Here is a 72,089-nt window from a genome sequence, read left to right as displayed (position 1 = left end):
CGACGGCTCGGGCGGCTCGAGCCCATCCTTATAAAGCTCTCATCGCCTTCTTCCGCCGCATTTTCGCCTTCGCGTGCTCAGAAGCCCTCTCCTGCGCCCCTTGCTCCGGTGACCTCGTTCTTCGGCACTCCAGCGACCTTTTGCCCACTTCTTTCGATCCTCATCTTCTCTGTAAGGTTTTTTGCCTTTCTCTCTTCGGTTCTCGTGTTTTCTCTGCGTTCCTTGCCGCATTCTCTCCTTCCGGTTACTGTTACGTTGGTCTTTTCCGAGCCTTTGCGTTTTCTTCCGATCCCTGCCTCCTCCACTGTTCCGGCGATGGCTAGCTCTTCCCAGCCCGCGGACCTCGCTCTCGGCCCATGGTATACTACCATGGAGTCGCGGTTCAATTGGCGGGACGCCGAGAGCCAGATAAATGCCTTTGACATCCCCTCTAACTTCAAACTGATTTTACCCTCTCCTTCCGCTCGGCCACACAACCCTCCGCGCAACACTATCTGTTTTTTCCGTGAACAGTTTATAGCCGGTTTGCGGTTTCCTCTCCACCCCTTCATCGTTGAAATTTGCAACTTCTTTGGCATTCCGCTCGCCCAGTTGGTTCCCAACACTTTTCACCTTCTGTGCGGAGTTGTGGTATTATTTAAGATACACAACATTCCCCTCCGACCATTCCTACATGTTGGTCCAATACGAGAACCAGGTCAAGACCTTTGACCGGAAGATAGAACTCGCCACCACTCGGAAAAACACCACTATCGCCGACCTTGAAGCGAAGAACGCGGAGGCCCGCGCCCTAGAACAGCGGGTAAAAGAGTTGGCTAATCTGCTGGACCGTGAGAAGAAGGGTCGTTCGGCCGAGGCGGCAGCTCTCAGGGACGATTTGAAGGCCCTGCAGGAAGCTCTCGACGCTTCCCGCGCTGCCTTTAAGGAGTACCAGGAGGCGGAGCCAGGTCGTGTCACCACCTTGAGGCAGAAGTACATCTTCTCGGAGGAATTTGTCGAAAAGGTCTGCGACCGGATGGTCATTGCCTTCGAGTTGGCTATCACCGCCACGGCGGACTATCTGAAGTCCAAGGGTCAGCTCCCCGAATCTGTGGTCATCCCTGCTACGGAGCATGCGCCGCTTCTTACTACCATTCCGAAGCATGTTTTCAATTATCTGGAATGAAGTATTTTTTGTAATCCTTCCGATCGGCGAACTTATAATTTTGGAATGCCAATTTTTGCTTTATTAGCTTTCTGTGAAGTGTTTCTTGTAACTGCACCACTCGACCTTCATTCCGCACGGAACTTCTATTAGTTTTTTCGTTAGGTGTTTTTCTCAACTGCGTCGCTCGGTCAAACGACCTTTATTCCGTATGGGATTTTCATTAGTTCTTCGTTAGAAGTGTTTTTCTCAATTGCGTCGTTCGGTCAAACGACCTTCATTCCGCATGGAACTCCCGTTAGTTTTTCGTTGATCGGCGCTGGTAAGCGCACGCCATTGTTTTCTCCCCGTCCTTAGGATCAAGGCTTGTTGATCATCAGCCCTAGATACTGGGCCTCAGTGTATCTGTGCGATGCTGTCCTGTCCGGGGGGTTTATAGTCGCTGGTTCGACTCTAGAGTTTAACGTCGTCGCTCGACGGTCTTCAAGACGAGGGGTTTATAGTCACCGGTTCGACTCTAGAGTTTAACGTCGCCACTCGACGGTCTTCAACCCGGGGGAGTTTATAGTTGCCGGTCCGACTCTAGAGTTTAACGTCGTCGCTCGACGGTCTTCAAGTCCGACTCTAGAGTTTAACATCGCCGCTCGACGGTCTTCAAGCCGGGGGGTTTATAGTCGCCGGTCCGACTCTAGAGTTTAACGTCGCCGCTCGACGGTCTTCAAGCCGGGGGGTTTATAGTCGCCGGTCTAACTCTAGAGTTTAACATCGCCGCTCGACGATCTTCAAGCCGGGAGATTTATAGTCGCTGGTCTGACTCTAGAGTTTAACGTCGTCGCTCGACGATCTTTAAGACGAGGGTTTATAGTCGCCGGTCTGACTCTAGAGTTTAATGTCGCCGCTCGACGGTCTTCAAGCCGGGAGGTTTATAGTCGCCGGTCCGACTCTAGAGTTTAACGTCGCCGCTCGACAGTCTTCAAGCCGGGGGGTTTATAGTCGCCGGTCCGACTCTAGAGTTTAACGTCGCCGCTCGACGGTCTTCATGTAGTTTGCCGTTCGGCGAATAACGCTCAGACTCTTCGCAATTTTTCTTATCTTCAATCCTGCAGCCAAAGGATATAGACGAACGGAACATACATGAAATGAATTACACTGGTGCACCTTTCATCCAACACGGTACGGCTGGAGGTGGTTTTAGACCCGACCCCGGGCCGGGTCTGGCCCGGACCCGGCCCGGGCCCGTAACCGGGTCAACGGGTCGGTTGCCCGTTGACCCGGTTCGCCGGGTCGAACCGGAACCGACCCGGCAAGTTGCCGGGCCGGTTCCGGTTCATGGGCTGTAAACCCGGCGAACCGCCGGTTAACCGGCGGGTTGAACCGGCAGTTCAACCGCAAACAAATTTTTTTGTTTTTAAACGGCTTGAACCGCCGGTTACCGTTGGGGGAGTTTTTGGTTATTTTTTTTCAACGGTTAGGATCATTTGGCCGTTTTTTGATCAATGGTTATGATTTAGTGTCCGTTACTATCAAAACTCTATAAATAGAGAGCTCATTTCATCATTTTTCACACACATCTTCTCTACTCTTAATCTCATTTTCGTATTCTCTAATCTCTACACGCTTTCGTTTTCAATTTTCAATTACAATGGAAGGAGGTCGCGGAGGTGCATCATCTCGAGCTCGGAAGGGAAAACAAATAATGAATCCGCGGGAGGAGGACCCCAACATTCAATCCACCGATGATGAGATCGAGCATCTTCCGAATCCGACACCCGAAACACAAGGAAGTACCGATGCAATTACTTCAACGGTTCGGGAACTTCCTCCTCTAAAGTCTTCTATTTTACTAAACATTTTGAGAAGGTCACTCTTCCGTCGGGAGAAATGCGTGCAAAATGTAAGCACTGCAATGCTTCCTACAAATTCCAAGTCGGCGTGGCTATGGGTTGTTGAAACGACAACCGATGGAATATGGACTCGACCGTTCTCAAATACAATTATCAAGATTTTCTTCAACTAGCGGTAGTACCGATTCCGGTTTATTTTTATATTCGGATAATAAATTAAGAGAATCATTAGTTAAATTTGTTTCCGTAGAACATCTTTCTTTTAGTTTTAGATCTAAATGCACATTTGAAGATTTTTGTAAAGAATCTCTTAATCCATGTGCTAAACGTGTTCCTAGGACTACACTTACTCGTACAATTAAAAAATTAGTAAAACAAGGAAAAAAGAATTTAATTGATGAATTTAGTAAATTAGATAATAAAATTTCTTTATGTTCCGATATTTGGAGTGATCATTGGCAAACACATTCGTATATGGGTGTGACTTGCCATTGGATCGATAACTCTTGGAACCTCCAAAAAAGATTATTAGCTTATAGAGTTTTTGATGAATCACATAATGCTCATAATATCGCACAATTATTATGTTTAATTTTAGAAGAATATGGTTTAACTCATAAAATATTTTCAATATCATTAGATAATGCTAGTTCTAATACCGCTTGTATAGATGATCTAAAATTTGTTTGTCAACCTATTATTGGAGGTTTATTTTTTCATATTCGTTGTGTATGCCATGTTTTAAATTTATGTGTTCAAGATGGTTTAAAAATTTTAGAAAGTTATATTAAACCAATTAGAATTGTAATTTCTTATTTATGGTCTCATCCATCTATAATGAAACAATGGGGTAGGTTTTGTAAAATTAATGGAATGAGACCTAAAAAATTTCCACGTGATGTACCAACACGTTGGAATTCAACATACTAATTATTACAAGATTCATTTCAATATAAAGAATTATTATGTTCATTTTTTGCACAAAATACTAATACTAATATATATTTATTTTCACAACAATGGAATATTTGTAGTAGTATTTGTGAAATTTTAAAAGTATTTAATGATGCAACCGAACAACTTTCCGGTGTTTATTATCCCACTGCTCAATTAGTTTTAGAAAATTTTTCTAATATAGTATTAGTTTTAAATGAACATATTAATAATGAATCTTTATCTCCTTGCATCTTAGCTATGAAAACTAAATGGGAAAAATATTTTTATTTAATTCCTGAAATTTATTTAATTACATTTGCTTTAGATCCTAGATTTAAATTAGAAGTTTTACAAGAAATGTTAACTTTATATTATGACGCTTTAATTCCAATTAAAGATTCTTCTTCCCCTGATCCAGTTAATATTATATATAATGTTAGAATTTATTTATATGATATTTATAATCAATATTATGCAAAATATGGAACACAAATTAATATTTCGAAATTCAACAAACTACTAGTAGTAATTTAAAACTTACAAAAGCACAACTCTTATTAAAAGAACGGACAAAACGTCACGAGGATCCTCAAGTTCCACACAGAACTTGAGAATTATTTACGACTTCTTTTGATTTTAATGAAGCGGATAACGAAAACTTGATATCTTAAAGTGGTGGTCATGAAGGCTCAAAGCTTTCCGTTCTCTCCGTGATCGCAAAAGAAATTTGTTGCTGTGGAGCAGACGTTCAGTGCCGGCGGCAACATATTAGATGAACGACGATCAACTTTGTCTCCCGACTCATTGGAAGCCCAAGCATTACTGGACGATTGGACCAGAGCGGAGAAAAGAATCCAAGGAATGCAACTTTCAGATGACGAAGTTGAAGATTTTGATACTGAAGGAACAAATACGACAGGAACAGGAAATGGAAGTGAATGAAAATGTAAAAGGATAAAAATGTAAAAGAACTACGTGGGCTTTGATTCCCCTAAAGGGATACGTAGGCAACTTAAATAAGTGCAAGCCCTTTTTTCAATAAATTTTAATTTCTAATTTTTAATGTTTTGTTTAATTTTTAATTTTTTTTTAACATATTAATCTTGAACCGTGGCGAACCGTGACGAACCGTGAACCGAACCGTGAACCGGCGGTTCTGAACCGTGAACCGTAACCGTCTTGGGCGGTTAAGGTTAAGGGTCGACCTGCCTGGAACCGTCGAACCGGCGGTTCCGAACCGTCGAACCGTCGGTTCCGAACCGTGGTCAGGTCTAGGTGGTTTGCGCTCCATGGTCGATCTAGCCGTCCTCATCTTCCAGGTAGTATGCACCCGATCGGAGCTTCTCGACGACTTTGAAGGGCCCTACCCAGGGAGCTGCCATCTTACTTACATCACTGACCGGCTTCACCTTCTTCCATACTAGGTCGCCGACCTGGAATGTTCTGGGAATTACACGCCTGTTGTAATTCTGCTTCATTCTTTGCCGGTACGCCATCAACCGGACGGCTGCTTTAGCTCGTGCTTCGTCGACTAGGTCCAGCTCCAGCTGTCTTCGCTCGACGTTAGCCCCATCGTAGTTCTGGATCCGATCGGACTTGACTCCGATCTCGACTGGGACGACCGCCTCGCCCCCATATACCAAGTGGAACGGTGTTACCCCCGTTCCCTCTTTTGGAGTTGTGCGAATGGCCCATAGCACGCCGGGTAGTTCGTCCACCCAGCTTCCTCCCATGTGATCGAGCCGAACCCGAAGTATTCGCAGGATCTCCCGATTGGCAACTTCGGCTTGACCATTGCTCTGAGGCAACGCCACGGAAGTAAAGTGTTGTTCGATGTCATACCCTTTGCACCATTCTCTGAGCTCCTGACCAACGAATTGTCGCCCGTTATCTGAAATGAGCCGACGAGGAATGTCGAATCGACAAATTATATGCTGTCAGATGAACTTTTTGACCATCTGCTCGGTTATTTTGGCCAGTGGTTCGGCTTCGACCCACTTGGAGAAATAGTCGACCGCCACTAATAAAAACTTCCGTTGCCCGGTCGCCATAGGGAAAGACCCCATTATATCCATACCCCACTTGTCGAACGGGCAAGACACAATAGACGCCTTCATCTTTTCCGTTGGCCTATGGGAGAAGCTGTGAAACTTTTGACAGGAAAGGCAGGTAGCGACGGTCCGAGCGGCGTCTTCTTGTAGAGTTGGCCAGAAGTATCCGGCCAGCAGGATCTTCCTAGCCAATGATCGCCCGCCCGGATGACCTCCGCAAGATCCTTGATGTACTTCCTGGAGAATATATTCTGCGTCTTCCAAGATGACACACTTCAGCAGTGGGCGGGAGAACGCCTTTTTGTAAAGCTGATCCCCAATGAGCGTGAACCGGCCGACTCTCCTCCACAGTAGCTGGGCTTCCTCCCGACCGAACGGCGTGGCCTCTGAACGCAAAAATTCTATTATGGTTGTTCTCTAATCGCTCGGGAATGTGAGATCTTTCATTCGGTCGATGTGCGCCACCAAGGACATCTGCTCAATTGGCTGTTGGATGACGATCGACGATATTGAGCTGGCGAGCTTGGCTAATTCATCCGCCGGCTGGTTCTTGGCTCGGGGGATTTTCTGTATGACAACCTCGATGAAGTTACTTCTGAGCTTTTCAAAGGCCTCCGCGTAGAGTCGGAGCCTCGCGCTGCTTATCTCGAAGGGACCCCAAGAGTTACTGAGCGGCCAATTGGGAGTCAGAGTACAGTGTCATCCGGTGGGCTTCCACATGCCGAGCGGCCTGTAAGTCGGCTATGAGGGCCTCATATTCCGCCTTGTTATTTGTTGCCCGATAATCCAGCCAGAGGGACAGATGCATCCGCTTTTCTTGGGGAGAGAGCAGCAAGATGTTGATCCCACTCCCGAGCTGAGTAGATGACCCGTCCACAAATACCTTCCATAAAGCTTCAGGTTCAGGATTTTGTACCTCTGTTATAAAATCTGCCAAGGACTGTGCCTTAATCGCCGAGCGGGGTTGATACTGGATGTCGAATTCACTGAGATCCGTCGTCCACTTAATGAGTCGCTCGGACGCCTCAGGGTTTAGGAGTACTCTTCCCAGCGGGTTGTTTGTCATAACGATGATAGTATGCACCAAGAAATAATGACGGAGCCTCTTTGCGGCCAGGACTAGGGCGAACGCGAGTTTCTCGAGACCAGTATAGCGAGACTCAGCATCTTTTAAGATGTGGATCAAGAAATACACTGGCTGCTCTTCTCTGCCTCCCTTTATCAGTGCCGAGCTGACAGCATGCTCGGTTGATGACAGGTATATGTGGAGCGGCTCGCCCACGTTTGGTTTAGCCAATACAGGTAGTGAGTTGAGATAGACTTTTAGCTCTTCGAACGTCCGGTCGCACTCCTGATCCCACTGGAACTTGGTGGCCCGGCGCAGGATCTTGAAAAATGGCAAGCTCCGGTCGGCTGTCTTAGAGATGAATCTTGACAATGCCGTTATCCGGCCGGTGAGGCGTTGCACTTCCCTCAGATTCCTGGGAGGCGGCATGTCTTGCAGTGCTTTCACCTTGCTAGGGTTCGCCTCTATGCCTCGCTCGGTCACGATATATCCCAAGAAGCGCCCGCCTTTTGCTCCGAACAGACATTTTTGGGGGTTCAGCTTGACTCCATACCTCCTCAGTGTTCGGAAGGTTTCTTCTATGTCTGTACAAAGATCGGTCGTTCAGAGTGACTTGATTAGTATATCATCCACGTAGACTTCCAGGTTGCGCCCGATCTGCTCCCGGAATACTTTGTTCATCAGTCGTTGGTAGGTAGCCCTAGCGTTCTTGAGTCCGAACGACATTACGTTGTAGCAGTAGGTGTCGTCCGCAGTAACAAAGCTCACTTTGTCCTGATCCTCCCGAGCGAGCGGCACTTGGTGGTAGCCCTGGTATGCATCCAGCATGCATATCAGCTCGCACCCCGAGGTAGAGTCTACCAACTGATCGATCCGGGGCAGAGGGTAAAAATCCTTTGGGCATGCCTTATTTAGATCCCGGAAGTCGATGCAGACTCTCCATTTGTTGCCTGGCTTGGAGACCAGCACCACATTGGAGAGTCAGCTCGGGAATTGCACCTCCCGTATGTGGCCGGCCTCCAGCAGTTTCTCAACTTCAGCTCGGTTGATGACATTCTATTCATCGCTGAAGTCCCTCTTCCTCTGCTTCACCGGCCGAGCGTCTGGTCGGACGTGGAGTTCATGCTGCGCTACGCTCGGCGAGACCCCCGGCAGTTCATGAGTTGACCAAGTGAAGACGTCGCAGTTTCGTTGGAGACATCCGATCAGCTCCTCCTTCTGGGCTGCCTCCAGGTCGGATGCTATGAAAGTCGTGGCCTCCGATCGGGTAGGGTGGATCTGTACCTCCTCCTTTTCTTCATAAACTAGAGAAGGTGGCTTCTCGGTTATAGCGTTTACCTCGACTCGTGGCACTTTCCGAGCGGATTTAGCCTCGGCTCGGACCATCTCCATGTAGCATCGCTGAGCTGCCAATTGATCCTCTCGGACTTCTCCAACTTGGTCTTCTACTGGGAACTTGATTTTCTGACAGAAGGTGGAGACGACCGCTCGGAAATCATTGAGAGCCGGTCGCCCCAAAATCACATTGTATGCAGAGGGAGCGTCAACTACAATGAAGTTGACAGCCCACGTTCTTCTAAGCGGCTCCTCTCCCAGCGAGATAGCCAGCCGGACCTGTCCGACCGACAAAACTTCATTACCGGTGAACCCGTAGAGGGGGGTTGTCATCGGCAGCAACTCGGCTCGGTCGATTTGCAATTGGCCGAATGCCTTCCGAAAGATTATATTGACCGAGCTGCCTGTATCAATAAAGATGCGGTGAATAGTGTAGTTAGCTATTACCGCTCGGATGATGAGGGTGTCATCATGCGGGACTTCGACTCCCTCGAGGTCCCTAGGCCCAAAGCTGATCTCGGACCCGTTCGCCCACTCCTGATTGCAGCCAACTGCATGGATCGTGAGCTGCCTTGCATGCGCTTTTCGTGCCCTGTTGGAGTCGCCTCCGGTCGGCCCTCCAGCGATGATGTTGATTTCACCCCTCGACACATTGCCTCTATTCTCCTCCTCCCGAGCGGATGGTCGGGGTCTTTCATGCGATGCCCGAGGAATGACCCTACGTTGTTGGTAATGTTGTCGCTCGGGCAATCTCCTTTCTGTACGCCGGCCAGGACTTTGGTGCTGACGTCGTCGGCTTGGTGAAGGTGATCGACGAAGATAGCTCCTTGGTGTAGGATGAGCGATTGGGGGGAGGCTCCGACAATCGCGCGTATTGTGGGTCGCTGACTAATGGAGTAAACAAAACATGGGAGTCCATACCTTCCCCCTGGGCTTAGGCCGATCGGCCTGTTGCATGTGGCTATTGGCCAAATTGCTGAGGGGAATCATAGCGACGCGTTCCCGAGCGTCGGTGCATATTTCGGCTAGAGGCCCCTTCATTGTGATCATGTGCTCGGGCACGGTTGGTCGATCGGCCTCGGGCATCAATTCTTCGGTTGGGAGGTGAAGTGAGACCCTGACGGTACGGCGCCGACCAGGAGTCATCTGGACGGAAGCCGGGGAAGGGTCGGAGGTCGGCGCCGAAAATTGGGACAGAATGGCCGAATGTTGGACTTGGCGGGGAGCGGGCGGAAGGACGCTGACAAGAACGACCTCGAGGGGGTCCGCAGACGCATCCAGTTGGGATGCCGTCCGATCGGACGAGATCACCTCCACCTCAGGGGCTTTTCCACGAGAATCGGCGGTGGCCCGCTCGGATGGATGGATCGCAGATGTAGCCGAGCGGAGTGGTGTCTCCGTGCGGCGCCTCTTTTGTCGGAGGGGGCACTCTTCCTCCTAAGCCGAGCCTTCCTCCCGGACGGAAGGCTCTCGACTAGCAGTTGCGCCAGCCGCTGGCTCCGGGAGAGAAGCCTGAGCGGCTGACTCCCCCGCATTCGTATCGCTCTCTCCCTCATGCGAGCCGATCGGCTCAATGCCAAGCGTCTCCATTTCTTTGGCAGCTGCGGCCTCGAGCGCTGCCGCCTTCCTCTTCAAAATGCCGGCCATCACGGACTCCATGACAATATCCGCTGCAAAGTAAAAAAGAGAAAATTAGTTAGCAATCAAGGCAAATGTACAAGTGAAATTCTTATCGAAGCCGCTCAGAACGAGGGTTCTGATCGGACTCAGACAAAATATGTACATCACCCCTTCTGGTAAGAACTTGTTGATATTGAGCTTCAAACCGGCTAGCATGTTGGCAGCATGAAGATATTCTGGTCGGGTCTTGAACCTCTTTAGCTCAGGGGAGATTGGTGGTCCGACCTGCCACTGGGTTCGGAAGGAGGCCCGTTCGGGCATCCGAAGGTAGAAATAATATTCTTTCCAATGCTTATTGGAAGAAGACAGTTTATTAAAGAAAACTAAACCGGGCCGAGCCTGGAACATGTAAGTGCCCAACTCGGACTGTTTGAGGTAGTAGAAATAGTAGAAGACCTCCGATCGGAGGGGAATGTTGTGGATTTTGAACAGGACGACAACGCCGCAAAGAAGGCGGAAAGTGTTGGGGACTAGGCTTCCGAGTGGAATGCTGAAAAAATTGCAAACTTCAGCGATGAAGGGATGAATTGGAAATCGCAGACAGGCTGTGAACTGGTCGCGGAAAACACAAAAAGCTTCGCGCTGCGGTTTATGTGGTCGAGCGGAGGGAGAGGGTAGGATAATTTCGAAGTCGGATGGGATGTCAAAATTATCCATCAGAATATCGACGTCGCGCCGATCGAAGCGCGACTCCATGGTGGTGTACCATGGGCCGAGGGCTTGGTCTTGAGGGTGAGAAGAGCTAGTCATTGTCCGAACGGACGAAACAACGAAAGGCAGAGGATAGAGGAAAGAAAATGGCAAACGAAACAGTGCCCCAAGGACCAAAACTCGGGAAAGAAATGTAAAGAAAACGCAAGAACCAAAGATAGAACAGAATAAGAGCCTTACAGAGAAGGATGAGGATCGACGAGGAATGCGGAATCGCCGGAAAGAGAAGAAGCACCAACGAGATCACCGGAGCAGGAATGACAAGGAAGCTTCTGGGCACGCGAGAGTAGAAATGCGGCGAAGGCGGACAAAGCGAAGGCTTTATAGGGTTGAGCCCGAGCGGCCTCCACCGTCGGATTCATGTCGCAAGAACCGGAGCACGCATCGCGTCGTCCATTTCAAACCGCCTCGGTCTCATCACCCGCGGCGCCGCCGCCATACGATGACGGCGGCAATGCCACGTGGCATTCCACCACGGGATAACATTTAATAAGTGTCGTATCGAGGCACAGAGCGCGTGCTTGGCCTTAATGTAGAAGATTGGCACAAATTCCGAAGAGATCCGAGGAATGTTGCCGTTGACTGAACGCCGTAGCTACCCACGTGGGGGTCGAGCGGAAGATAGTTTCACGGAGACGCCGCTCGGTGCAACTAACAGTCCAGTCAGTCGGACTAATCGCCTCCTTCGACTAGACTTGAAGAAGAGGCAAGTGATCCGGCGGTATAGACAGGGGACCCCCTTTGAGGGGAATCAACGCCTCATGGAGGACAAAAGTCAAGGGCAGTGTGAGGTTCAGCTGACCGGAAAAGGGGGGACCGACCGGCCGAACGGGGTATAAGCGGAAGCAAAGACAACCCGACGGCGAGTCGGATCTCCGACACTCATGGTGAATAGGGTCGCCGGGCCGAGCGGGTAGCCCGCTCGGTCAAGGCGTACAACAGTAATGCTGTGAACAGTTTCATCCGAGCACACGACCTGGAATCTGTCGAGCGGATCAGTACCTACGTCCGGTCGGACGTGATGGGACTGCCGAGCGACCGGACGCTCGGTGCGGGAACAGAAGAGACAAAAGGACAAGGGAAACATCGGGAAACATCTTCTGACAACAGGCATGCCCAACGATCAAGTCATACGCTGAACCTTACGACAGAAGGTTCTGCCGTCCCATCAGAGAAGTGCTCGGACTGTAGCAGTATGGTGTCAGGCAAGCTCCTCTGACAAGCCCATACTGAGGTATGGTAAGAGGATACGTATTCGCCTCGGTATGTGTGCATAAGCCTCTTCACAACTCTATATAAGGGTCCTCACACTTCGCCGGAGGTACGCATTCTCTGAGATTAGAAGCCACCTCTACATTTTTCTCTTGCCTGACTTAAGCGTCGGAGGGTCGTCGCCGGGAACCCCTTCCCGACCCGACTTCTTTGCAGGTTCGCCGGAGCTCCATACGGCCGGTCAGAGACCCACATCATCAGTTGGAAGAGTGCCACGTGCCCAGCGTCCATCGATTCAGCATTCGGACAGGATCACCCGTCCACGAGCCCTGTGTGAATGCGTTCATCATGGTTTCTGAAGTAACCGTCGGGATATCCATGACCACCTGATTGAAACGCTGGATGTAGGCTCGGAGCAACTCCTTCGAGCCTTGTTTGATGGCGAACAGACTGACGCTGGTCTTCTGGTAGCGCCTGCTGCTCGCGAAGCGATGGAGGAAGGCTGTGTGGAACTCTTTGAAGCTGGTGATCAATCCGTCCGGTAACCTCCGGAACCATCGTTGCGCCGATCCCGAGAGGGTGGTGAGAAACACCCGGCACTTCACACCATCCGTATATTGATGCAAAGTGGCTGTGTTGTCGAACTTACCTAGATGGTCGTCCGGGTCGGTGGTTCCGTTGTATTCCCCGATCGCTGGGGGGGGCATAATGCCTTGGTAGCGGATCGCGCAGGATGACCTCAAAGAACTGCCTATTGATCCGCTTGGGGGACGAGTCTGTCCGTGGCGCCTTGCCCTTTCTTGCGTCGCGGAGGGGCGCCTTATCGGACGAAGAGCCCCGCTCGAGGTTGGCTTGCGCGACTTCTAAGGGCGTTTGGAATAAAGCCCGATGGAATGGTATCGGGGCGGGTGGGGCTTCCACCTAAGTGCCGGTCGACCCTTTGTTCTGGCCCCATATTGAGAGCTGCTCCGGCCGGTCATCTTGTGCCGCCCGACCACCTAATGCCGACGTTGCCTGTTGTGCCATTCGCTTGGCTTGAGCTTTCTGCTGTTGCTCGACCATCTTGGCTGCCCGCGCTTGGATGAGCGCGTCTAGTTTTTCGGGAGAGAGTGTCACCATGAGTTGGCGTCCAACTTTTTCCATCGTCTATGCTCGGATTCAGGAAGGTTCCCACAGACGGCGCCAATTTGATCCTGCCCGAGCGCTGAGTCGACGGACACTGGGGCGTGGCACTCTCCGCTGTCTCCGACTGGTGATATGGATCTCCGGCGAACCTACAAAGAAGCCGAGTCGGGAGGGGTTTCCCGGCGACGACCCTCCGACGCTCAAGTCAGGCAGTGAAGAAGGAGCAAAGTAACGCTACTGTGGCTACAGTGATGAGAATCGCATACCTCCGTCGAAGTTTGGGGGTCCTTATATAGGACCCTGGGGGGCGCGAGCACACTTCCCCAAACATACCTCGGTAGGGTTGTGTCAGAAAAGCATGCCTGACGTCATTCCGCAATCGTTCGAGCATATCCCTGATATGACGGTGAAAACTTCCACCGTACGATACTCCGTCCGCTCCGGGCGTTAGCCATGCTGTTTGTCGGCGGCAGGCGTCTCGAGGATGATGTTACCAGCTGTCCCATTTGTCTCCTTGCGCTCTTACCTGTTCCCGGGCCGAGCGGACCAGCCGCTCGGCGCTCATGACCTCCGGGAATGCGCATACCTCGGCACGGGCGGGGAAGCCCTGCTCATGTGCTCAGATGGGATTGCGCCTTATTGCCCTGTGGCTTGGCCGAGTGGCCTGTCCGCCCGACCCATAAACTCTTTCTCCTTGAGCATCAGAAACCCGACCCCTGGTCTGGCTGTCTCTCGTCCGGTCCGGGAGACCCTTGGCCGGATGTCCGGTCGGCCGGATGCTTGGTCGGCTTGCCACTCCGCTCGGATGTGACCTTTATCTGCTCGGCACGACCTTGGGGTTGACCCTCTTGACCATTGACCTTCACGTGTCGTTGACCTCCCATCAACAAGGGTCCCCGTCTTTACCATCGGATCAGCGCGTTTTCTAAAAAATGATATTTGATTTACGTTTTTCGTGTCTGTTTTCTAAAAAAATAGATAGCGTTTTCTAGAAAAATAGAGAATAATAAAAAGTCATTTTTTATTTTCTAAAAAACACGTATTTTTCAGAAAATGAAAATGAAAAATACGCGTACCAAACGCACCCTTAATTTTTAATGTTTTTTATTTCTTTTTTGACTTGATTTTGTTCGGTTCAAGTAAGAAAAATGACAGTTTACTAAAGGACACTTAGATTTTGAGAATTTCCAAATCACGCACATACTTTACATTTTATCGAAGGGTGTACTTCTATTCTAAATGCCCTATCATCTATTGCGGCCAAATAAAAAAAAATGATATTTTTTTCTTACTTGAATTGAACCAAATTGAATCCAGTAATAAAATATTTAGTTATTTCATCAAATACTTTCATCCAAAAGTCATTGATGACTTTAAAACTCTCAAATTTATATCAACTTAATATGTTATACTCTTAACGACCTTTTAGATATTCATATTTGTTTTTCAAAATTTTAAGCCTTTTATGTTCTTCAATGAGTTTTGATGGAAATTTATAGATGACATTAAAGAACTCAAATTTATTTTAAATTTGCATCATTGCATCCCCTAGTGATCCTCTAAATTTATTTATATTCTTATTTTCAAATTTAGAGTCTTAATAAAAAATAAAAAACCTTATAATTAGAAATTTTTTTAAAATCTATAAAACATTATTGTAATTTGAAAAAAGAAGCCAGGTGATTTTTTTCTCTTCGTTTTATTGTAATTTGATATTAAGATAGAAAATTTAAAATAAAAAAATTAAATTTGAAAATAAGTAAATATATGCATTTAGGGACACCAAAAGTTAAAGATGCAAATTTAGAATATGATCAAAACTCTTCACTTTTGGTTAAAATTCTTATCTAAAAAGTTTAAAATTTTGGAAAAAAATATTAATAGATTTAGGAAGTTATTAGGAGTGCAATAGTGCTAATTTGACATAAATGTGATTTTTTTAAAGGTTATCAATGACTTTTAGATGGAAGTATATAAATAAATAACTATTTTATTTTTTTAGCTTAATTCAATTTGGTTCAGTTCAGTAAAAAAAAATCAACTTTTTTTTTTAAATTTAGAGTTGCAATGGGCAAAGTGACAGTTTGAAAAGAAGTGGGTCTTTTGATAAAATACAAAATATGATACCCTTTGATAAAAGGTGTTATGATAAATTTACCTAAATACATCTTTTTTTTATTAGATATGTTGATATAATAAATTGCCCTTAAGTTTTTTTTAATTAAAAAATTTATAATCGCCTATAAAAACAATAATCATGTCAAGAATCAGTGAAATTGAAGGCATACCAACCGAATTCGTTTTGACCTTTTTCTATTATCATATCCAGGTAGACATAAATATTAAAAAAATATCATTATTATCATTTAAATCCGTACCCGTCACATCGCTTGATTTGAATTATAAAAATTCTCCGATCCATGACCCGGAAGCGTGACTCAGCCACTTTGACTCGGAAGCGTCTTAATGATTGTGCACGTTCACGGGGTGCGAGTGGGCAGCAAGCGACCGAAGGGTTCGCCAAACACACCACGGCGCCAGCTGGCTTTTTCCGTGTGTGGCCACCTGCTCGGGAGGCACTAAGCCGTGTGGAGATCGGACTCTCTTGGATATATTTAGGTTGGATGGGAGGGCGAGGCTCCCGTTGTTATCCTCGGTTGCCACGAACGCACCAGGGAGATGGGGCTGTTAGGAGCGATTGTGGCGCATCCGGAGGAGCTCTACCCCATGGTGAAGCTTAAGATGTCCATGGACCGCGTGCGACGCCAGATCCCGGCGGAGCCCCACTGGCACTTCTCCTACTCCATGCTCCAGAAGGTCTCGCGCAGCTTCGCTCTTGTCATCCAGCAGTTACGCCCACAGCTCCGGAATGCGGTCAGACTAACCCCCACCGTTTTTTGTTCAGTCTTTTTTTTTCTTCTCATTGCTCTGATTTCGATTTCCTCGTTTCAAGTGGACGATCTGTTCTCTCATGCGATTGCTATCTGATTTGCCCGCACATACGCTTCCTGATTTGATATCGTTTTTTGGACTAGTCAAGTCGGTATGTGCGATTAGATCCGTTATCCAGTTCTAAAAAAAAAATAGTTTCTAGTTAGTATTGACGGTTGTTGAGCGTTTCTTGGATGTCCAAGTATATTAGTTCGCGTCTCCATTGCCTGGCTAACGAGGAGTCCTGCATTTTGATCTTGTCTGATTGATGTTGATTCGAAGATATCAGAATATTTGGAAGAGAAATTAAAGAGATAAATCTAAGAACATCTGAAGATGAAGATAAATATTTCTTTTTTTTTTAATGCATACCCACATTCGTATTTTTTTTTACTAGTACTACGCCATCAGAATGCTGTTGACTCGTCCTAGATTCTCAACGGCCTCCATTTATTTAATAAGTTTCTTTGTTATCTTATTTATACACACATGTAAACTTGTGGATGCCTTGAGATATCCAAATTTTATTTTACTATTAATCAGTTGGTACATTATTACCATTGTTCAACATGGAAACGCCAGTCTATTCTGATCCCCAATTTTTCGTTCCCCTTTCTTCTATTGTGCTACATCTTCATTGTTGTGGAGAGTTTTGTGGGGGAACTAGGGACAGTTAAAAAGTTCCCACTGTGCAGGGGTGAAGAGCAACATTCACAATGAAATAAAAATTCTCAGACTAAGACTATCATGTTTCATGATGATTATATCCATGCACGGCCCACTGCCTGTGTGCTATTGATACATGCACTATGTAAGTAATCTATAAGAACAATATCTTATCATTTTTGTCTCAACATTTTGGGATAACCACATGGACATTATCCTATCAACTTTACGCAACACTCTATTAATTTGAGTCAAGAAGAGCTTAGTACTGTCTTGTTCTTATTCATAAGAAGCATTACACTATATATAGAGCTCAAACGTAACATGGGTACATGATAGATAAATAGCAGTGTGCCAAATTAATTAATTAAGCTTGGATGATAATGTGGGCACACATCTGGATAACTATAAATTTTAGTTCATTCCGAGGTTGATTTCCTTTTTACGTCCCCATGTCGCCACACGGGAGGGACATGGGGACGTAAAAAAGGGGATCCTATCAACTAACTTGTTCCAACCTAGGATAATAAGCTCATGAGATTGGTCTTACTTTACTATCGAGAAATGAGAAAGGAAAGAAGACTTCCATATCCAAGCTTAGCTCAGACGTAGGTTGAAGTAGGCCCACCTAGATGTAGCTGGGGATCAATCACTTGTGGGATGACTTGAGTGTTGTTTGTGGTTCAACTCAAGGTCAAACATGGCTTGGACATTCATTCAAGATAAAGGCAACGCAACCCTGGGTGACTTGTCAATGAGTTTCGGTCTCTTAGCCTAGGTTGAAGCAGGTCCACCGAGCCTATAGCTAGGGACCAATCACTTGTGGGATGGTTTGAGCATTGTTTGTGTGGCAATTCTACCACCCGAGTATCAACTCAACTATGCTTGTGGGGGCAGCTTGAGCGTTGTTTGTGGTTCAACTCAAGGTGGACCATAGTTTGGACTTTTGTTTGAGTTGATGCAACTTGGTCCGTGGTGACCTAGGTTTAGTTAGGTCTCATATGATGTGGGAGAGGAAGAGAACTTGTCTCTACTCGACTTAAAACGAGTGCAAGGGGTTTGAGACTCCTATCACTTTTGTGGCTAGAGAATGTCCCTCTCTTTTTACTGATGCTTTAAAGATGGTGGTGGTAAGGGCTCTAAACACTACAAAGTGTTCAAAAACCATTGCTCAAGGTTTTCTTTGTGATTAGGAAAATTGCTTTTATAGGCCTTGGAAAGTGTGCTGACTAATCTATGGAGCCATGTGGTGCCACGGGGTTAGCTCTTTTAATTGGGCTATACACGTGGGGCTATCTGATAGTTTTAGTGGCTTCTTAAATATAGCTAGCTTCAGTTATTCATAAAATGAACAAGTTGGTCCTGTTGATGGACTACATAAGCACATGACTAGACAATCGAAGAGGACCTAGATTGAAGAAGACAGGCATAAATCTAAGAGGAAATGTCCTTTCCCGAAGAAGAAAGCCTGCATCATGAAGCACATAAAATTTTAGAGCCATCCACTTTAGCAAGGAAACATTTTGAGTTGATGAGTAACTACAACTCTATGCTTGTAGTAATTTGAACTTGTGCCAAGTTGGATTGTTGAACACTTCAGAGCAAGTTCCCATTGCCTAGAGGAAAATCATGAGGGCTGAATGGGATCTAATAGATAAGCCTTGGAAGAGAACGAGGCTTGCCTTGATGTACATGTACTAACTGATGCTTCCTTTACTAGCCTGAGTGATTTCACAACATGCACACCCTGGACATGCTTTCGAGATGCACCAAGGGCACAATTCGACTGTTCCATGAGCAGATGACATTGAAGATGGCGAAGACAGAGCAATTGATGCTTGAATATCTATCCACTAGTTGATGCCGATAAGGTGGAGTAGTCAAGTGAACAAGGTCGAGCTTGACTCCCTAAGGAATTTGTGCAATAAATGGGAGCAGATGATCACTGCTCTCAAGGATGAAGCTTACCACCTCGATTGACATTGTGGAGCTCTTTCTTGACAATAAAAGTCTAGGAGTGAGAGAAAGAAGCTCTAAGTCTAGAATAATGAAATTCATGATTAGAACCAACTACTATGGTAAGCTTTGAGATCAAAAGGTGGATAAAAGAGTATTAGAGGTGGCCATGTAGTGTTAGGATTAAAGCACCAATCCAAGTAATCGAAAGCGATAAAAAAATTGATGCAAAATAAACACAAAGAACACAAGATTTATAGTGGTTCACTCTCGATTTGACAGCTACGTCCACTTGCCATCTTGAAACCAGAGAATTTCAAGAAAGTGCCCTCAGAACTCTCTCTCTCTCTCTCTCTCTCTCTCTCTGAATCATATATTTCAATGACGGGTCCCCTCGGGACGGTCTAGTGGCTAGCACATGAGGTGTTGCCACCATGAGGTCTGGGGTTTGAATCTCGGCAAAGTCTAGGTAAATGCCTCCTTTATGTGCTAGTCACTATTGCAAAGGCTAGTAGCCGTCCGTGATTTACCTCCTCTGTGTTGACCCTGGGACGGGTTGGTGGGGGTGCTGGGGGCGAGCGTATTCGTCTTTTGCCACCATATATTTCAATGACGGCCGCCCACAATTATAAGTGAATTAGGACTACAAATAATATGTGTCAAATACCTAAAATATCATTACATAAAATAATTAGGCTCCAAACACATTAATAATCTCCCATTTGGAGACTAATTCACCATCAGCTGTTTTTATCTACAACGACCAGAACTCCTCAGCGGAGAAGTCTAACTGAAGTTGCACACAACTTCAGTTTCTCAAGTGTCACAGTCTTTGTCCACATATCAGCTGGATTTTGACTTCCTTATATCTTCTCAAGAGCTAAAATTGTATCCTCCAAAGCTGATCTTATAAAGTGATATTGAACCACTATATGCATTGTCCTAGCATGATAAACAAGATTCTTAGTGTCATAATACAACACCCCATTTCATATTTGTGACCCAACTCTTTTAGAAAAGCCAGCAACCAATCCATCTCTTTGCTAGTCTCTGTTACTGCAACAAACTGTGCCTCAGTAGTAGAAAGTGCAACCATCTTCTGCAATTTTGAAACCCAACAAACTGTCTACCACCTAAAGTATAAATAAATCCAGTAGTACTCTTTCTGCTATCTACATCACTAGACATATCAGCATCAACATATCCATGCAAGCTAAAATCTGACTTTCAACTGCATAAAGAGGAGTTTTCAGTATTTTTCAAATACCTGAGAAATCATTTCACCACCTCCCAATGTTGTTTTCCTGGATTACTTATAAACCTGCTCACAACTTCCACTGCATGTGCTATATTTGGTCTAGTACATATCATTGCAGACATAAGACAACCAATGACAAAAGCATAGGGTACCTTGTCCATTTAGGCTTGCTGCTCATATGAAGGTGACTCATTCTTGGATAGATGAAATGATGAGCCGAAGTTGTGTTCACTATCTTTGCTCAATCCATGTTTAAATTTGCTAAGCACTTTCTTTATATATTCTTGCTGAGATAACTTTAGGACCTCTTTGTCCCTAATAGATTTCATTCCAATGATTTATTTTGCAGTATCCAACTCCTTCATTAAAAACTTCTGACATTTTCTTTTTCAGTTTGTTAATCTTCAATATACTAGTTTTAGCAATCAACATATCAACTTAAATTAATAAAATGATACATGAGTAATCAAACATCTCAGAAAGCCATTCTGCTCATAAAACTGTTAAACTTTTTATACCATTGTCTAGGTGCTTGGTTTAAACTATAACTCTTTTGAAGCTTACATACCATTTTCTCCTTTCCTTGTACCTCAAAACCCAGTGGCTATTGCATGTAAATTTCTTTCTCCAAGTCACCATAAAGAAAGACATTTTTTACATCCATTTGCTGAAGATGATATTCCTTTGCCACTCACCCAAGAATCATTTTGGTTTTGGTCAACTTAACCTTTGGAGAGAAAATCTAAGTGTCATCAATTCCTTCTTTCTGCTTTCACCACCAATCTTGCTTTGTAGTGCTTTCTACCATCACATTCTTCTTTTACTTGGTAAACTTATCTTGTAATGCCTTTTTCCCATGTGGTAACTGTGCTAACTGCCATGTTTGAAAAGAATCCATCTCATCTTGCATGATTGACTTCCATTTGATTGATTCATGAACTTGCATCGCCTCATAACTTTCTGGTTCACTCTATTGGTCAATAAAATATAATTAAGTGATGGAGAAAATCTCAATGGTGGTTTGATAATTATGGAAGATCTCCTCAATTTTTGCACAGGAATGGTTCTCAGGCTACATACTCGTGGTCTATTAGGAGTTTATTTTCTTCATTTATTGAAGCATATTGTTGCAAATCGTTCACTGGAATATTTTTAAAGTGAGCTACCTCAGGACCTTTTACTTCAAAATTTGTGTTCTCTAAATTTTAATCTGTCTTTGCACAACACTTGCTCATTGAAAATTACATCCCTACTCGTGATCTTTTGATTTTGGTTATCTTAAAAATGCTAACCAAACTCGGTATCACCATAGCCAATAAAAAAATATTGTTTAGATTTCAGATCAGGTTTACTTCTAGCAGAAGCATCAACATGAACATAAGGGAGGCAACTGAACGTTTTCAAAAAAGAATGGTTTACGGTTTTATCGCTCCAAATCTCCTCATGTATACTATAATCTAAAGACACCGAGGGACCCTTGTTAATCAAATAAGCTGTTAATTGCTTCAGTCCAAAACGTCATACACAATCATGTATGAATCTTCCTTTTAGGAGGATTTTCTGGTACACTTTTCATCATCTTGATCCCATTTTCAACACAATAATGTTACGCAATGTATTATTTAAACACTTTTAAATTTGTTTCATTTTCTACCATGACTCTCTACTTTTTAAAAGTATCAAACACATCAGATTTATTTTTCATAAAATAAATCCATACCTTCCTACCTTCTTGGTAGAATCATCAATGAATGTGACATAGTCGTTGGATCCTCCACGAGAAATCATATCCAATTTGTCTTCTCTCAGATTTTGCCAGATTTAGAGAAGCAAACTCTTTTCTACTTTTCAAGAACACAACTTTCAGATAATTGAAGATCAAAAGATTTCAACTCTTGTATGCCCGAGCCTGTAATGCCTTAAATTTAACTTGGCACAGTTATTAACAACAACAATCATATCTTTGCAATTAGAAGTCATATAAAGAGTTCCAGTTTTATTGCCATGTGCAACAACCATTGAACCTTTTGTAATCTTCCATGCACCACCACAAAAGGTAATATTATGCCCTTCATCATTGAGTTGTCCTCCCAAAATTAAATTTCACATTTCGGTACATGTCTCACCTTTTTGTATTTTCCACATAGCTCCATTTGACATCATTAAGCGAATACCTCCAATGCCTATAATACCTAAAGGCTCTCCATCAGTTAGATATACCGCTCTATAATTTGAAGATGAGTAGTAGTGTGAAAAGATGCCCCCGAGTCTAAAACCTAAGAATCAATAGGTCTATTAACAGACAAAAGTAACTTAGCCTAAAATCTCATGAGTTGCTACTATAGCATTGCCCTTATTTTTGTCCTTCTGTGGTGCTATACAAATTTTTTCTTCATATGGTCTTGTCCCCTAAATTCCGCCCATGACGAACCAGTTATGGCCGGTCCCAAGCTCGGATAAAGGAGGAGGGTTGCATTAGGTTGCTTGCTAGCGTTAAAATCATGGTTTAAAGTGCCGTGCCTAGACGGTTGAAACGGGCGAAACATCTCATTCCGCTTGGCGATCGGCACCAGCACGACCAAGGCACCAGACTCGTGATAGGTGCGAAGTGTTACGCGACCTCGTGGTTGTAGCAGAGGGGTCGCATAACCCTTCCACTGTTGCCACGGAGGCATTGTGCAACCCTGCGGTCGTTGCAGAGGGGTCACATGGTCAACGCGGTCGCGCCGAAGGAGTCACGCAATCCCCGGGCCATGGCTGGTCGCGCAACCCCGCGGCAGTGCCGAAGTCGTGCGGGCTCGCGAGTGGTGTCGGATTTCAGATTTTTTTTTAATTAAACTTAGGTTAATTATTTTAATCAACTCCTAGCTATGATAGAGATAATCTAGAGAGACTTTATTAAACCCTAATAAAATTATCTAATTAATTTTATATTTCATTTATTTTAATTTAAAAATTATAATAAAACTTTTATTTATTTATTTATTTATCTATTTTCATATATTTTCATTTTTTAAAGATTATTTTTTATATTGTTTATTTTTTTAATTATTTATGTTAACTATTTTAGTTTTTAATTAATATATTTTATATTTAAAAAATACCGAAACTATATCGGCACGACACAATACGGTACCGAAACTGTATCGTTCCGGTCCAGGATCGAAACCTCGGCACGGGTCGAAATTTTAAACCTTGGTTAAAACTATGACAAATGTTCAATGAATGAATTCATCAAACTATTGTTCTAATACTAGGTTGTTTCCCGGAAGGAACATGTTGTAGGGTCTTACTGTAACGTCTCGGCAAGAATACTACTGCATCTCCAGAACTCAGGTGTAATAGAAAAAAGATTAAGGAGACCACAACTAATAAGTCATACCATGAAGCTTTGGGAAAAAGTAATAGAAAAAAGATTAAGGAGACCACGGTGATCGAAAATCAATTTGAGTTCATACCTAGAAGGTCGACAATAGAAGCAATACACCTTCTTAAACAACTAATTGAAAAATATCGGGAGTAAAAATAAGATCTACATATGGTATTCATTGATATAGAAAAAGTTTATGATAGAGTCCCAAAAGAAATTATATGGAGAATTCTAGAAAAGTGAGGTTTTAGCGTAACATATATTGAACTAATTAAGGATATGTAAGAGGATGTAACAACAAGAGTAAAGACGCAGAGTAATTGAAACATTTCTAATAAAAATAGGGTTATATCAAGAATCAACCCTATCTTTTTACACTAATTATGAATGAACTCACTACACACATTCAAGACATAGTACCGTGGTGCATGTTATTTGTAGATGATATTGTTTTGATAGATGAAACATGTGAAGAAGTAAATGCTAAACTAGAATCTTGGCGGGAAACACTAGAAGGGAAAAACTTTAGACTTAGTAGAATAAAAACAATATATGAAATTTAAGTTTAGTAATATTAGAGGTAATGAGACAATTGTTAAGATTGAGATGATGAGTTGGTCGGAACCGAGCGTTTTAAATATTTAGGATTATTTTTGCAAAATGATGGAGGGATTGAGAGAGATGCCTTACATAGAATACAAGCAGGAGAGTTGAAATGGAGGAAAGCGTCAGGTGTTTTATGTGAGTAAAGTACCTCTAAATTTAAAAAAAAGTTCTACAAAATCGTATTTAGACCTGCTATGTTATATGGGACGGAATGCTGGGCTATGACTCGAGCACATGAGTAGAAGATGAGAGTTGCAGAGATGAGGATGTTAAGGTGAATGTGTGTGGACATATGAGGACGGACAGAATAAGAAATGAGAGCATTAGAGAGAAAGTCAGAGTTGTATCTATTGCGTTTAAGATCATATGGGCATGTACTTAGACGACCAATAAATATTCTAGTTAGACGATGTGAAACTGACAAATACACATATCAAACGAGGAAAAGATGAAGCCCAAAAAAGACTTGATTAGCAACAATAAAACAAGATAAAATTTATTTAAATATAGATGATGATATAGTAAGAGATAGAGCTCAATGACATAAAAGGATCTATATAGCCGACCCTACCTAGTGGGATAAGACTTAGTTGTTGTTGTTGTATGGTCTTGTCCCCCACAATTCCAACACTCCATTTTTATTGCAGATTTGAAATTATTTTTACCATTCCTTGACTTTGATTTGTCTCGGTTCTAGTTAGAATTTATGTTGTTCCCTCTAACTCTACTTTCAATATTTTGAGCAGAAATTGATATGGCAGTTTCAACAGAATCAATTCTGCGAACTTCCTCCATTAGCATTCAATCTCTGACATCATTAAAATTGAGTTTTGCACTCACAACAGAATTACTAACCGCAGCCTGCATTGGTTCCTAACTGTTTGGTAGAGATGCTAAGAGTATCAAGGCATAAACTTTGTCATCAAAATTAATTTGAACAGAAGACAATTTATGGACATTTGTGTTAAACTCATTCTGGTGTGTTGTCACAGAAGCCTCTTCTGTCATCTTCAAATGACATTGTTTTCTTATAAGAAATTTTTGTACATGTTTGACAAAACCTTCATCAAATCCACAGTCGATTTCTCCTTTGCAACCTTACAAGGACCGGTCTTTGACAATGTCAATTCAATAACCCCCAAAACCTGTCTATCAAGGAGATTCCAATGGCCATCTGGCACACCTTCTGGTTTCTTCCCCTTGAGCAGCAGATGCAATTTTTTATTCTAGAGATAGTCCTCAATCTACATTCTCCAGAAAGCAAAATCATTACCATTGAATTTTCCAATCCCATCTGCCAAACTTTCTTCACCAGCCATCACTTTCAAATTCAATTTGATGATCTGATACTAGTTGTTAGGATTAAAGTACCTATCTTAATAACCGAAAGTGATAAAAAAAGTTTGGTGAACAATAAATACAAAGATCTCACAAGATTATAATGGTTCACTTCACCCTCGATTTGACAATTATGTACACTTGCCACCTCTGCAGATTTACACTATATCGAAACCAAGATTACAAAGAGAATTTTAAGGTGTCCTTTGTCCTCTTAGAACTATTTTTTTCTTACTCTCTGCGTGAATCATATAGTTCAATGATGACCGCCCATTATTATAAGTGAACTAGGGCTACAAATAATGTGTCAAATACCTAAAATATCCTTACATAAAATAATTAATCTCCACACACATTATCATGGAGATCTTAGCAGACAAGAACTAAAAGTCCATGGTTTTCCTCTGACAATAGTACCATGTGAGGTTGAACATTGGGCCATTCGCTATATAGAGTTGACTAGGACTATACTTCTTGGTTAAGCTTTACCTTGCCAAGTCAACCTTTGACTCCAACTGCACCTTATGCTTGTCTCGAGATATCCAAGTGATAACAATGGAGTAAGCATTCTCCTGGAAGTAGGAGAAGGCTTGGGTGATGTGGCATAAGCAAGAGAGTTCATTTAACCAGAAAATAACCACTTAAAGCGAAGACCATCTTTGAGGTTGCTCAAGCAAAGAAGACTATAAAGAAGTCAAGGTGGTTAGCCCAAGCTTGAAATATATCAAGGGATAGGTTTGAAGGGGCAGTTCGTTAGGAACAATATGGTGTAGGCCTTTATTTCCTTTGTTTATCTTGTTTAATAATTTTGTATTGGTTTATCATTATTTTGTAAACACAATTTTGTGAAATGAATTGACAATGTTTAGAAGGGAGCCTTGGCGCAACGGTAAAGTTGTTGCTTTGTGACCAAAAGGTCACGGGTTCGAATCCTGGAAACCCTCTTGTAAAAAAGTAAAAAAGTAGGGTAAGACTGCGTACAATGGATCCTTCCCACCCCGCATAGCGGGAGCTTCGTGCACCGGGCTGTCCTTTTTTAATTGACAATGTTTACCTTTGAGCTTACTATGAGAATTTGTTCTCAGCTTAGAAATTCTTTGCACTTGTTGCCTTTTGTCTCAGTTGTAAACTCAGCCTGGTAGCTAACTCTTGCTGATAAACAATGCATTTGTTGTTTGTTTGGCTCCTTGGTGTTGATTGTTCCTTGCTTGGTTTATTCTTGAGAACCAAAATTGAAAATCTACAAGTTACTTAAAGCTTTAACCTTTGGCCCTTTGAACCTGACCTTAGAATTTCTTTATTGCAACTGACCTAGCGACTTCAGGCTTTGGCATGTCTAGTTCACTCCTCAAGCTAAATTTGCCCCAAACTTCCATTATTATTTGTAACATGGGTCATAGACTCTCTTACCTTCCAACTTCCTCCAGACCTTTATGGTTCTCTTGCTTTATGCGGTGGATCTTAGCTTGGGTCATATTGGCCTTTGCTTTTAGGCTTCTTCACCTTCCTTTCTTGCAATGTGGGTCACACTTAACCTTTGACCTTGTTGGTTGAGTTGGTTTGGCCTTTAGGCTTTTGGCCTTGGGATCTCCATTAAGTCGTCTACAACTTGTATTGTAGTTGACTCTTACTTCGAATCCTCGACTAATATGTCTGTCACTTCTCAAAGTTCAAGCCGAGGACTAATGTTATTGATGTGTGATGCCCCTTGAACTCCTAACATGAGGGTTTATGATATTTTTTATTATATGCCGCTTCTTGAGGTCTAAGTTTTTAGTGATATTAGATCTAAGGTCTTGCACCTCTTGGGGCTCTTTCCTCAAAATCATATATTATTTTCCTTGATGACACCTCTTGGTAGTAAGTTTTTATTTTATAGGTCTAAGGTTTTGCAGTACATGGAACTCTTGATTCGAAGTCTTATATTCTTCTTGAGATCCATCTTTGTTATATTATTGGTTCTCAAGTTTTACATCTTTTGGGATGCTTGACCTGCTGTCTTATGCCATTTCTTTCATGGAGCCTCTTAGGGTTGGTCTTCATTTTAACATTGGTGGTCTAAAGGCCTTGCACCTCTTTAGACCCTTGGTTTTGGGTCTACAATCTTTGGACCCTCTCTTTTACTACAATTTCTCTTTTGATTCATTATTACATTCTTTTTTATATCCAGCTCTTTTTTTCTTCTTTTCTAAATCCCATTTCACCTTTTCACCTTTCTCTTTTCAAGTGTTTTGTAATCCTTCTCTCTCTCTTTTTATTTTTTTTCTGTGTTTCTTTCAAAAATTCAATTTGTGCTCCTAAGCACATTGCATACATGTAGGGAAGCACCCCCTACTCAATGACATTTTAAACCTTGTCTAAAATTTTGCACATTCTAATCTTTATATACCACTTATGATCAAAGTTGATAAATATCATTTTGTATGGACATTTCTAGTTAGTTTTAGTATTCTATAAACCTTTCCTACAATACATTTATTGAAATGCTACCTGTTAAAAAATAGTACATTATTAGGTGAAGATCTAATAATTTGGGGTGTAAACGAGCTGAGCCGTGTTCAAACTTTTTTACTTATTGGGCTTGTTCAAACATGTTTTTTTTTTAAAATCTCTTCAAGCTCGATTTAAGCTCGAGCTTTTATTTGAGCTCAACTAACAACATTATTATCCTTATACCCTTATACATTAGGTTAAATGTTTGTCTAATACATGAAAACAAGGTTTAAAATCTCGACCCGTGCCGAGGTTTCGGTTCTAGATCGGAACGATACGGTTTCGGTATTGTATTGTGCCGTGCCGATACGGTTTCAATATTTTTTTATTGATATATAGTAATTATTAGATAAATATATTTATTGTATATAATTTAAAAATAAATTGTATATTGATTTTATATAAGTTCTTTATTATTAAACAACATAATATTATTATAATTAAATATAGTTTTCTTTAAAGAAAATTGATCTATTAATAACTCGAATTAAAATTCATATATAACTTTTATAGTTCTTCAATGTTCAGATTAAGTAATCATAATTATATAAGTTAATATAAAATACTATTTTATATATAATAATTATATAAATTAACTATTTATTTATTTAATAATTTAAATAATATATATTTAAAATAGTAAAAAAATTACAATATCAATTAAACATTAAAATAGTAAAAAAATATCAGAATATAAATTTAATTTATTATATTTTTTATAAATTTTGTAGATTTTTTTTAGAATATTTTTTAAAAATTTAGAATTTATAAATAAAATTAAAAACATTAAAAACAATTTTAAAATATTATTTAATAAAATGTATTAAATTTTTTAAAATTTTAAATATATTTTTTATATTTTATTGGAATAATTTTATTAGGATTTATTAAAACCTCTTTAAAATATCACACTTGGGAATGAGAATGAGAATTGTTTGATTTATTAAAGAAATATTAGTTTTGCACATTAGCCCTCCTGAAGCTTGAGCCCGCAACGCCTGCGACTGCACCGAAGGAGTTCGGCGACGCCTCCGGCGGCACCGGAAGCGTTCCGCGCTCCGCCATCGAGTCGCGATGCCTCGCAGATGCCATCGCCTGCGATGCTGATGCCCAATGGATGCCTTCGACGACGCCTCCGGCGGCATTGGAAGCGTCTGGCGACGCCTGATGCGCGCGCGTGACGTGTTGGTTTCGGTTTGTCGGCGGAACGGTAAAAATCGTCTATGCCAGGCGGCACGGAACGGTATTTCAATCGTTGCATGAAAATATATTATTTTTTATTTATAACATATTATGAATAATTTAAGATTGTAAAAATTATAAATTACTATATTTTTTATGTATTTGAATAAAAAAGAAATAAATTTATGATTAAATTTTACACAAGTTAATAAATAAATTTATTCAGAAATTCTCAATGGACGCTAATGGTCTAAGGTTACTAGTGTTCTACGCTTCTTTATTTTATATACCTTTTTTTTACTATTGAACAAATGTAAACGAGCCTTATCGAATTGAATACTAAGTTTGTTCATGAATGTTTGGTTCATTTACTATCCTAATGATGCTAGGTCCGGTTCAATATTTTGATTATTAGAGTACAGTTGTGCTTTGAATAAGGATTAAAAGAAGAGTACAAACTACAAATGCATTGACTATGTTGATCAGTATGTACATGCACCATATTGAGTGAGATTTTGGTCCATCAATCAAAACAAAATTTTGGTCTTATTATTTCTTCTTAGTTATACTTGATTATTTTTGCATATACATGGTCTTGTCAGGAATGATTGCTTGGTCGTTTTATTTGATGCACTTTTATTCTGGTCTTGCAGGTCTGCATTTTCTATCTGGTTCTCAGAGCCCTAGATACAGTTGGTCAGCTCTTATCCCTTTAAGTTATTACTTAAACTTTACAAAGTGTCCTATTACTTCAAAGGCTTGAGATTCTGGTGTGTAATAAATTTAAGGTTTGTTTGATATTCATTTTTGTTAGTTTTCCTGAGGGTTGTTTCAGTTGTTTTTCTAGGTTTAAATGAAACCACACTGTTACTCCCCAATTCCTGCTAGATTTCATTTTGTTCTCTGCTCTTCCTTTTCCCACTCTTCTTTTCCTCATTAAACTCTCTGGGAGCACATTGAAACTAGGTAAGGTATGGATGGAAGAAATGCAGTCTGCTAGCATATCTAATTTCTCTTAATATACAAATTGATTTCCTAGTCTTGTCAGTTTTTTATGGTAATTTTGTACTCAATCTTGAATATTATATGGACTACGATTGATTTTTCAGCAGCTTTGTATTGTAAGCACCATTCCTTTCTTTCTTCAATGTTTATCATGCCATACAATTAGCCTTAAAAGCACGCTCCCATATTGTACTGGATACATGGAATGCTGAGAATTTTTGCTTTTATTGATTTTTTCTATTACCTGAGAACCTGATAAATTTCATCTAATCCTTACGTTAATAAATTTCAGAGGATGATACAAGTATACCTTCTGATATCAAAGTACCCATTTTGCAGAGCTTTTACTGTCACATATACGATAGCCAATGGCATTTTTCATGTAAGCCATCTATTACTTGAATGCTCATTTTTTATATAACTTTTCATCATTGCTTGAATTGTGTTCATACTTGACTGACTTTCAACCTTGCACAATCTGTGGGTAGTTGATTTGGTGGTTATTCCATTTAGTCATAAATTAACTGTTAAACTTACTTTCCAAATGGAACATATTTGTGGTTTACAATATAGTAAATGCTGCATGTAGGATGCTACATAAATGCTAGCTGCATGTTTGGTTCGCAGGAATGGAATTATTATGCCCCATCTGAGCTCAATCTACCCAAAGAAAGATATGCCTACACTAGTATCAAGCAACAATAATAAACTAAATCACACCTTGAGCAATAAATACCACGTCTTATGGAATACTAGCACATTGAACTGACAACCTTAACTGAAACTGGGGCTAAATAGAAGGGTTGTTAGCCAGCAAATAAAAATAGGAACATATAATAATATGAATGTGAGAAAAATATGAGACCAGCTAAAAAACGTGAATAAAATTATGATGTGCCAACTCAAGAAACACGAGTTAACTAAAACACAATGGAAATATTTCATCATGCATTAAGACAACACAATGATAATATATCAACGACCTCCACTCCTAGCATCAATGTTGCTCATGTAACAAAGCAACACACTATGAATAAATGCAAGAGACACTAGTTGTTAGTATCTTACATTTCACACATTAATCATCAAGTTACGAGTGTAAGATGAGGGGTTTTTTGTCTGCACTCTCACACTATGGAGAGGTACATTGTGTTCATCTAAACACAGGCATGATTACCATCCAACAACCAAAATATGTTGTCTATCACATATACACTCATTTTGTGACCATTTAAGCATGCTATTGGCAAAATGCCCCTAATTGTGCCAACAAACTACATCCTGGGTCTATAATATGACAACATATGAAAGCCTAACGATATATAACACCTTAGTGTTATCATGTTGCTAGAAGCGAATAATCTAAAACCTTTAAAATCACAACTCAAAATCTACCCGTGAGGGTCTCCTTAAAAAAAAAAGTCTTTTTTATTTTTGGAAAAGATTCTTTTTATTTTTCATCTAAATATACTTGCACCTTGCAATAGGGAGAGGGAGGAGAAATAAACAATGAGTGAGGGGAACATTATGGGGAGTAAAGGGGCGACAACTGTTAACATGAAATCATATCTAGGTTTAACAACAACCAGTTCAAGATGGTTCAGCCTCAAATGGCTCCAATTTGACAAAAGTAAACCAAATTGAAAGTCAATCAACTATTGGTCCATCGAAACTCTAATCTAAGTGAATTGGTGATATTTAATTCCAAAGTATTGATTAAGTCCTAAGTGAATTTTAGTTTAATCTCAAGCAACTTCAGATTTAGTTAATTAAACCCTCTAGGCATTGAAATCTCATCTGTGCAGTCAAAACATATCATTTTGATAAATGTTTGAAACTCGATACTACTTGGCACACGCAATGTGTCTTTTCTTTTGCTTCATCTCCTTTCTCCTTCACCCTCCAATTCACACGTGCACCATGCATCGAGACGTCAACATGATACCAAATATCAGTTAAAAGATCGAAACTCCGACTCGGTTTGAGAATCTAAACCTTGACCCTAGGGTATAACAGTAATTTTCAAAGAATTTTGCTAGGGTTTGAAATGTATTAGGAACAACATATATCAATATATGTTACTTAGTTTAGTTAATGAAATAACAATTCCAATATATGGAATCAGTATTACTTGATTTGATTCAAGGAATTTCAAAGAAGGATTAAGTGGCAATGACAATTCCATCAGAATTGATATTCTAAGTTCATTTTGCAATCAAACATAGAATAGTTATAATTCATCAAAAACAGAAAATAACTATTCATGAGAACCAAACCATCAGGAAGCTTTGTTGAACTTGAATCCATATGTCCTATTATTATTAATTTGAGTAATCATATATATTTTTAAAGAATCCAATTTCTATATAAGTATGTTATGTCTTTGAAATATCTGTGCATTTGAACTCTTCCTTTCATAAGTATATATTTCTGTTAGTATTTGAATAATATCTTATACCCTATGTAGGGTAATCGTAAAAGCAACAATAGTTCCTCAAGATGAAGGGACAATGATTTTGTTTCAAGTTATTTTTTCTTACCTCTCACTTAAAAAAAATCTCTTGCATTTTCCTCTCACTTCCCTCTAAAACTCTACCTTGGTTGATGACATGGTTCAAAATCTTGAGCCGTATTGGAGTTTCAGTCCTTGACTAGAATGATACGGTTTCATAATTGTGCCGATGTTTCGATGCATGATGCTAGTGATGGATTGGAGGTTGAAGGAGGAAGGAGATGAAGTAGAGGAAGGAGATGTTGACTATGTTGAATGGTGTCGAGTTTTAGTAATTTGCTGAAACAATATGTTTCGACCGTTTCGCTTGTTTTTTTTTCCTCTTCACTTCCACAATCTAGAGTTCTAAACATATTTTGTATATCTCTTTTTTTTTTTTAATTTAATTGTGTAACAACTAGGTTTCCTAATTTTTCATTGTTATAGTTGATAAAGAAAGTACACAAAGAATTCGTGTGACAAATGATATACAGATACCCATTAAAATTATATGCTAGGTCCTTCTACATTGCTTCATGTGGGATGATTATCCTTTCATGTACTAGATCTATATCAAAGTCGAAAGACTGATTTAACTATGTGGCTCTGGTTTTGACTAGACAAATAAGTCACTGGGTATTCTGAAAAAGATTACAATAGATAGTGCCCTAGTAATTTTTTCTCAGAAATAGATGGATCTATTACAAATATATGGTATTCTTGCTAACCATGCTGACGTTCTTATAGGTGGCACAAAGGAATACAAAGTTCTGATGGACAAATTTCATCTCGTCTCAACTGCTTTCCTAGAGCTTGACAGAAGGTCCTGTTGGCTTAGTATTTTTTGAATGAGTTACTAGATAAAAAGTAAAATGTTGTCAAGCTTTATTTCTTTTAACATGTACCATGCAATAGAACTGATTGCTTTAATTTCGTTATCATTCTTCTGTTTATCATGTTGTAACAAATAACAACCTCACAACAGGTGTTTTGGAAATGTAAAATTTAGGAATGATTATCAGGGAAATTGATGAAGTGGGAATTACTAAATTGATTGAGAATTTTGTTGGTGCTATTTGTTAATGTATGCTTTGAATAATGTTTTGGTTCAGGGTGTAATTATCATTAGCAATTATAGAAATCTGAATTGCAATGCAACTTTTATGCATGTAATATTAAGACTAGTATAATCAAGTTGCATTGTTGTGAGGAATTTTTAAAATGCCATATATATATCTTCCCTGTGAAGTGATTCACGAGACACTCCTACTATGTTGATTTTAGCTTGTATGGATGGGCTATTTGGTTCAAATGCAACAACATAATCTTCACAGAAAAGTGTTGACACCAAGTAAAATTTTCAGTTGACTGGTTCAGAAAGGTTGGTTTTTCAAGTTTTCAACCTCTACATTTTAGCTTGTGTTTTACTACCATGACTGAAAATGGAGAAGTAAATGCTGATTGGATTGCAAAAATCACAATAGAACAATGGAGACTTTTTTCTGTTTTGTTAAACACTACAGAGCAAAGGTTGATCTCATCTCTTTATATGTTGCCTTTTTTCTCTTTCCTGATAAACCCAGCAAATTATTCACAATAGTATAGTGATTTGACCTTTGAAAAAATGTACCTATACCATTACATAGTGGTGCTTGAAGGTATATTGGTAACAAACAATCATACACTCAAATTTTGCTGATCTAGGAATAAGATTAAATATCTCATAGAGTGGAAGCCTGTCATATCAATTGATTTTGTATAAGTTGTTCTTCGAGACAAGGATTAAATGTAGCCAGTTCACTATGTTACTGCATTATTACTTAACTGATCAAGGGTTATGATTGTGGCACTTAAATTTATTATTTCACCAGGTGACGCCTGCTGCTTTCTGTCCCATTGTCATTATCAGTTAGATGATTTGGCCAAAACCACTACAAAGTTGCACCTACATGTCCATGGTTTGATTCAAGTGTAAACTAATTTAGCAAATACCATTAATGCTATAACATTATCCCTGCAAACCAGATGCATATCCTTCATTGTTTACCTTTCATACATTTCAGGTCTGCCTCTAGTAGTATTCCTTTTTTCGAAGGTTAATCTTAGCGTGAATGTTTGACTGTACATGTCATCATGTTGTATGCATGGAAGCTGCATGCTTTAACTGATGTTTTTCTAATTTTTCATTATGGCATAGATGCAATCTACCTAAATAATGATAGCCACTCCTTACTGATGTTTCAGCTGTATTTTATTCTTTTGGTGTTTTGATAATTGTGAAAATAATAGCTAGCTAATGTTTCTATTTCCTGGTTCCAACGCAATAACTAGCTAATGCATTCTTTAAGAATTTGGCAATATGTTTTAAGCTTTTGCATCTGTTAAAAATCTCATCTGTTTTCTGTAAGTCAAAAAATTCTATATAAGTTAAGATGTTATTTTGCTGAAGTTAAATAAACCTTGTTTTGATGTGTCAAGTTATATTGCATTCATGGCTTCCAGTTATCAAGAGGCAATTGAAGATATTACCAAGAGAATGGGTGCAGGAATGGCAAAGTTTATATGCAAGGAGGTGTGAAACTTCAACACAATTATACAATCTCCCAACACACTTTAACTTCCACAAACTTCCATTATTTACTGGCACACAGATACCTATTATGCCTTAATAATAATGTGATTTGCCACACAAATCCCATCTCAATATTGTAGGGCCTGCAATACTTATAGTAGTATATATAGTGAACTCCAAGTTGATGCTTGATACCTTTTAGCATCTTATTTTGTTCTTTCTAATTGACAAATATTGTCTTTGATATTTATATATTTGACCAAGTGTTTTATTGTGGAAATTCATCTTTAAGTTGCTTGTCATATTGAACTAGTTATGTAAGCCTGATTTCCAATACACTTTGTAAAAATTCAGTTGTTTTAGAAATTCTTAATATTAGACAAGTTAATATTGCAAATTGTCATGATTTACCATTTAGTGGAAAATAAATTTGTTTTGTTACTATAATTGATGTGTCATGTCACAATTGATCACATTTGAAATAATTTTTCTCTTGTAACTTAATTATTCCCTATGGGCTAGACTCTTCAACTCAATTCCAAATCAATCCCCTCAAATCAAAGTTTCAAGGATTCACATATTCACCCTTAAATTTCTTCATAAATTTGCCCCTCAAATTTAAATTTAAGTAATCTAGCTTAGAATAATCAAGAAAATCATTTAATCAAATAAAAAATATGCTCTAGAATTAAAAAAAAAGCAAAAAGAATTGGTCCATAACATGGGAATATGTATAATAGCACGTAGATGCTTGAACCAAATGTTTGAATTCCAAATTCAGCCATAGGTTATATGCTTCCTAACCATCTCAAACTAAAGGACTAATCTAATCATAGTGTACATCTGTATGACACTGGTCTAATTGGGTTTGATATGGTTCACCATGCTATAGAATTAGGTCACTTATATGACTAGGTTAAACAATTTCATAAATTCTTTTGATTTTGCATCACGGACCAATATGCATTAAACTAATATGTCTTTTATAATTTCAAGATCGAGATTCCAAATATGAAGAAGTTATATGTGCAGTACGGACAACTAAATATTGAATACAATTGCTATGCTAAATATTAATATTACTTTATTGTTATGCCTCTGTGCAGGTGGAAACAGTTGATGATTATGATGAATATTGTCACTATGTAGCAGGATTAGTTGGGCTTGGATTGTCTAAGCTCTTTCATGCTTCAGGTTCAGAAGATCTTGCTTCTGATAACTTGTCAAACTCGATGGGTTTGTTTTTGCAGGTTCATGTCGAACCTATTAGGCAATTGTAATGTTTAATTAGTTAAGATCTTGGAGCTTTACTTTCTCATAGTATATTCCTTTTTCAAAATGCAGAAAACAAACATTATTCGAGATTATTTGGAGGACATAAATGAGATTCCAAAGTCTCGTATGTTTTGGCCTCGTGAAATTTGGAGCAAGTATGCTGACAAGCTTGAGGTTCATTTTCGGAACTGTTACTTTTATAAGTTTGGTTTTAACTTGCATTATATTTGTCTATCAAAGAAATTTAAAATTCTCAAGTAAAATACAGATACACACATTAGTGGATGGAGAAATACTAACACATGGACATCTAATTCTTCTTTGTATATTTGCATATTGAGCTATTTACAAGTGCTTTAGCGTCTATTAGAAATTAGATACTTTAAATATTGGCTACAACCTACTTGACAAAAGGTGAACCTATTTAATTTCTACATATACAAAAAAATTCTTATCTACTGTATTAGAAACTTTCCTGTTATTAAAAATTATCAATTCCAACAAGAATTAGCCCCACAAATTTCACACTGTATTTCCGAAGTTTAAAATCTCATACATTATCTATCATTGGTGGATAGTCATGGTATCTTTAAGATACAAACGAACAAGGGTTAGTTTATTTACAACTGTTTGATCCTCTAATCTCACTTAAGATTGGCATAGCCAGCATAATGAGGGCACAACGACATCAGGATTGCTAGGAGCACCTGTTAAGGGTATGCATATGAACTGCTCTGATTCGTTTGATTTCTATAAGATGACTTGAAACCATAGTGGTAGCTTGGCTAGGAGTAGTAAGAGATGGAATCTACTGTCCTTTTTTATTAGGTTGTTCTTGCCTCTTCATATTTCATATATTCACGTCATTCCTTTGTTTAAACTTTTCATTGTTGATCTCCCATTCCTTCTGCATGTACAAATGACCTGAATTATCCTAATGCCTTGTTTTGTGTTTATGTTGCCTAGTGAATGCCCAATCACTCACAGCTTGACCTCGACCTGATGGATAGATGACATACAACCATCTGTATCAACATCTTTGATAGCTTGTGTACATGCAATATTTAATCATATAGGTTCTTTTGACATACAATACCATTTAAGGGGCAGGTGTTTACATAACATTCACTTCCTTATGGATAACCTATTAGTCTGCTACAAGTTTACTTGCAAGTCATGTATGGAATTAATGGTGCAGTTATGATTTGAAAGTTCTAAACTTTTTTTTTTCAAGAAAAATTCAGACCTTGGAAGATTTTACTTTGATTAGTCACAAGAACTTATATATATATTGGAGGGAATTGATTATTTTTTTTATAGTTTGTCTCTGTATAACATAATGTCCAAATTGTAGCATTCAAGATAGAAAGCAAACATTGTGCTTAACTATGTAGTTGTTTTATCTTTATCTTTTTCTTCATCTCTTTCCTCCTTCCGCCTTCAATTTATCATTGACACAATATTCCGAAACAGTGTCGTTATAGTCAAAGAGTGAAACATCCACACGGCTTGAGATTTTGAATTGTTAATGAAATTTGTTTCTCTTTAAATTCTGATTAGGAAGTTTTAACTTATCTTCTTAAATTTAAAACTTGGAAGATTCTATTTTGAATTTTGATTAATCACAACAAACTATGCAAATGAAGCATTATTCTAACTAGTTGTCAATTTAGAGCAATAATAAGGTTTAATTAGTGATTCTTGAATTGGTTGTAAATCTCAAGTTATGTTGATGATGAACAATTCAAGCAAGGTTTTTTCTCACCCTTCCCATTCTAATTTTCTCAGATCAGTGAGCAATCAACAAGTTTCTTGAGCTTTTCAAAACTAGTCCAGTTTGAACAATTTTCAACTAAGACCATTGTTTTTTGAAATTTAATTCGTTTCTGGCTAATTTTTGAATCTCTAGATTTTCCTTAACTTGTTTGCCTACCTTTATAAGATGCCTAATTTCTCAGAAGAAATTGGAGCTGCCTTATGGATACTAATCCAACTTGGGCAATTTGTTTGGGTATTGACAGATTTTGACTACAATGTGCCAATTAATAAATATAATGATTACCAAACTCTTTAGGTGTCATGATTTATATCAAAGGAAAAGACGAATGACTAGAACTACATAGATCCATGGTTGTAGAGTTTGGCCTAGGCGGCCACCTAGGCACTGTGTAGGTGCCGCCTAGGCGCTAGGCGGCTCCTCGCCGAACCGAAAATCCTTTAATCGGCCAAAGTGGGCGTCATTGTTTATGTGTGGTCCTAGATGCTGAATAGGCGACCTGTTTGGTCTAGGCGCCGCGTAGACCGAACAGGTGATTTCTATTTATTTATAGTTTTGGACCAAAACAATGTAAAGTTGTTGCTTTGTGACTAAAAGGTCACGGGTTCGAATCAGCCTCTTGCAAAAAAAGCAGGGTAAAGCTGCGTACAATGGATCCTTCCCTGGGACCCGCATGACGGGAGCTTCAGGCATTGGACTGCCCTTTTTTTACCAAAACAACGTCATTTTTGGTCCAGTTTTGCTAGAAATTTAAATAACGTTCTTTCATTTTTAATTGAAAGCTTGTTCAATTATATTCATTATATTTAAATATCAATTGAAAATTAGCTTAATTTGATGAAAATTCAATTAAATAGATATTAGATCATAGTAAGAATAAAGTACAATGAGTTTAAAATATTAAAGTACAATAATTTCAATAAGCCTAAATAATTTTTACAATGATATTAATGTCTTCAAGGGAACTTTTCAAGTGGATTTGAACTTCTTTTTATCTTCCAACCTGAAAAAAGTTAAAAAAACATAAATATTAGTATTGAAACACTAAAAATTGCTTCAAGATAATTTATAATTATAAATAATACCAATATTTCTAGTGCTGAAATTATATATATATATATATATATATATATATATATATATATATATATATATATATAATTTAAAAGTACTCGGGTGCCTAGGCGGCGCTACTCGGGCGCCTGACTGGCGCCTAGCAATTTTTGCAACATTGCATAGATCAAAGAGAAGAAAGTTGGATCTAACTCGGTCAAAAATGATTTATTGGACTGCTCAAGCACATTATTTTCTTCTTCCTTCAACCACCATTGGCTAAATCTTATCTTAGATAAATTTATTTAAGCCATAAATGAAATTTTAGGCAAGGATTAAAATTTGATTGTGTCAATTAGCACAGGTGAAACTTCTCTTTCGTCAACTAAAGAACAAGCTTGAGACAGCAAAACCCTACCTTGTGACACCTCGTGATGATGGGGGTTAGTTCTAAAGACTACTAAGATGATGATGAAACTTCTAGCAACGACGACAACTTTGCTCAAGGTTGGCAAAGAAATTGTAAGCTCCCAAGACTTTTGCACTAGGGCCGTAAGCTACAGAAATTCACGTGACACAGCTCCCCGAGCTCCTATTATGGTGTTTAGCTTTGACAGATCTCTGACACTTGGCACTGGCAGAATGTATCTAGCTGCCCAAGGACCAAAACCTTGGCACAGCTCAAAATTTCAAACCTTGATTCTAGGTCTGGTTTGAACTTAATTTAAATCAATTGGATCAATACAACAATTACTAAATCCTTTAGGAAATCATTATTTATGTCAATGGAAGAGATCAACAACTAAAACTGAACCATGGATCAAAGAGAAGAAGATTGATCTACCTTATCCCACTTAGATATGATTGACCTTCAACTGCTCAAGCTTAGCAGTATTTCCTCTTCCTTCAGTTGCTATCATCTAAATTTGACCCTAAACAATTCCAATCATATCATAAATCAAATTTTAGGTTCAATTTAATCAAACACTTACTAAATTCCAGGTTATAACAATCAAACTTTTGTTTCAGTAAAAGGAGAAATTGAGGCTAATGTGGGTCGGCCTTGTCTAGTTGTAGCAGATCAACACTATATTGTTGAACTTCTACTTCTTGCTTGACATGAATCTCACATGATACTTAAGGCTTCTATGGGCGGCATGGTGGTCTTGTAGGACCATTCAATTATAACTCACGTGGGCCAGTGTTGTGACTGAAATGTATGCCACAGCAGATTCAAGAGTGTTGGTCAAGCTCCAGTTCCTGTATTTAGGGTGGCCACCAGTAATCCATATATTTGATATGTATGATATTTTATCTCAACAAGAAAAAAAAAGTTTTGAAAGATACGGTGTTTTTTTTTTTTTGAGAATTTAGGGTCGCTTAGTCCAAGTATGCAGGTGAAAATCATGAAGTGTGTGGCTCACTTAATGGTCTTCAAGTGGTAAATTATAAAATTTTTAACCATGATTTTTCTTTACTGGTAATTCAGATCAGTTAATCAAGTTCTAGTATTATACTCCTGTTGGGCCTTGCACTTAATCTGTTAAGGGCTAAACTTTCTTCAGTGTAATGATGCTGCCATGTCAGTTTTAAAATTAGATTAATAGAATTGCTTTTCCTTATTGCAGTGACTTATTTCTAGTTCCTATAAAAAGCTTATCTTCAATAATAAGTTTCTGAACTGAACATGGTGCTCTTTCTTCCTTTTTGTTTCATTGGGCAAAGCTAGTTCTTTCTGTTTGGGGTTCCAGGCTCGATTGCTAATTGAATATTTATTTTTCCGTACTAATATCAGAGGTTCACTTTAGTATAATGCTTCAAAGTAGTTTTCATTCTTTGATGGTTAATCCTCACTCATCTTGGCTTCCAGGATTTCAAATATGCTGAGAACTCGACAAAGGCAGTACAATGCTTGAATGACTTGGTTACTAATGCTTTGATGCACATAGAAGATTGTCTGCATTATATGTCTTCATTAAAAGATCTCTCAATTTTCCAGTTCTGTGCCATTCCACAGGTATGTCAGAACTTTTTAATTCTCAAGTTCTTTACTACATTTATTAAAAATCATATAAATTCATTCGGATACTATGTAATTGGTTTTAGTGATTCTTGTTGCAGTATGATTTTTCTTTGTGAATAGTATATGAAAGATGCTGCCATGATTGCAATGTACGTAAGACTGCGTACAATAAATCCAATATGATCCGACTCTTTCACATTGGTGGGAGCTTCGTATATTGGGCTGTCTTTTTTTAAAAAATAGTATGTAAAGCAAATTCAACAAGGAATACTTGGAAGTGTTTGAATCTAGGTGATAGTAAATAAAACACTATAACTTAAGTCAGTTACTTTGTTTCACATGGTATGCTATGCTATAACAGTCCCTTCTGTCTGCAAATACACGAGGATGAGATCAATTCCTTACAAATATAACATATGCAGGAGTTCTTTCTTGAACTGCTTAAACATTTGTCTTAATTAGTCAGCAAATAGAATTTAAATTTATGCATAATGACCATGGTTTGAAACACTATTTTGTATCGATTGACACAGGTGAAAAATAGCATTCGCCATGTGCATAGGAGACCGAAATAGAATTGACATGGATGAGTCTGTTTGCTGCTTGTGTCCATCGTCACTCATCGCTCACTACTGCAGAACAACTCCGAATCATGTGATCTTAGGACGAAGTTGTTCTCAACCTAAAAGATTAATACCCTAACCCACCCATTTTGTTAACCCTTTCATGAACTGGTAAAATCCATAAACTCATTAAAATTTACCCTAATTCCCTTATTGTGATCGGGCACATGGTTTTCTCTTCCAATCAACAAGGTGAGCTCTCCTTTTCGTCTGATAGCTAGCAAACCTTTGGTAACTCTACCTTTTCATCTCTTCCTCATTATCAACACCATGTGTTTAGTCGTTGACACGGCACCAAAACTACTTTGTTATGGTTAGGGATAGAAATCATAGCTCGGAAGGAACCTTTAAGCCTTGACGTTGAGCATTTTTGTTTATTTTGTGCTAGTCATCGCAAGAGAAACTAAGGGTGCGTTTGGTACGCGCGTTTTTCATTTTCATTTTCTGAAAAACGCGCGTTTTCTAGAAAACAGAAAACGACTTTTTGTCATTTTCTGTTTTTCTAGAAAATGTTAGCTATTTTTTTAGAAAACAAGCACAAAAAACACAAACCAAACATCATTTTTCAGAAAACGCACATTTTCCAAAAAATGAAAATGGAAAATACGCGTACCAAACACACCCTAATTGTTCTGCTCGCCCATTGGCACATGAACCCTTCAGACACCTGATAAAGGAAAGGGCAAGCATCTTCTTAGTAAAAGAGGAGATGCATCAACCAAGAGTAGTTACAATAGCAAAGAGGAATGATGCATGAGTATCAACAATAGTTAAGAGGAGTGATGCCAGAGATGGACAAATTGAGATATATACATTTCCTTACCATGCCCATACCAGTTTTAAATGTGCTACTTTCAATCCAAATCTCAATGGTCAACCATGATATATTTATGAACATATATAGAAATTAATTACATTACCAAATCTAGTAGGCGGATTATACTTCAGTTTGATATTAGAAAGGTCTAATTATTGATTGAGATATTTGTTATATTTTATTTGTTTTAGAATTTTAATCAATTGATTTGATAATTGATGTAGTTTATATTTAGTGTTAAACAAGTTAAATGGAAGGAGAATATAAGATTTAAAAGTATTTGAGGTGATTTCATAATGCTTTAAAGTGTATTGAAGCATGCCGAGTGTTGATATGGCATGACCAAATGATACTGTTATGGTTGGAAATTGAAGCTCTGCAATAAATGCTATTTTAGACCTTGTGAATTAGCATGCTTATAGGTTAGAGTGGTAGAGGTAAAGTGATAAAGATGGCTAGCGTAGGATACTTGAAAGTATTTAGATGAATATACAGCATTACTAGAAAGGATAAATGATGTATCCATATGTGATAAGATAGGTTAAGGAAGCATCAATTGTTCTAGATCTTGGTTATTTTGTTCTTGACACATTGTTTGAGAGCATACTGGGATGTGAAAATCATCAACATGTCAACACTATGCCAGGGCAGAATTTCATGTAGTTGCAACTCTGACAATGATCTGAATGAGTAGCATGAAGGAAGGTTTTGCATGTGCACCCAACGTCTGAAAAGGATGGGCAAAAAACTTTTTGAGTAAAATCAATTGAACCTTAGTTACAGAGGTGGTGATGGCAGATATATGTTCGTCTTATTTTTCTTCATGTTCTTCCTCTTGCTCCACTTCCTTTTCCTCCATCCTTCACTATGTCAGCACACTGATTTGTGCTCATGCTGATTTGTGTTCAGCATAGATATAGTATCTTTTTGATCAAGAATGAAACTATTATTGAACTTATTCTTTAAACCTTGGACCATATTAGACATTTTCAAATTGCATGCACAAATATGTTCAAAGATTACTAGTAGAATTGGTAGTTAAACATGCTGATCAATTAAATCTGCAAGTGCTAGGAGAAAATGAAAGCAAGTTCAACATAATTAAAATGTTTTAAATGCTTAAGGTACTAGCTGTAGCAATACATAGAGCTTAGTTCTTGGATAAGATGTATTTAGCCAATTCCAAATTGTTGGGACATGCAATTTGCTGTTTCGTATTTCATTTTGGAATTTATTATTCTCTGTCTACTATGTGATTTATATATCTTGTTGTGCTGATTCCCTTGAAGCCCATTTAAATGTTATGGTATTGACTACTGTACTGATTGAATGCTTTCACAAAACAGATTATGGCCATTGGAACACTAGCTTTATGCTATAATAACATGCAGGTTTTCAGAGGAGTTGTTAAGATGAGAAGAGGTAAGAAATCTTTGTCAAAATATTTTGACTAGATTAATGTTGTTTTGGATGACACTTCACAATTTCCTCATGATGTCTTTTTCTAAGGTTCATTCACATCAATTGGATCAGTTTACCTCTCACAAATATTTCTTTCTTCACAGAATGCTGGTGAAAAAGAAAATAGTTCTGGATTTCTGGTTGAAAATCCCTTTTCCCAGATTTTTCCTTATACTTGCTTATACCATGGAGTTAGGTGAGTCAAATAGGCCAAGTGAGCCTTACAAGCAAGACTAGTTTGCTTGACAAGACAAGCTCTATGAGTGGTCGAATCGGCTAAATGAGTTGAGCAAGTTGTGCTATCTTAACAAGATAGCCCAAGCTAGGCATGCTAGGTGAATTAGGACAAATTGAGTGTGGTAGACAACTGGGCCAAATTAGGTAGATTGTGTAGGCATGTTTGGTGGATTAAGATGAATTGGACTTGTTGAATGGATAGGATGTCTAGGCTGACTGTGTGATTAGAGAATTACGTAGGCTAGGTGGGTCCAGGAGACTAATTAAGTTGGCTAGGTGACCGAGTGAATCAAGTGAATTGGAGAACACAAGTCAGGTAGATAAACCGAGCAAATTGGATAAGACTAGCTACATTTGATAGACAGGCTAAATATGAGTTTTTGCACTTGTCATTCCATTCTATTAATGCATTCAACAAAGAATTAGATTATTCCACTAAATATCTTCATTCAGTTCTCATTCCTATTCCATTCCATTCATTCCTACCAAACATGGCCTTCGAAGGCTCGACCAACTAATTTAAGTTTTAACAGGAGGTTTGTTAAATGCAATTAATCACAATGTACCCGATTCAACTCCTTTACTAGATCCATGCCAATAACAAATTAAAATGTAACAATGTGGTTACTACTGGTAAACAACTAAAAGAAAGGTTGGCTTCACAACTATTCAGGGTTTGTTTTAGTTGCCCCGGCCTTTTGATTTGCGTATTCTGGTATATTTTTTTATCCTTTTTCTTTGTGTGTGCAAAGCTTGTTACAGATGGCAATTTAATTTGATGCTTTATGGAATTCATGAATTAGGCAACAATTTATGGTGTTTGTGATTGAATCTCAAGGTACTAATTCTATTATGAAAATTCTGTCTCACTAGTCGAACACTTGATAGCATGTTCCTAGTCTTCTCCATTTTGGCCATTTTAGTACTCTGGATGATTACAGTATTTCTTATCCAAGCAATTAGCTATTAAGTGTTTTTTTAATATCACTGATATCTTGTTTCTTGTGTAATCTGATAATTGTTTTTTCCAGGATTAACAGCTAGGGTTATTGCCCAGACAGAGACAATGGCAGATGTATATGGGGTCTTTTTTGATTTTTCTTCTTTGTTGGAATCTAAGGTAGTAATTTTCTTTTATGCAGAATCATTATTTGACATTTTTGATACCGTCTTGTACATCTAAATGGACAAGTTTGCATAGCACATAGAATAGCATTTGTCCCTTGTCATACAGAAATGGTATTTTTTGAAAAATTATTCACTTATTAAAAGCTTGTTTTTTCCCCATGTTTTAGGGAATATCAAGCTTCTCCCATAAATAAATAAATTTTATTATATAGAGAAGTAAAAAAAAATGATGGTAAATCTTTTTGAAGTTGAATGTGTTTCTTGTGAACAAATTTATGTTCTTAAAAACCACGTTAAGTCTCTGCACAAAGGGTATGCAAATTTTATTAGTAAGAAAAAGTTGTGCAGTCAAAATGGGCAAATAAGTTTGATCTGTCAAGTAAGTTGAGTTGTATCTAGTTAGATTAGTGACTCAAATGACCTAGAATGTTGGGTAGATCCACCAAGCCAATCAGATGGGTGGATCAATTACTCCAGGTGTGCCAAGTGGACGAGGCAAATTAGGCACTATGAAATAGGCTAGATGGGAGAGGAGATCCTCTAGACCGCTTTTTGTGGTCCAGAGGATGCTCCCTTTCCATGCATTGGTGGGGATGCATGGCCCCCACCTATTTTATAAGTGGGGACCATGCATCCCCACCAATACATGCAAAGGGTTTCTCTGGACTGCTTGCGGTCCAGAGGATCCGGCCTGCCTAGATGGACGAACAAAACTGGTCAAATATAGAATGAATAATCTCACTAGTTATATATTGCAGAGAAATAAAGGAACGAAACATATTATTCCATTGTATTTCATTTATGATCTCAAGCGGCTTTCGCTCCATTCTATTGCTGTGTAGCAAATGCAATCTAAGATTTCCAGTAAATTTCTTCCTGAAGAGTGCTATCCAAATCTCCACTACAACTCATCCCCTTATTCAAATCATTCAACCCATCAAATCCATCTTCAGTGAGACAATTTGCTAGGGTGAATTGAACAGTTTAAAATTTTGAACTGTATCAGAGTTTTGGTTTATGACCGGATCAATTCGACTTTAGTATTGTGCCATGATGATACGGTTTTAGTATTTTTTTTAAATATAAAATATATTAATTTAAAAATATTGTTATAATATTTGATTACTAAATACTTATTATTAGGTTAAACTAATATTTTAAAAATTAGGTTTGAGTAAAAGACAATTTAGGATTAACCAAAGACTAGACATAATGATTAGGATCAAGTAGATTTACATTAAATTGAATTGAATTTATTTTAATTAGGAAAAAAAATTCCCATGTATTTAAGAGGAAAGGAAAAAAATAAAAAGAAATTTTTCCCCATGTGTTTGCGGATGAAAGGAATAAAAAAAATTATAATATTGAGAGAAAGGAGAAAGAATTAAGAGGGGAAGGAATTAATCATTAAAAAAATTTTTAAAAAAAATTAAGAGTTAAAAAATTTAATTAAAAAAAATTGAAAGAAAAATTCAGCGGCTTCATGGGTGGGGTCATGCCGGTGTCAGTGCTCTGCCGGTCGGAGGGCGGAACAATAAATTCTGCCCATGCCACCCAGTATAGCATGAGATTTTAAACGATGATTGAATCCAAGACATTCCCAAACTAAACACAATTGGGGCTAACTTAACTCGATATAACCACAATTTGACCAAAGTACACAAACTAAACTCTTCTAGCCTTTTTTGTAATTGAGCTAGAATGTCAGTCAGCAAACTTTTATAAATCTATTCTAACTTAACTAATAGGATTCGATTTCCAATGAAAATCTGGCTTGTAAGATACTTTTAATATGCTACATATCTGCTTATAATTGCAGTTCTCAGTTGTGCAATAGATTACTAATTTAAACTGTTTATGCAGATTAATGATGATGACCCAAATGCTAGTCTAACTCGTAAGCGTGTACAAGCTGTAAAAGACCGTTGCATATCTTCTGGCTTGCTTAACAAAAGGTTTGCTATTGTTCATTCTCTGTTATGTGGGATAGTTTACTGGAAACCCGTTTAATCACCTATGATATTTTAGGAAATTTCATGTGCACAATAGGAAATCCTACACTTCATTGCTGGTGAGCCTCACTTTGTAGTTGTACACACGATGCCTATTATTGCTTTGAGCCTACGTTTCCATGTTTTTTGATGTTTTTGCAGATCATGGTTATCGTGCTTGTAGTGGCTATGCTATTTTCTTTGCCCCGACGCAAAGTATTAGTAGATTGATGAATGCCATAAAGAAGGAACTACTAGTTACAGGTCCGACAATCTGTACTAATATTATATGTGTATCTATATATTTGATTAATGGTTGCTAGTAATGCAGGATTTTCCGCCATTCAAATATGGACTATGGTGGATTGGGTGTCCTTGTTGAGGGCACCATCAAGGAGCTCTTTTCTTCAGCTTGTGTGCAGTTTCTGTGTTCTTGTGAACGAACCATATTTTTTAGTTGTGATGGAACGAACCATATTTTTTTTTTGTTAATGTTTCGTTATCAAACATGTTACTGCAAGATTTCTTGTGATTACAATAAGATCTATTTGTACCAACCATACATTACAAGAGTATATAGAGAATTTTGTCAAGGTAGCCTATGTGATTTTAGTCCTTATTGCGATTCACGTATGAATGTGTCAATCAACACCTTGGAGATTTGCTAGGTGCTAATCTTGTAGGATGTGTTAGCATCTGAAATGGAATGATAATCAACTTCTATATTATGCTGCTTATATAAAGTAGGATTGTGGATAATGTAGGTAGAAAATTGGTTGTCATAATGTATAAATATAATCACCATTAAATGCCATCATGGATTTCCATTAAGTGGTTTAGGCGGAATCTTCTACTAGATTAATATTGTTGCAGAAGCATAAGAAATTGTTTTGCACTTCTTTTGTTGTTTGTCACCTCGTTATTATATAAGAATATCAAGAGCCATGATCATTTTGATGCTAAAGAAATTAACAGAAGGCAAGGATTTGATTAGACTAATTATTAATGGATTTGAATCATGGGACAGAGGCTCTGTGAAGTGGTAGAGATAGCTAATAAAAGGTTGTAACAAGTTTAAAATTTTTGAGGAGCACGAAGGGAGATACAGACCTGCTGGAGTCGACGAAGGGAGGGGAAGCCGTGGCTGCCGAAGTCGCCGAGATGGCTGCTGGAGTTGCTCGGGAGGAAAGGTTTTAGGGCGTCGTGGGCTGCTGGAGTTGGGGAGGGGACGGAGAGGGTTGTCGTCGAGTCCGACGGCGACGGCGGAAGCAGCGGGGTCGGCTGGAGTTTGGGTTAGGTAATAGCTTTGGAGTAGCCGGAGCTGCTGGAAAGGTTTTAGGGCGTCGTGGGCCGCTGGAGTTGGGGAGGGGACGGAGATGGCTGTCGTCAAGCCCGACGGTGACGGCGGAAGCAGCGGGGTCGGCTGGAGTTTGGGTTAGGGCACAGCTTTGGAGTTGGTTTCGGGAGAAAAGTGCTGAAGGAAAGGCTTCGGCGAGCGTTTACACGACACAGAGAGCGAAGGAGCAAAAGCACGTGTTTGGCATGTTTTTTTATCGTTTTCTGAATGGGACACCGGGACAGAGGCATCTTCGGGACAGAGAATCCGAATCCGCCTAGGTGGGCTCCAGCCCCATCCGCCTTAAAAAAAAAAAAAAAATAAAATAAATAAAATAAAATTCAGCCCTGTAATTTTCTCTGATTTGTTTTGTTTTCCTATTCACATGCGTTTTATCAAATCAAAAATTTCCTCTTGCATGTGCATGAGTTTTATTAAATAAAATTTTTTATTTTGATTTGATTTAATTTAATTAAATCTTCAGAGCACATTACTTTATTAGTGATTTTAATTAAATAAAAAATTGTGTAAGATCTTTCATCTGCCCACACCCACGCATCGTGCTCTATTTGCTGCACATTGCACGAACGCACGATGCTGCCGCCTTCTTTGTACTTCCTCATAACTGCATAGTTGTAGGTGCAAAAGATTTTGATTTTGATCATCTTTGTCCTTTTTCGTCACTGGGTTTGAGTAAATCTATTCATCTTTGAAATGAATATCCTTCGAGCTCATTTCTCATCGATGTAATCTCTTAATTTCTTAAAGATCTTTATATCATCATTCACTTGATATTTCATATTCATATACTGTATAGGCATCTTGTAGTGACTTGATGAGTACAACTACGACATCCCTTCTCTCAAATAACACACAATATTTGTATGACCATTGTCGCAGGTTTATTTTCTTTTGATATTATCTATACGAGTCAACTACTATTTTTCTTCTTTTGATAAATTGATTAAATTTATTAACAAGCTTTTTAATTAATTTGATTAGTTTTATTTATATAATTGATTGCTTTTTTTATTGTTTGCTTGATATCAGAAAGTATGGCTTCGTATCATGTTATGGATAATGATAATCTTTGTATTTATTCACTTTAATACAAAAAAATTCAGGGAATGAAAGGAAAAAAAACTATCAAATCATTTTTTAAAATAAAAGAGCAAATATCTATAAGTCAGGATAATTCTCCATCCGATATTGATATATTAAATTCCAGTGATCATGTTGATATTAGTTCTCTTGAGCCTGATCCGACATTATATACTCTGATATGAAAATATCCTGTTAATTGAAGGGATGAAATTAGATGAACTTATATTAAGATGAGACTATATCAATCTATAAAGAATGAATATCCACTGACCAAATTTGAAAGTCAGAATTGACGATTTCAAAGTTATTGGTTTAAAAAGTGTACTTGGTTAGAGTACCCTCCTTTGAAAGATGGAAGAAGAGTTTTTAGCAGATTCTATAGTCAATTACATTGAACGAGAGTTGGTTGAAAAACTTAATAATGATATAATAATGAATGAGTTTGATTTTAAGAAGAATCGAAGAGCACAACTTCAATAGTATTTTCCGCTCTATGCTTTAATTTTAAATATATTGAATATTAAATACTTTTGTTCTATCGTTTTGAAAAATTAATAATCATATATTTTTAAATTAATTAATTTATTATATCTTGATGGCTAGTCCCATGTAAATTTAGATCTTGTCTATGCCTTTGAGTAATTTGATCCTCTATAAAAATATATGAGATAAATAATTATTAAATTATCGTATGCTCTCAAACAAAATGAAAGTCAATTTCCACATATTTTGTATGTACATGAAAGATTAAATTTGTTGTAAGATATGTTTCTCCAATATTGTCACACCAAATTTTTGGTGCAACATTTGATGCAATTGAAGTTTAGAAAGAAGTGATTGAAGCTAAATAATTTTAGACGTTATATTAGTTATAACTTTATATTCAACCTCAGTGCTTGAATGAGATACTATAGGTTGCTTTTTTGAATTTCATAAGGTAAGGCTTCATCGAAAAAATATTGTATATCCACTAGTAGAGCATCTTTTTTCAGGAGAGCTTACCCGATCCATCTCACTATATATGTAAATTTTGAGATAATTGATGATATAAAAGAATACTATGTAGAATAGTACTTTTGAGATAGCAAAAGATTCTTTTTACACATTCCCTATTTTGTTCAGTGGGAGCATGCATGAGTTGACAAACATGATTTACTGTAAAGATAATATCATGTCGTGTGATAGTGACATATTATAAGGCTCCAACAATACTTTGATAAATATGGGAATCAGACATAGTAGAAGATGTAGAGAAGTTACCAATAACAATTGGTGTAGATACCAAATGTGCTTCATCCATTTTAACTTTTTGAAGAAGCCTAGTAATATATTTACTCTGAGAGAAGAAACAACTTTCATCATGTGTGATAAGTTTAATGGCAATAAAAAAAGAGCATTACCCAAATCCTGAAAGGAAGTTTTTGATTGAGAAGATTTAATAGAGTTGTGATGCCTTTATTATTATTGTCAGTTATATTTATAGAATAGAGAAGAGTTAGTTTTTAATCCATAAAATCTTTGAGCTTATAACAGTTAGATAATTGATGAAATCATGCATGAGAAACTTGTTGAAGATCACATATAGATTTCTTGAATTAACAAATATGAGATGAAAAATATGGATGAATGAACTCAAGTGGTTGCTCTATAAATACAATTTCCTCGATATGACTATAAAGGAATGTATTAGACACATCTAGTTGTCTTACAGACCAATTAGAACTAACAACTAATAATAATAATAATTTGACAGATATAATTTTGATGACTAAACTAAAGATGTCATTGAAGTAAATATCTTGATGACAAATTAGATTTAAGGAAAAAGTACCACCACCACCCCCACCCTACTTTTCCATGTTTGTCATATCTTTTCTAGATACTTCAGTGATTAATTACTTTGTGTTAGTGTAGTCAACACTGATAATTGAACTTATATTTTGATATCTTGCAAATGGTTTAAAGTTAGACATTATATGTTTGATATGCGAGTTAAGTGTGCATATTACTTAACATGCAAAGTCATAAAGGGTCGGGAAGACCGAACATTAGGCATCGAAAGTCCTATTTGATCAGGAGTACTAGACACTAGGCAGTGGAGGTCTCTGGCGGGTCAAGAATCAAATTCTGAGTAGAGGAAGTCTAAATAGGTATGGAGGGCCGAATGTTTGACTGGTAAGTAAGGTAAACTCCTGGAGTGAAGAAATTCTTTTGAAAAGAAGAACAATAAGGACGAGTATTCATTATGGGGACAACCTTAGGCATTAATTTGATTAAAGAAACAAACAGAAGTTTCTAAGTCGAGATCTAACAGTCTTAATTTTTAGAGTCATTCATGCATAACTATAAGTTTCTAACTCTATTTTGCTGGATCATTATGACTGTTATTATTGTATTAATTTTATTTTGCAGAAAGCAAAGTTTGGGTTGACCGAAGGGTTTGATCGACCGAATAGGGTGGTTTGTGTTGAAGAGGGGGTGAATTGCTTGTTGAAAAATAAAACAAAAACCCTTCTCTATCTTTCAACTCAGATTAATAGCACACTTATAAAAAAGGAATTAAACAACTAATAGATTAAAGACACTAAAGAGTTACTTGGTTATAACCTAGGTGGTTGTAACCCAAGACAGAAGAAAACACTAAAAAGATCTTCTTCGTGTAGGCGGAGAAGCCTATTACACTCATTAAACGCTCAGAAATGTGCTGGAAAATGAATACAAGAGTTGTTAAATTATTCCTAACTCCAGAGGTCTTTTTATAGCCCCTAGAAAATTTTATCCAAGATTGGAAGACACCTTCCATAGGGTGGAAAGCGCCTCTAGTGTGCCAATTTTATCCGTGCGAAGATAAAATTTTATCTTGACCAACGGTCACTGGAAAGACACCTTCAAGCCATGGAACGCGCCTTCAAGCCATTGAAGGCGCTTTCACATTATTCATCGAAGGCGCTTTCTAAGCCATAGAAGGCACCTTCCATAAGGTAGTTCAACTTCTTTTCTCCTCAAGCAAGCTTTCGTTCCGGCTTCTCATCCCTTGGAAACATCGCGCACATGTTTCCTTCTCATCCACCAGCGTACTTTTCCACAGCACCTCGTCCCTCAGACGCACCAAGCCCGTCAAGTTTGTGTCGTGCCTTCTTTCTCGCTAGCTGAGTCTTTCGCTCGACTTTCTGTACTATAAAGTTTCTGCACACTTAAATATAGGGGTTAAACACTAACAAGACCTAACTTGACTTAGTTGATCATATCAAAATTACCACGGGGTACTTACAATCTCCCCCTTTTTGATGTGAGCAATCTCAAGTTCAGTTAGGGTAAAAAAAATAATATTAAGCTAATTAATATCACAAATAATAATGTGCAAAAAACAATGATACCCTTCCCCTAGAATAAAGTCTAAAATAAAGTCTAAGGAAAAATACTCTTATTTAGAAAATTTTAAAAGTTTAAATGTCGAAAGATCTGGACTTAAAAAAAATACTTTGAAAAATATTTTTAATTATTGAAAAAATTTTAATAGACATATATAAGGCAAATAAAAATGTTCATATAAAGTTGAGATTATTGTAAGTAAAAATAAAGTTCTTTCTACATTAAGACATATTTAAAAAAATAGTTATTAATCACGAAAAATCTTGAACTATTTTATAAGAATGCATTATAGCAAGTAACTTCACACAAAAGAAAAGAAAAGAAAAATAAATTTTCAAGAATTTTAACAATTTTCATTTGGATAGATAATTCATAGAAAATTCAATAACGGCCAGAAAATTTTAAAATTTTCCTTATAGATGAGTGATGAAAATTATTTTTTTAAAAAATTAACTTCTAATTAATTTATAATAGAATTTATGAATAAAAATTTATTTGAAATCATTTTTATAACAATTAAATGCTTAACATTTAGTCAATTAAATATTTATTTCAGTAATTTACTTCCAAGCTGTGGTGAGGCGCTAGACCTTCTTGATTATTGGAACAACAACCACTTTTAGATAATTTTTTTTAAAAAAATTAAATATTTATTTATTTTTCTGAAAGCCCTAGGTCTAACTTTAAAAAATTTTATTAAGAAAAAAATGGGGCATGAAAAAAAAATTAACCTAAATATGATTTTAGAATCCAAAATAAATTCCTTCCTATAAGATTAATTAAAAATTTTTTAGAAACATATTTCTATGATATTTTTCTAGTTTAGCCCTTATGGTATTTAAAGTGTCAATTTAATCCATTAGATCTTTTAACTTGTTGAATATGTGAGCATGCATAATTTTTTTAACTTTTCTATTTCTGCTTTCAATTTTTCAATTTTCATTTTTATCTTGTCGAAGTCTTCTAATCGACAAGATGTTACTAGAATTCCTTTTAATTTTTTATTTTCTTTTTCTAATTTATAGGAATTTTTTTGATAACATTTTTATAAATTAAAATAATTTATAAGGAAATAGAGATCGTACTTGACTTACGTTGTCGATCCCGTAATCTGAAGTTCCCCCTGAAATGCTGCTGTCTTCTGTTGTCGCTCCCCCTTCATCGATGCTCATTTCGGACGAGTTTGCTTCGTCTTTATCTTTTTGGTGACTTGCCACTAGCGCAAGTCCGATGAGGGCTTCGATCTCTGATTTAGACGACGTTTCGTCCCATGTCGCCTTTAGATTTTTGTACTTGTTCTAGGCTGGCTTATTATTCTTTTCCTTGTTTTTGTCCTTACTTTTTAATTTTGGGCAGTTATCTTTCACGTGCCTTTCTTTATTGCAGTGGTAGCATCTTACCTTTATTTTTCTTCTTTTACCCTGAACTTGATTAAATTTATTGGTTTTTAAATAACTTTTTAAACTTCCTTATCATGAACACTATTTCATCATCATCGAGAGAAGATTTAGAATCTAGTTTATCCATTTTTACTTTTAAGGCGATGTTGTGCTTGGACTCCTTCTTTATATCTACACATCTCGTTTCATGAGCTTCAAAAGTTTAAAATAATTTTTCTAGGGTACTTACTTCTAGATCCTTAGAGATATAATAAGCATCTACTAATGATGCCCATTCAATAGTCCTAGGAAATACGTTAAGCGTGTACCTTAGTGAATCTCGATTGATTACCTTTTCTCCGAGATTCGTGAGTCCGGTGATGAGTTCCTTTATTATAGAGTGAAGGTGTGCAACAATTTCGCCTTCTTCTAATTGGAGGCTATTGATATGGTTCCAGAGCAGATCCCATCTCATGAGTTTTGCCTCCGAGGTCCTTTCGTGTAGTTCCAGGAATTTTTCCCAGAGCTCCTTTGCTGACTCGTAGACTCCGATCTTGTTGACTTCTTGAGGTGGTAAGACGCTAAGCAGATGAAACTCTGCTTTACCGTTTGCCACGAAGTCAGCTTGCTTCTTCTTCGTCCATTGGTATTCTTCTTTGCCCTTTGGTGCTAAAAAACTAAATTTCATAATTAATAGTAAATCGAAATATGTCTTAAAGAATACTTCCATCTTTTTCTCCAAATCGCGAACTCCCCCTCGAACTTAGGTGGGTTAATGCTTGGTTCGGCCATCTCTTGTGCTTCGGTCAACGGTTAGTCTTTCTAAAGCAACCTTGCTTTGATACCACTTGTTGGAATAGGTTGGGACAGCAAGAGGGGGGTGAATTGCCTGTTTAAAAATAAAATAAAATCCCTTCTCGATCTTTTAACTCAGATTAGTAGTACACTTATAAAAAGAAAATTAAACAACTAATAGATTAAAGACACTAAGAAGTTACTTGGTTACAATATAGGTAGTTGTTAATCCAAGACAGAAGAAAGCACAGAAAAGATCTCCTTCGTGTAGGCGGAGAAGCCTATTACACTCGTTGAACGTTTAGAAATGTGTTAGGAAATGAATACAAGAGTCTAGCTCCAGGAGTCTTTTTATAGCCTCTGAAAAATTCTATCCGAGGCTAGAAGGTACTTTCCATAAGGTGGAAGGTGCCTCCAGTGTGGTAATTTTATCCGTGCTATAAGATAAAATTTTATTTTCACTAACGGTCACTAGGAAGGCGCCTTCAATGGCTTGAATGTGCCTTTGCACTGTTCATGGAAGGCGCCTTTAAGCCATTGAAGGTGCATTCGCATTGTTCATTGAAGGCGCCTTCTAAGCCATGGAAGGCGCCTTCAAGCCATTGAAGGTGTCTTCACATTGTTCATCGAAGGCACCTTCCAAACCATGGAAGGCGCCTCCCAAGCCATGGAAGGCGCCTCCCAAGCCATGGAAGGCGCCTTCCATAAGACAGTTCAACTTCTTTTCTCCTTGAGCAAGCTTCCGTTCCGGCTTCTCATCCCTTGAAAATACGGCACGCTTCCTTCTTGTCCGTCAGCTTACTCTTCTGCAACACCTCATCCCTCGGATGCACCGAGCCTGTTGACTCTCTCCCGTGCCATCCTTCTCGTTAGCTACATCTTTTGCTTGGCTTTTTGTGCTCTTAAGTTCCTGCGCACTTAGACACAGGGGTTAAACAACAACATGACATAACTTGACTTGGTTGATCATATCAAAATTACCACTGGGTACTTATGTTTGGTGGACCGATTCAAGAAGTATGGATCATATTCGGATCCAACAAAGAAGGAAACATAGGTTCAGTCTACTGATCAAGAGGACCAGTCGATCGAACAAATAAGAAAACTATAGAACGGATATGATCGGATTGAACAATAAGGAAACCCTTGAGGTTCAATCGCCTGAATAGGATTCAGTCAACTTAAAAAGCAGATTTCATAGGATCAATCAGATCAGATCAGATCAGAGCAAGCTGATAGATCGAAATAGTGCGATAGAGGGGGGGGGGGTGAATATCGCTTTAAAAACTTTTCTTTGAAATCAGAGTCGTGCACAGCGGAAAGTAAAAGAGTAGACAAGTTTGTTTACTTCGTTCGGAGTCTAGCTCAACTCCTACTCGAAGGCCCGTGGTCCTTGACCGCACCGATGGACAAACACTATAATCCTTCTTCCTAAAATCTTCGGAAAGAAGTGGATCGCACAGATACAAATATGTAAGATAGTAACACTCCTACTATCTTATATGAAATTAAGTGCAGCACAAATAAAATATACCGACAGTAGTAATTAAAAGTCGAAGCTCGATCGGTTCTTCCGGACGGAGTAGCTTGCAGGATTGATGAAGACTTGTAGCACAATCCGTATGCAGAGAAAAGCTTTGAGATGATCAGCAGTGTTCTTCTTGCCACATACTTCGAGCCTTATTTTATAGGTGTAATAGACGTTCGGTCGATCGATCCCACTGTTCGGTCGACTGAACCCGCTCCCTTCCTTCCCGGCTGGAGTCTGATGCTGGCTCGATCTTTTGCATTTGTTGATCATAAAGGGTTCGGTTGACCGATCCCATTTTTCGATCGACCGAACAGACTCTTTCACTGTTCATCGAAATCCACTGAGATCTGCACTTAATGCCTCATTAATGTTGATTGGTTCGGTCGACTGATCAGTGTAGTTTCCTTCTGCTCCTGATTGTTGCTGTCTATGCTGAGTCATAATGGTTCGGTCAACCGATCAGTGTAGTTTCCATCCGATCAACCTTGCTTGGAGTTCACTCCTCCAAGACTTCTCGTTACCTAAGGTTATCTCCCCCTAGGGTTTTCACCACTTGGCTTCACTCACCAAGACTCAGTATTTAGCTACCCAGGGATCAGGTCCTCCAGACCTATCCACCTGGCTTCCACGATATACAGAGATTTTCCTTGCCTCAGTATTCGGCTACCCAGGGATCAGGTCCTCTAGACTTATCCACCTGATTTCCACGATATACCGAGATTTCCCTTGCCTCAGTATTCGACTACCCAGGGATCAAGTCCTCCAGACCTATCTACCTGACTTCCACGATATACCGAGATTTCACTTGCCTAGCCTACAACTAGGACTTCACTAGATCAAGCTCCATACTTAAACATACTTAACATATTTGTCTGACATTAAAACCTTGGAGGTCGATTACACCAACACAAGCAAGAAAAGAAGCGGGATCAGTTACCTGATAGAGGTTCAATCGATTGCAAGAGTTTAGTCGACTGATCCATTTCCAGTTGACTGGACCATGCCTATTAAAAAGCCTTGGGATCCGAGGCTCAGTACAATCATGCATCTCGATCCAATTCTTTCAACGTTTTTTCTGTCTCTGTTGCTCGTGCAAGTACTGCTACTTCGCCAAAAAGCTCTCCGACAACCTACTATGAATCTCCATCTTTGAAGTTGTTGGTAGTCTTCATTTACTTGCATTTACTTTGAAAAGGATAGTAGTTTGTTACTATAGCCTTCATCTTTGTAGGATTTCCTCCTCCTCCGAAAGCTTTTTTTGGAGAGGAGAATATTAGTGATTTTCCCATTTGAAAATACTCCAAGGAATTATGGGCCTTGGGATAGCAATTGCTAGACTGTGAACCAAATAATCGAACATGTCTTTATGTTTTCTATTTTCCACTACATCTCTACTTTTATCTTGTTGTCAAAGAAAAGAAATTTGTTAAAGATATTCACCTTCCTCTATCGATTTTCCCAGTCTTACATTTTGTGTCTGTCAATGATTTCTTTCACAACCGATTTTAACTTGGTAGACCTTTATGATCCATCCATTATACTTGAACTTGCTTCTCCTGGTGGATAAAGAAGGGTTGCTAGCCGAGCTACCTGTTGTGTATACATGTCAATATGTCATTTCAAGCCAAGTCAAACTTTGTTGTTCAAATTTGTTTAATAGGTAATCAAGCCAAGTAAAGATGCTCATAAAGTGAACAAAGCTGGCGAATGAGTTCCATATTAGCTTGAGCTCTTCGGTGATTGTGATGGAACATATCTAAAATGCTATTTATGTTGATTCCTGTCCAAATGGATTAATTTTGTGCATATTTGTAGGTCTAGACCGGAGGCAATTTGGAGGTCTTATTCTGCAACTTTTCCATTATGTGTGCAATAATAATCTAACATTATATTCAGAATAAATGCATCGTCCAGCTGCTTTAATCGGTCGGGGTTTTGCAAGCTTAGTCCAATGCCTTGCGTTCAATCTCTCCTTCCTCACTCTGGTGGCTTCTATGTCATCCTATTTCTTAGAAAATATCGATGAATATGTATATTTAATTACTGTGCATCTTTACCCTGTTTCATGTTAATTGGATGCCAGTGAATATGTCTTCTTAATGTGTATTTACCCTTTTATTTATATACATTTATGTGCCCAGGTGTCCAGCTATTTTTAACTTTCATTCACTTAGAGCTGGTTCAGTCCCACAAAATGTTTTCATCAGTCAATAAATTTAGGAAGCACAAATGGATCATAGGGGACAACCCAACACAACAAGTGGTTCAAACATCATAGGCATTTATTTGTGTTGTGTGAGAATCAAACCCTCGTTGTATGAGAAACTTGTTCGTTCATTTATTATGACACCAAGGGGACTATGTATATGCATTCCTAATATAATGGTGGACATATTGATGCATGAGTATTTTAATTTTTCCAGTTTATATCAATTGGAGCAAAAGATAATATTCCTCATCTTAAGTAGCAGTTTGGTATCGTCGACCTCATGACAAGATACAAGAAGATAAATCATGGTGAGCATTTTGCCCTAGCACAGAAGCCCTTTGCATGGGGAGGTCAGACGTCCGACAATGTATTTTACATCTGTTGATAATTGACCCAAGACCTATTGGACTCTGTTTATATAAATACTTATTATGAAGGTGGACATATTTATATTCATGCGTATTTATATCCCTCATTTTTTTTAGGGAGGAGAGACTACCTACTGTGACTAACTTCATGTCTCTCTTTCTTAGGATTCAGGACTATGTCCTGTATCGAGTCGTAATCACTTGCATTTTGCTGATCACATCTCGTGATGTTGTGATGATGCGACCCTCCAACTCTTTCTTCCTGTATGCACTATGCTAGCGCTTAGACATCGACATTGCATTACACATGTTTCAGAACATCATTCATGCATCCAGTCTCATCATTAGGCGACATGTTCATATCTCCTATTGTTACATCTTGACTACATATTTTTGACCATAGGGGTAGATATGACCCAGAGTACGTCCACTTCCCTTAACGTATACGATGAGATTGGTCAGCGTCAGCTTGCATTAGTTCATATTGACATCACCGCTTAGGGGGGGGGGGCAACTTGGAGAGTGGGATCATATCTAGACGCTCTAGGCGAGGCCGAGGAGGATTTCCCACCTATCATTCTGGCTGAGGGAGAGGAGATGCCATCATTTATGGCTGAGGAGCTCTTTGGAACTCTTTTGACCTTGCCCTCGACCTTGACCCTGCCCTCGACTTCGCTATCCATCGAGGACCGATTTGCTCGATTTGAGGAGTCTTCCGCACATATCCGACAGTCAGTCTCGGAGGGTTTTACCTCTCTCCGCGGGAAGATGACCACTGGATTTCGATAGCTTGACATACAGATGCAGTCGATCCTTCAATCTTTACGAGTGCTTGAACAACCCCCACCTCCATCTACTAATGATGACCAGACCTGATTGTATCTAGTGCACTGCTATATATTGTGTATCTGTTTGACTTGATCTATATATTCAATTTTTTACCACTCTATTTGGATAATCTAGGAAATTCTTTTTTAGAACTGTTATTTTTAAAATAATTTTTAAATGATTTACAAATTGTAAGAAAATTCTTTATTTATATTTTCTAAAAATTCTCATTTTCCTAGTATTTCAAAATATGTTTTGGCCTTAACCTAGATCGCACCCATAGAAAGCAAGATCCTATAGATCTAGGTAACGAGTATCTCATAAACACACTAGGTCTACCTTGATTGTGTATTCAAAAACTTAAAATGACATGAGATACAAAGACCTATTGCTTGAACTTCAGATGTTTAAACCTATTGCTATCTTCTAATAGTTAGTTAGATATTTAAGGCACATTTTTAAATGCATATTTTTTCACAAAAATATATCAGGTTCAAGCAAAGGATATTTAAAAATAATTTTAAAAATAATTTATTTCCTTTCACTTTCAAAATTATTTTCAAAATATTTTGTAAAATATTTTCAAAAATATCTTTCAAATACTTACTTTGCATTTTTTTTAAAATAAGTGTTTTTCCACTTTGAAAAATCTATTTTTTAAAATATTTCCAAAAATATTTTACTTAGACAAGTTCTTTTCAAAACTTTTTAAACAAAGCTTTGAACAATTAAAATGTCAAGAAGTACTTTTCAAACAAACTATCTTTTGAAATATATTTTTCTGGTAAAATTTATTTCTACAAAATAGTTTATTTTGCAAAGTCAATTTTTAAAATGTTGAAAACCTTTTGAAAAATCAAAAAATTTCTCTCAAAATACTTTTAAAAAATATTTTTTAAACACTTTGAAAAATTTTAAAAACTTCTTGCACAGATTTATCCTTTCAAACTTATTTTACATAGCAATTTTTTTTTTGAAAATACTTTATGATCCGGTGGTAAGGGCGGAGGACCCTCGTTGGCGGAAGGTCAATGACACGTGGAGGTCAAAGGTCAAGAGATCCAACCCTGAGACCCGGCCGACCGGGTGAAGCAGGCCGACCGACCGGATGAATCGAGCCGACCGGCTGTGAATCCCCCCGAGCCGAATGAAAGACAACCCGACTAGGGGTCGGGTTTCCGATGCTCAAGGTAAAAAGGTTTCAAGGGCCGAGCGGGCTGTCCGTTCGGCCGGTGCACAAGGCAACACAGGCGGGAGCAGTCTCATCCGAGCATACGACCGATGCAGAAGTTATATGCCTGCCGAGCAGCCTACCCGCTCGGCCCTGGAACAGACAGGGAACGCAAGATGACAAAGGAGACAGGGGATAACATCATCCTCGAGACACCTACCGCCGACAAGCAGCAGAGTTGGCGGTTGAGTCGTACACAGGATCATACGGCGGAAGCTTCCATCGTCATATTCGGGATATGCTCGGACGATTGCGGAATGACGCCAAAGGTACTTTTCTGACAGAGTCTTGTTAAGGTATGTTTGGGGAAGCGTGCACGCATAGAGAAGCGTGCCCACACCTCCCCGGGGTCCTATATAAGGACCCCAAGACGTCGACGAAGGGATGCACAAATCTTTACTGTAGCTACATTACGCTGCCTCTCTCGTTGCCTGACTTGAGCATCGGAGGGCCGTCGTCGGGAAACCCCTCCCGGCTCGGTTTCTTTGCAAGTTCCCCGGAGGTCTACACCACCAGTCGGAGACAGCGGAGCGCGCCACGTCCCCAGCGTCCGTCGACTCAGCGCTCGGATAGGATCAAATTGACGCCGTGTGTGGGAACACACCTGAATCCGAGTGGAGACGATGGAAGAAGCAGGACGCCAACTCACGGTGACGCTCTCCCCAGAGGAATTTGACGCACTCATCCAAATGCGAGCAGCAAAAATCGTGGAGCAGCAGCAGAAAGCTCAGGTCGAGCGGGTAGCGCAGCAGGCGACATCAGCCTCGGGGGGCCGAGCGCCACCCGAAGACAGGCAAGAGCAGCTCTCAAAATGGGGGTAAAATAAGGGGTCGACCGGCACCCAGATGGGGGCGCCGCCCGCCCCGATACCTTTTCATCGGGCTTTGTTCTAGACGCCCTCGGAGGTCGCGCAAGCTAATCAGGACAAAGGATCTTCATCGGACGAAGCACCCGTCCGGGATGTCAGAAAAGAAAAAGCGCCCCGAACGGACTCGTCACCCGAGCAGATCAACCGGCAGTTCTCAAATGCCATCCTGCGTGATCCACTGCCGAAGCATTATGCGCCCCGTGCGATCGGGGAGTACAACGGGACAACCGACCCAGACGACCATCTGGGTAAGTTCGACAGCACTGCCACTCTGCATCAATACACAGATGGTGTGAAATGCTGAGTGTTCCTCACCACGCTTTCAGGATCGGCGTATCGGTGGTTTCGGAGACTGCCGAACGGATCTATCACAAGTTTCAAGGAATTCCAAACGGCGTTCCTCCATCATTTTGCAAGCAGCAGGCGCCACCAGAAGACAAGCGTCAATCTGTTTGCCATCAAGCAAGGTGCGAGGGAGCCGCTCCGAGCGTACATTCAGTGCTTCAACCAGGTGGCCATGGACATTCCAACGGTCACCTCGGAAACAATGATGAACGCGTTTATACAAGGGCTTGTGGACGGTGACTTCTTCCACTCGCTCATCTGGAAGCCGCCTCGGGACTACGCCCACATGCTGCATAAGTCCAACGAATACATCAATGTGAAGGAAGCCCAGGCGGCGAGAAGAAAGGAAGCCCTGAATGACCAACCAGCTTCCACCGAGCGAAAGCAGCTTGTCAGCCACCAACCCCCAGAGGACCGAGAGCCGAAGCCGCTCGTCCTCATCAGCACACTCGGTCGCACGCCGTCCAGCAAGTCGCGGCTGATCGGCCCAAGCCCAGGGGGAAGGTATGGACCCCGATGTTTTGTTCACTCCATAAGTCGGCTACTCACAACACCCGCGACTGTCGGAGCCTCCCCCCCATCGCTCATCCCGCGCCAAGGAGCTACCACCGCTAGTCACCTTCACTCGACCGACAACATTGACAACGAAGCCCCGTTCAAAGGATAGAAAGGAGATCCCCTGAGCGGCAGCATCGTTAGCAGCTCGGAGCCCACCATCAGGCTTCGCATGAACGACCTCGACCTTCCACTCGGGAGGAGGAAAATAGGGGAAACGCATCTCGAGGCGAGATCAACATCATTGCCGGAGGCCCGACCGGCGGAGACTCCAATAGAACCCGAAAGGCACACGCAAGGCAGCTGAGGATCCATGCGATCGGCTGCAGCCAGGAAAGGGCGAGCGGACCTGAGATCAACTTCGGGCCCAGGGACCTCGAAGGAGTTGAAGTCCCACCCGATGACGCCCTGATCATTAGAGCGGTAATAGCCAACTATACTATTCACCACTTTTTTATTGACATAGGCAGCTCGGTCAACATAATATTCAAGAAGGTCTTCGACCAACTGCAAATCGGTCGAGCTGAACTACTGTCAATGACAACCCCCCTCTACGGGTTCACTGGGAATGAAGTCTTGCCGGTCGGCCAGGTCCGGCTGGCTATTTCGTTGGGAAAGGAGCCGCTCAGAAGGACAAGGACCACCAGCTTCATCGTGGTTGATGCTCCTTTTGCGTACAACGTTATATTGGGACGACCGACTCTCAATGAGTTCCGGGCGGTCGTATCCACCTTCTTCCAAAAGATCAAGTTCCCGGTGGAAGATCAAGTAGGGGAGGTGCGGGGAGACTAGCTGGCAGCTCGAAAATGCTATGTGGAGATGGTCCGAGCCGAAGCCAAGTCCGCTCAGAAAGTGTCGCGATTTGAGTCCACGCCGATCGGAAAGATGGCGTAAAGGACCCTTCAAAGTCGTCGAGAATCTCTGATCGGGAGCCTACTACTTGGATGATGAGGATGAGCGACGGCTGGAGAGACCATGGAGTGCAAACCACCTCCAGCCCTATCGGGCCGGATGAAAGGTGCGTCGATGTAATATATTTCATGAATATTCCATTCGGATGTATCATTTGGTTGCAGGAATGAAAGCAATAAGAACAAAGCAAAGGCATGAGCATTGTGCACCAAGTGGGTAGCTGCATGATGGCGTGGCTAAGACCCCGTGCCGTTCGGCCGGGTGAATATTATCTGAGCCACAGGCTCGATGCGCGAAGACCCCGTGCCGTTCGACCGGGTGTATATTATTCGAGCCACAGGCTCGATGTTCGAAGACCCCGTGCCGTTCAGTCGGGTGTATATTATCCGAGCCACATGCTCGATGTTCAATACCCCCCGTGCCGTTCGGCCGGGTGAACATTATCCAAGCCACAGACTCGATGCGCGAAGACCCCGTGCCGTTCGGCCAGGCATATATTATCCGAGCTATAAGCTCATTATTGAAGACCGTCGAGCAGCGACGTTAAATCTTAGAGTCGAACCGGCGACTATAAACCCTCCGGCCTGAAGACCGTCGAGCAGCGACGTTAAATCTTAGAGTCTAACCGGCGACTATAAACCCTCCGGCCTGAAGACCGTCGAGAAGCGACGTTAAATCTTAGAGTCGAACCGGCGACTATTGTAACACCCACAAAATTATGAGATAAGTATATGAGTGTTAGTTGCTTTAGAGCATAAAGGTTAGAAGAATCAAAAAGAAAAAGAAATAAGAGAAATAAAAGAAGAGGTGAAGGTTTGAACCTTGAACCTCTCACAAATGATGGAAATAAAATTATGTATGATAACCACTAGGATAATGAATAACATGTGAATAGGAAATGATGGGAATTGTAGTTAAAAATAAAGATATAATTAAGTGACGGAACAAGAGAGAATCAAGTAACTTTCTTCCCCTTGTTTACCTCTTGGTTAAGAAAAGGAGTAGCAAAAGACAAGTTGTCTTTCTTCCTTTTTCTTCTCTATTTTCGTGGAGTTTAAGAGAACAATGAAGAGAAGAGTTAAGGGGAAGGAATGAGGACATATTCTCATTAGAAAAATACATGCATGAATTAAGGAGGAAAGGAAGCAAAGTTCATCTTTGTAACTTCCATCCACTTAGCATAAAAAGGAAAGGAACTAAAGGATTTCATTTTTTTCCTTCCCCCCCCACCATTGCCGAAACTAGAAGCCTCCTCCCTCATCTCCACAAGCCAAGTTTAGGTTTCTCCCTAAGAGAAAACTAAACTACAAGAAGGAGCCTTCAAGGTGTACCCTTCCAAGCAAGAGAAATCAAAAGGAGTGCTAGAAGAAGAAGCTCCCTTCTTCCTCTTCACCAAGGGTACCAATTCTTTAAAGATTAACAAGTGAACACTAGGTAAGCTTCCCCTCACCTGTGGTACAATAGTTTATATGGTTTTCCATGAAGAGAGATATCTTAAAAACTTAGGACTTGCTTTATGAAAATTCGGCCAAAAACAAGAAGAAGAGTCTAAGAAATTTGTAACTATTTATGCTTATGATTTTTCTTATGACATGTATTTTATGTAAGAGGTTAATCTAAGGTTTCCATACTAGAGTGAATAATGAAAACTTAGATCCATGAACCTTAGACTCTCGGCTAAGCATGAACAAGAGGACTAGGTAAGCTTAAGACTCAACTAAGCATGTTTCCTTATTCTTGTATTATGTACCCTATGATAATGATGTTGTTAACCTTTACTCTTACTTGTATGTTGTTTGAAACTCCATTTCCATGCTCATGAATGTTCGGCCATAGAAGAACTAAAGGCCTAAGAGAGTTTAAACCTAAAAACTAAGCATGCTAAGATTTCTCCTAAGACAAGACATGAAGCTAAAATGTTATGCCATGATTGTATGTTAGTTATGAATCTTATTTCATGCTTATGAAGATTCGGTTATGATGAGATTTGAAGTCTAGGAAAGTTTAAACCAAGGCTAGGAGGCTCATGACCTTCTTGATAAATGATATGAAACTAGTTGATATTTTTATGGTTGCTTGTTACATAGAATTTTGGTTACATGTAACTTTCGGCCACACTAAGTTTTAAAGCTAGGATGTGTAGATTTTTAACTAAGTTTACTCATGTTGTTCCTTGTTATGATGCCATGAAAATTGTGTAGGGTTTTCCATGCTTTTAGGCCATATGAAAAACAAAACCAAGCTCACATGTTTCGACCACCTTTGGATTAAAGGCCTAGGAAAACTTAGAACCCAACTTATATATGTTCATGATGTTTCTTGTGATAAGTACTATGAAATGTAGTTGTGGTTTCCATGCTCTTATGCCACTAGAAACTTAGCTTCATGTTTGATAGGTTTCGGCCAATACTAGTGTAAAGGCCTAGAGAAATTTTGAAACCAACTTACATATGTTCATGATGTTTCTTGTGATAAGTACTAGGAAATGTAGTTGTGGTTACCATGCTCTTATTCCACTAGAAACTTAGTTTCATGCTTGATGTGTTTCGGCCACTACAAGTTTAAAGGCCTAGAGAAAATTTAGAACCCAACTTATATATGCTTATGATGTCTTGTGATGTATGCTATGAAATGTAGTTGTGTTTTCCATGCTCTTATGCCACTAAAAACCTAGCTCCATGATAGATATGGTTCGACCACTACAAGTTAAGGGGTCTAGGAAGTTTGAAATTTAAAACAAATGTGCTTATGTTGTTCCTCATGAAAATGTATAAGATATTGGCTTAAGGTTCAACACTTCCATACTACTTGTAACCTAGAATGAGACATGCTAGGGTTCGGCCATGATAAGATTAGGAGCTTAAGGAACTTAGAACCCAAACTAAATATGCTTAAGTAGTTCCTTATGAAATATGATATGATATGGGTTTAGGGTTTACATGTTTGCATGTTGCTTAGAACTTGATTTCTCTTCATGAAAGGTTTCGGCCATGGAAGAATTGGAAACCTAGGAGGGCTTAAAAATTTAGGTTAACATGCTTATGACCTTTCTTATGATAGTATGTGAAGATAGCAGGAGATTTTTATGTTTGTATGTTGTCTAGAGATCATGCCTCTACTCATGACTTTCGGCCATATGGGTTTAGTGACCTAGATGTACTTCACATGCTATGAATGAATCAAGAGATGTTATTTAATGATTCCATGAATGGTTATGTCTTTTTATGATAAGTGATATGCTCTTTTATGTATGCTTATGATCCATGTATGTGCTATGTGTTCAATCATGCATGCTTTAGGATATGATAAAATGATATGTTCATTATGCAAGCTTATGATTCATGCATGTGCTGTGTGCCCAAATATGCATGCTTTATGATATGATAAGTGATATGTTCATGTTGTATGCTATGATTCATGCATGTGCTGTGTGCCCAAAAAAATGCATGTTTTATGATATGTAAAGAAATATGATATGCATGAAAGAATAAGAACTATGATATGTATGACATGCTACTTTACTTTATGTATGGCTTGTACCAAGGGTGGGCTCCATAAGCGCCCCGGGGTCGATGGACTAAGAAACGGGTCTCGTTAGGGATGGGCTCCTAAGTGCCCCTAGGTCGATGGACTAAGAAACGGGCCTAGTATGTATGCCTTGTAGGGTTCAAGACTTGCTACCTTGGACCTACATAGGACGCGCGCATTTATGTATGTGGTACAAGCCGGGGCCCCAATCATGTTGAAATTATGTTTAAGTATGTATTGTATAAGTTTTCAACAGACATGATGCATATGCTGCATGATATATGTTAGGAGTTTACCATGTTTATACTTTATGATTATGCCATGATAGTTATGATGATGTTATGCTATGACAGGATACGTTTGATGATCATGTTATGTTATGCCATGATACTTTATGTTATGTTACGATATGTCATGATATGCTCTTGACATGATACATTTGTCTTTATGCCTTATGACTTGTGATTTTAATATGCTTTACGGTTTTTGTGAGTAGGAAAGGAACTTACTGAGCCATGAGTGCTCACAGCTTACTTTCTTGTACCACAGATAAAGGCAAGGAATGGTTGTACTAGGGGAGCAGTAGGAGGGGCTAGAAGGATGTGTGCGGTAGTGGACTGGCTAAAGGAAAAGACCTGTTTTTTTGTTTAATAAGAAATATGCCATGTTGATGTTTTTATTTCATAACTCCATGACCTTAAGTATGTGTTTGGGTATTAAGACTCAAAAAAATTATGATAGGTATGCTATGTGGTTCTTTGATGACTATGGTGATTCTTAAGTAAGAAAAGGTTTTTAAATTCTCTAAGTAAGACTTCCGCTGTGTTAAGTATGTATGTGTCGCAAGTAACCCCCGTCGCCTTAGCAGGAGGGGGCGGGGCATTACAACTATAAACACTCCAGCCTAAAGACCGTCGAGCAGCGACGTTAAATCTTAGAGTCGAACCGGCGACTATAAATCCTCCGGCCTGAAGACCGTCGAGCAGCGACGTTAAATCTTATAGTCGAACCGGCGACTATAAACCCTCCGGCCTGAAGACCGTCGAGCAGCGACGTTAAATCTTAGAGTCGAACCGGCGACTATAAATCCCCCGGTCGGAAGACCGTCGAGCAGCGACGTTAAATCTTAGAGTCGAACCGGCTACTATAAATCCTCCAGCCTAAAGACAGTCGAGCAGTGACGTTAAATCTTAGAGTCGGACCGACGACTATAAACCTCTCGGCCGGAAGACCGTCGAGCTCCGACGTTAAACCCTAGAGTCGAACCGGCGAATATAAACCCCCCGGCTTGAAGACCGTCGAGCGGCGACGTTAAACTCTAGAGTCGGACTGGCGACTATAAACCCTCCGGCCTGAAGACCGTCGAGCAGCCACGTTAAATCTTAGAGTCGAACCGGCGACTATAAACCCTCCGGCCTGAAGACCATCGAGCGACGACGTTAAACTCTAGAGGCGGACCGGCGACTATAAACCCTCTGGCCTGAATACTGTCGAGCGGCGACGTTAAACTCTAGAGTCGGACCGGCGACTATAAACCCTCCGGCCTGAAGATCGTCGAGCAGCAACATTAAATCTTAGAGTCGAATCGGCGACTATAAATCCTTCGGCCTGAAGACCGTCGAACAGCAACGTTAAATCTTAAAGGCGGACCGGCGACTATAAACCCTTCGGCCTGAAGACCGTCGAGCAGCGACGTTAAATCTTAGAGGCGAACCGGCGACTATAAATCCTCCGGCCTAAAGACAGTCGAGCAGCGACGTTAAATCTTAGAGTCGGACCGACGACTATAAACCCCTCGGCCAGAAGACCGTCGAGCTCCAACGTTAAACCCTAAAGTCGAACCGGCGACTATAAACCCCCCGGCTTGAAGACCGTCGAGCGGCGACGTTAAACTCTAGAGTCGGACCGACGACTATAAACCCTCTGGCCTGAAGACCGTCGAGCAGCGACGTTAAATCTTAGAGTCGAACCGGCGACTATAAACCCTCCGGCCTGAAGACCGTAGAGCGGCGACGTTAAACTCTAGAGTCGGACCGGCGACTATAAACCCTCTGGCCTGAAGACCGTCTAGCGGCGACGTTAAACTCTAGAGTCGGACCGGTGACTATAAACCCTCCGGCCTGAAGACCGTCGAGCAGCAACGTTAAATCTTAGAGTCGAACCGGCGATTATAAATCCTTCGGCCTGAAGATCGTCGAGCAGCGACGTTAAATCTTAGAGGCGGACCGGCGACTATAAACCCTTCGGCCTGAAGACCGTCGAGTAGCGACGTTAAATCTTAGAGGCGGACCGGCGACAATAAACCCTTCGGCCTGAAAACCATCGAGCAGCGACGTTAAACTCTAGAGTCGAACCGGCGACTATAAACCCCCAGCCTGAAGACCGTCGAGTGGCGACGTTAAACTCTAGAGTCAGACTGGCGACTATAAACCCCCCGGCTTGACGACCGTTGAGCAGCGATGTTAAACCTTAGAGTCGAACCGGCGACTATAAACCCCCCGGCCGGAAGAAGATAATAAAAAGGTCGACCTGTGAGTCAAGCGGCCGATCGGCCAAGTTACCAAAGGTACTTCGCGAACATCTAACGGGAATTCCATTTAAAGAAGTGGGTGTGTTTAGACGAGCGGCCCGATTATCAAAAATACTTCGCGAGAGATTCCTTTGGAGAGCAGGACGAGAGATGATTAACTAGAAGGAAAGGTAGGGGACGCGAACGACGGTAGTTCGCGATCTGATCGGAAGACACAGGTATGGGCAATTTAACGGAAAAAGAAAAAAGAGTAAGCTAACGAAAGGACGACATATCTTCATTAAAATTCAGGCCATTAAAAGTAGGTCGGAAGGATTACAAAAAACACTTCATTCAAGGAAATCAAAAACGGTCTTCGGGATGGAAGAAAGGAGCGCCGCATAGTCTTCGGCCGGGATGGTAGCGGAGTTGGGAAGCTGACCCTTGGACTTCAGATAGTCCGTTGTGGCGGCAATGGCCAGCTCAAAGGCAGTATACATCCGCTCGCAGACCTTCTCAGAAAATTCATTCGAGCGGATGTGCTGCTGCTTCACGGCTGCGACCCGGCTTGGCTCGACCTCTTGATACTCCTTGAAAGCAGCTTGGGAAGCTTCAAGAGCCTCCTGCAAGTTCTTCAGTTCGTCCTTATTTTTGATCGCTTCACCCGAGCGGCTCGCCTTCTCGTCGTCCAGCTACTCCATCAACTCCTTAACTCGTTGTTCCAGGCCCCGCGCCTCGACGTTTTTCTTCTCTAGATCGGCGATGACCGTTTTCTTCCGATCGGTGGCTAGGCTTATTTTCTGGTCAAGTGTCTTGACCTGTCGTTCGAGTTCGGCCAGAGTATGGGCCTGGTCGGCGGTCTTCTTTTGCTCAGCCTCCAACAAATCTTGGGTCTTCTTGAGCTCTTTCTGCAGCTTAGCATATGAGGAGCCCCGGGAGGACGGGCCACCCAAGCTCTTTAGCCTCTTCAGCTCTTCGTCCACCATGGCCAGCCGATTGGAGACAACAATCTCCTCCACCCATCTCTGACATAAGCAGGGGTATTGATAGCCGATCGGAAAGAGGGCGTAAAGGACTTGAAGAAAACACACTTACCCCAGTGGCCTGCTGCATATGGCTGTTGGCCAGTTTGCCGAGCGGAATCATCGTGACACGGGCCCGAGCATCGGCCCACATCTCGGCGAGGGGCCCCTTCATGGTGATCATATGCTCAGGCACGGTTGACCGATTAGACTCGGGCAAAAGCTCCTCGGTGGGAAGGTGCAGGATGACCCTGATGGTGCGGCTCTGGCCAGGAGACGTGTGAGCAGATGCGGAGGGAGCAGAGGCCGGGGCGGAGAACTTGGACAAAATAGCCGAGCGCTGGACCCGGCGGGGGGCAGGTGGAAGAGCGCTGACCGGCACAGCCTCAATAGGGTTGGCGGGCAGATTTAACTGAGACGGAGTCCGATCGGAGGATACTGCCTCCACCACTGGAATTTTCCCACGAGAACCGGATCCTGCCCGCTCGGATACACGAACAACAGAAGTAGCCGATCGCAATGGTGTCTCCGTCCGACGCCTTTTTTGTCTGAGCGGGCGCTCGTCTTCCCGATTGGAGCCTTCCTCTGGGGCGGCCGGTTCCCTGTCCGACGTAGCGCCTCCCGTCACCTCCACGGGGGAGGCCTGAGCGGCCGACTCCTCCGCGTTTGTCTCGCTCTCACCCTCATGAGAGCCGACCGGAGTGATGCCCAGTTGCTCCATCTCTTTGGCGGCTGCCGCCTCGAGCGCCTCGGCTTTCCTCTTCAAAATCCCGAGCATCACGGACTCCATGACGATATTTTCTCCAAAGGAAAAAGAAGAAAATCAGTTAGCACTCAAAG

General features: G+C 40.0%; 1 protein-coding gene across 2 annotated transcripts; it reads left to right on the top strand.

The window, feature by feature from the left end:
* Window positions 1-15,597: 15,597 nt before the first annotated feature.
* LOC122046442 (squalene synthase 8-like) lies at window positions 15,598-47,950 on the top strand. Of its 2 annotated transcripts, none has more exons than XM_042607145.1 (14): window positions 15,598-15,978; window positions 29,558-29,600; window positions 30,202-30,291; window positions 33,148-33,223; window positions 34,903-34,972; window positions 36,079-36,222; window positions 36,317-36,421; window positions 40,948-41,094; window positions 43,887-43,962; window positions 45,270-45,358; window positions 47,230-47,321; window positions 47,395-47,437; window positions 47,520-47,621; window positions 47,689-47,950. In XM_042607145.1, the coding sequence occupies exons 1-13, from the start codon at window positions 15,784-15,786 to the stop codon at window positions 47,586-47,588; spliced, it is 1,239 nt and encodes a 412-aa protein (XP_042463079.1). In that variant the 5' UTR covers window positions 15,598-15,783; the 3' UTR covers window positions 47,589-47,621; window positions 47,689-47,950. The 2 variants fall into 2 exon arrangements, with proteins under 2 accessions (XP_042463079.1, XP_042463080.1); XM_042607146.1 differs by having other exon boundaries at window positions 15,879-15,978; window positions 30,249-30,291.
* The last annotated feature ends 24,139 nt before the right edge of the window (window positions 47,951-72,089 follow it).

The sequence above is a fragment of the Zingiber officinale genome, chromosome 2B (assembly GCF_018446385.1).
Source record: "Zingiber officinale cultivar Zhangliang chromosome 2B, Zo_v1.1, whole genome shotgun sequence".
NCBI lineage: Eukaryota > Viridiplantae > Streptophyta > Magnoliopsida > Zingiberales > Zingiberaceae > Zingiber > Zingiber officinale.
Note: the sequence above shows the minus strand (reverse complement) of the source record. Positions and strands in the feature narration are given on the sequence as shown.

Excerpts from the sequence above, each read along its gene's own strand:
- LOC122046442 (XM_042607145.1), top strand. The coding sequence starts at position 15,784 with ATGGGGCTGTTAGGAGCGATTGTGGCGCATCCGGAGGAGCTCTACCCC. Across the intron at positions 33,224-34,902 it reads TTCCTAGAGCTTGACAGAAG|TTATCAAGAGGCAATTGAAG; the intron begins GTCCTGTTGGCT and ends CATGGCTTCCAG. Across the intron at positions 34,973-36,078 it reads CAAAGTTTATATGCAAGGAG|GTGGAAACAGTTGATGATTA; the intron begins GTGTGAAACTTC and ends GCCTCTGTGCAG.